Here is a 72,089-nt window from a genome sequence, read left to right as displayed (position 1 = left end):
TTCTCCCCAGTGACAATGGGTTCAAATCCCACAGTAGATGATACAGCTGCCTAATATTGTTTGTTAAAATATATTGCTTTGGAACTTTTGGACAACCAGGGTTGAGAACCTGATACAAAAAAAAGGAAGGGGGACAAAACTTATTAATACTGTAAACTGCAGTGTTCAGTCATCTATTTGACTTTTGATTGGTGTAACAATGCAGAGGATGATATAAAATCTGGTTTTATTGCTACATGGATGTAAAAATCAGCTATGACTTATTTGATTAAATTGGTATGCATTTAAAATTAATTAACTCACCTTAGAGGTTGGTGTTTGAATATTTTTCTGTTTCTAGCGTCTACCACTTTCATTGTGGAGTAAGAAGAAAGCTGAAATAACTTTTACAAAGTACACTTTTTTAAACTACAGACAATGTTAAAGGCAATTAAACCTCATGCCCCAAGGCATGAATTGGCCAGGCAGGTGATCGGCTAGGAGATTTTACCTCATAATGCACTGCTGCATAATTGGTGAGGATCTTTCATCTTCAAAAGGTTTGAATATTGTCAATGTTTGCAGCCAGGATATTAGACTGAGACAGATCAATGTGCGGAGCAGACAGTGGCAAGTTCCATTTTTCTGTGTAACATACAAGTCATGCATGTAGTGCATGAACATAATCTCCTAGAAAACAAGGCAGTCTTTATTGGTTCAGCAGAACGGCAGAGACCTACTCCATTCCTGTGAAAGCTGATGACGCTGTTCCCAAGCATTCCCACTCTGCAGCATTCTCCCTGCACAGCAAAGAGGTCTAGGACAGCCTTTTTTAGAAAAAGGGATGCAGCTATCATTTTGGTATTCTGGACATGAGGAAGAGCTTCTTTACTGTGAGGGTGACTGAGCACTGGAACATATTTCCCAGAAAAGTCGTGGAGTTTCCTTGTCTGGAGATACTCAAAAGCTGTCTGGACACAACCCTGAGTAGTGTGCTCTAGGTGACCCTGTTTGAGCAGGGAAGTGGGAAGGGATGACCTCCAGTGGTTCCTTGCAATCTGAACCATTCTGTGACTGTGATTCTCTGGTACTCCTAACAGCCAATTTAAAGGTGCTGAGATAATTACAACGCTGAGCAGGAACATTTGAATAGGTGGGAGACAGATGACTCAGTAAAATCAATCTATTGATCTCAAGATTTTCTAAGTATTTAAGTGCCATTCAACAATTAAAGGTATTTCTGAGTATGCACTAATTGGCTTTATTCTGACAAGCTCTTTTGTTTCTTTTATACATAATAGAGAATGAGAATGTCATTGAATTTAGACTATCTTTTAGGAAGTAAGTGCTCAGCAGCCTGTTTGATGCTGACAGCCTTGTGCAGTGGTAAGCAACCAGCCAGGTGGCAGGAGATCACTGAATTTACTTACCACTGTGGCGAGTGGTAACTTCCTGAATCCTCAGGTTTACTTGGATGGGATCAAAGCTTATAGACCTCAAAAGGAAATTAATAGTGATATGAAAAGTTTGGAACATCTAGATTAACTCCCGCTAAGTACAAAGAAACAGAATCCACAGCGGTTCCCTGGAGAGGATAGCCACGATCATGAGGTTTGATTAGTCATCCAGTCCCCCAGGAGTGCACAGAGTTGCTCCCTGAAGCTGTCTCCTTCCTGCTCCAGAGAGACCCTAACAGGCAGCCGTTGGCAGCATTCCTCTGTCTGCAGTGATTCCAGAAAAGTAGCACGGGAAAGGCGCATGCTATGTGTGCCGGGAGACCTGGCTTGTGCAGAGATTTGTAGCGATATTCAGTATGCTGATGTCACCCAGCTGGCACAAGGGAAGGGATTAGCCAATGTCTAGACACCCTTGAGGCTTTCAGGGGAGCTGGCTATTTGCAAATGAGTCTCGAAGAGACTGAGGCAACCTTGGTGGGATGAACAGAGGAAGGGAGAAGTCCTGCCAAATTTTCCATCCCCCCTGCTCCCCGACAGAGCACGCAATTGCTGTTGGTGAGGCAGATGGAGAATTTAGATGTGCGTTAAGTCTGAACTTCTCCTGAGCATTGTCAAAAAAAATCTATCTTAGTTTCTGTGTGAGGAGGAGACATACATCTCTTTTCTGTTAGACTTTTTTATTATTATCTGCATCTCTTTTGTCTGGCGATATTACTATAATCCTGCCTGATAACCCCCTGTAGACTCTATTGTTGCTTTTATCCCTGATTTCTACAGCCTGAGGCATCCTGTGCCCCTAGTTGCTATTAAATGAACCCCTTGGGCTGGAGTTCCTTTGCTACAAAAGCAGGAAACTGCTGAAGGAGTAGGCATCCCTGAATTTGGCATTTATTCTTCTTCAAGGCCTTTGGGACTGCAGGAGTTTTAAGTTATTAAGCCTTTGGCTATGTCATAAACCATGCCCCTTTCTCCCTAGATTTTGCAGAACAAATAATCTGAGAACTGGAGAAAATGAAGTTTATTTTATTTTCCTCTTACCTTGCCAACATGCTTTGTCAGGTGGGATGAGCAGTCCTTTTGTTTGTGGCTGGAAATGTGCATTTCACCCAGAACAGACAGTGACCCCAAAGATCTTTTTGCAGAGCAAGAGAAATATGTAATTTATAAAGTTTCTCCTTCCCCAAATAGCTCAGCTAAGGCATGTTTCAACTCTCATTAAAGCTGATGGAAAGCCTCCTAGGTACTTCACCAGTGTGGAATCAGGCCTATTAATTATTATACTTCACACTTTCTGGGAATACATAACCAGTGATGCACAGTGACCAAAAATATGCTACAGATGGCTGTGAGAGTTCATGATAACTTTATTTTGGTTGATGGAACAAAATGGCATTATGGAGAAATTTCAAGGTGTCTTGCACACTATCACAGCAATTAGCACGGGATCACTTCAGCTTGATCCTCCATGTGAAATCAAGACCTTCTGCCACATCTCTGAATTTAGCATTCCCATGTTACTTGTACAGTAAAGTTTGATTTCACATATAGCCAGGGTTTCCAAGAAAATGAGGAAGTGCCATACCTTACAGGTAATTTCCTCTAGAAAAGGAGAGCAGAGGGCCATATCCTGCTTTGTGCTATAGACCACACATTTGGCACTCTAAAAAAAAAGAAAACATGCACTGCACTGCTGAGCACTTCACAAAAAGTATAGAATTTGCTTTGTTCTCTAGACCAGCCTCTCCTCCTCTTCCAAGCTTAGTCTTTATTTAAAAGAAAATATCTCCAGCTGTGAGAATAGATTTCCCAATGTAAAAGACATACGGGTTTTTTGAATTCACATCCAAGCAGACAGGGGGAAGAAAATCACCTACTGAGCCAGATTTAAATCTCTCAACTAACACTGAGACTCCTACTGACTTTGGCAGTCTTTGAACCAAACTCTGGAAAAAGGTGTACCATTTCATAGTTGCCTTAACAGGGAACAATTTCTCTGATACCTAACAACGATTTATATGCCTCAAATCACTGTAGAACACTACACAATGACATACTAATCTCACTAATATATGCCCATCTAGTGGGGCTGGCACATTCTTTTAAATGTTTGTTGTCAAAGTTTTGGTATAGCCTAGGTTGAGGCAACAGAGGCACTTCTCTCTCAGTGCATCCTTAACAGCTCTGCAAGGTTTGGGATAATTCGTGCTCTTACCACCTCAGAGGTGTAATCCAGTGCCAGAGTATGTTCAGAAAAAGAGAAGGACTTGGATTTCTTCCCAGAAAAAAACCCAGGAGAGGTTCAGACCTGTGTGTTGGGAGTGGACCTTATACTGTGGGCCAGGTGGTATCCTAAGTCCTTCCTCTTGGGCTGAACTGCAGCATAAATAAGAACATGAGGCACGAGAGCAAAATGCATGCATAGGGCGTTTGAAGATGGGGACATCTTGGACTTCCATCAACTGTTCTTTACAGTGTGTGTGCACTTCCATCAAGCCATCACTGGCCACGGAGACAGGGGTCAGTCTGGAGTGAGGAACCAGCATCCCCATTCTGGTATCCCTTCAGACAGAAATCCTAACTCTGAACAGAAATCTAATCCAGAAAGCAGCACTATGTACCCAATCCCAGGTCTCAACCTCACTAAAGGAAACATTGTATTCTTCAGTTTGGAATTATTTCTAGGACAGTGTTGACTTCTTGGTTAATTTTCCTTAAAAACATTTTAGCAAATATAAATCAAAATATGTACTTTCAAAAACAAGACATTTACATCAGTATTATTTTTCTGAATGAGAGATACTAAAAACAGAGCAGATTTTAATTTCTAATTTTGATTTGGATAAGGATTATTTCTCAGAATTTACAACTTGGAGGTTTTCACCTTTATTTTGATCAACTGCTACTTATGTTTTAATTAATTACTACTTCGGTTTTCAATCTCCACAAAAGGGCATTTAATCCAGGCCCCTAAATGCAGAATATGTTTTTGGAAGGCTGTCTATGACAGTCTATCTGTATGACTGCATCTGCACGTGTGTGTGTATATGAGTGACTATGTCTGTAACCAATGGCCTCAGAAACAACAGGAAAGCACTACTAGTTTCAGAAAAATATAGAAAACTTTCTCTGAAGCCTCAGAGAGGGGGAGAAGAAATCTGTTTTTTTAGTACATTTATGAAATCATTTATGCCATAGTATAAGTATTATAAAACAGTCTAGTATATCTCCAACATTTTGTAAGAAAGCCCATTGAATTAAACAAAGCTATTTCTGACTAAGAGCTAGTAGTAAAATAAGATGTGTATTCTAGGTGCTGGGAAAGGAAATTAAGCATGTTTGGAAAATAAAAGAGAAAAACACAAGCCATTTTATGATTTTTTCTAAGCTTCTCAGAGTCTCTAAGATCTGGTGATTTTACTGAAATGTGTATATTAGATGATGGTCTTATGGAGGAATACAAATTGTGATTTTATGAAAAACAGGACCAGCCCAATGAATCTCAGGGGGAGCAGGTAGTCTGACTCTGGTGTGAGTCTGATATGCCAGTGGCACATCATAAATTGAAATTATCATTTTCCCCAAACACTGGCCCTCTTTTCAATTTTGCCTAAATATGTGTTTACTTTGACATAGTTTGGTGTTTGCATCTTATCTCAGAGGCACAATTTACAAAGTATGATCAACAGTGAAAAGATTTCCTGAGTACCAAGAAAAGCAATTTCAGTATATAAACTGTTAAGTCTGTATTTCCCCAGAAGGTAAATGCTTGCCCTACATGTGTTCGAGAAGTGTTCAGATCTCTTATTCACAAAACATATGCAGATCTGCAGACTGGTTATGGTTTTGCCTTTATGGTTTGGGAAGCTCAATGGAGACAGGAATCCCACTAAGACAGCTTATTACAAAAATGTGCCTGACAGAGCCAAACTCCTTCTTTACTGGCCACATTGACAAGATTTCGGGCATATGAAACTCTGTCAGAAGAACACCTTCCACAGGATCTAGTTCTGACGGGGATGTCACAATCAATCTCCTTGCAAGCACATCAAAGTTGGTACAAATAACCCAGCCTCTGTGGCAAGGGAGAATCAAGGTCTGTCAGTGGATGTGGAAGAGCCAATTTCTGGAGCAGATGAGGATGTTACAAGAAAAGCACTGATGAAGCTCTCTCTGAAGCAACGGACCAAAGTTCTTATTGTTCATGTAGGTGGAGTCTAGGAATATTGCGACTGTGATAAACTGCCTAATTACAGAGATTTAAGATGCCCTTTCTGAAGTGTTCTCCTGGACTAAAAGCACATTCCACAGAGACTATATTATCTTCTGTACTATGAAAGACAGGCTTACTAGCAGATCCCAGGTGGAAATGCATCTTGTACAAAATGAATGTGAGGGGCAGGACTGTGGTTCAGTGGAGAATCCTCTTTTTATAGTGGTTAAAGTCAATGGCAGTAATTGTGTTCCCACTGCTCCTAAGCTACTTGGGATACACCAGACTGATTCTAAGGAGAGGCATTATTCCACGGGTAAGGTGAAAACTGGTGTCTGTGACTAACTCGTGGGTATTTTTTAACAACAGTTGGAGAATATATGTACGACTTTCTTTACCAGAATTAAAATCAGTGTCTCTCTGAAGAACTGCTATGTTTATCAACCTTCTGGGCTGACAGTTACTCATGTATTTTCATAATTTCCCTAGAGGAGTCTACTAGCTAAGGATGAGAATGTTTTTTACTTTTCTTCCAAAATGGCTACTGGCTCTACTGCAGGTGATCTCCAGAACATTTTTGCATAAGTACAGGTAATTCTGTTTTTCTCCCATAGGCCCTGACTTGCTGAGTCTGAGTTGACATCCTGGTTATGTATCAAATGCAATAATTAATTGTCATGCAGTCCTGTTAACAGTTTGATGTATCTTGGAAAGCACGCAACCATGGAATGTTTTTTTCTTCCTTACACAATAACGCCATATACTGATAGAGAAAGGTTTATCTTTATAACCCAAAATCGCACTAGAATTTTAGAAAACAGCAAAATATTAAAACAAATAAAAATTACAGGCAAGTTAAAATGAAAAACTAGCATTTTCACAAAGATCACTCAGCATCAATGGTTTATGAATAAGACTGTTTCTAGGGTTTGGACACGATGACAAAGATGCTGTGGACATCTTCCAAGATGCTAGACTCCTTCTGTCCACGTTGAAGAAGCTCAACACCTCTCACAACAGCGTCTGCATGTAGCAAACACTAACGTAGCCAGCAACAGTAGAGCTTACAAGCACAAATGTTTTGAAAGGTAACAAAGCACGACCATGAATCAGAAGCCATTTCTGTCACTTGTTTCTGATAAAACAGCAAGGGTTTGAATGAGCTCCAACTAGAAACTCTATGGTAAAAAAAAAAAATTACAAACCTGCTTTCATTTCTGAGCTAGGCATATTTGCTGTCCTACTTGCATAATGGAAATCCTAAGGTAAGGGTGGAAGGAAGAGAAGGATGATTCACAGGAGGCATAAGTCAGAAAGTGATCAGAGAAATTGTGATCATATTTAGAAGACCTTCAAGAGTTGCACAAGCCTCCAGTTGAGTACTCACCTTTTCACTTTATTTAATGTTACAAAATGCTATTTTTCAATGAAGGGAGAGACTTAGTGACACAATTTATTTTCAAATTAATGGCAAATAAGGACTTTCTACTTAAGGGTAATGAATTTGATTACACATCTCTAGCCTATTACTCATAAAAATCACTGCCATTGAGAAGTCAAAAAAGGGATTTCTAAGAAAGGGTACAATTCTAAATATCATGCCACTGAAAAATTTTAAATAACTTAGACAGTCATCCAAAATGCTGTTTATGCACTGGGTGATGCAGATATACTTGTTTTACTGACTATTTAGCATCACTGTAATCAGCAATAAACATAAAATTATGACTCAGGAGCCAGAGGGAAAAAAAGAAAAGGTTTTCTATCATTTTTATCACTCTGATTTACATATCTACATAAATATTTGGGGCTTCTGCACAGAAAAGGTAGAAGTGAACTGCTAAAACAAAAAAAAGTGTAGTGCTTTTGATACATCTTGACCTGTCTAACCTACTATTATGATCTGACCCATTCATCCATATTAGAAATACAAATACTTGAGAGGTTTCTATGGTAAGTCCCAAATGAAGTAAACTTCCTTCAAGATGTAATTTGAATTTAATGGCTTGTCCATGAAGTGAACAAAATATCATTTTAAAAAGAAATGTTAATGATGTACAATGAATCAAGAAAATGCATGATGTGCCAAAGGACTCTTTAATCTTAACAGGCTCCTGCCTATAATTTTTGTGACATGTAGAAAAGCTGAGCTCATCATGCTTCTTTTTCAGTAACATCATGATGTAGAATTTTAACTGGAACAATCAATTTTGACTGCTGTTCCCCACTGCTTCATACTGGAGGGGGAAATGTGTTTTGGTGGTGAAAATTACTTAGAACACTTTCCTTCTGCTCTGCAGAGTGATCTGTGTCTCTTTTCTTCTTGCATGCTGAAAAGGAGTTCATCCTGCTTTTATTGGTTCAGGTGCAAATCTGTATTTCCCCACAGCAATTAAGAAAAGTAGAATTTGGTCTGACTTGGGAAGATAAATACCTTTCTCTTTTAACACAAGTGTTAGATATTCTCACTAGCTTGGCTTAATACTAGACTCTGATGCTGTCTGTAAAGTAGAATGAAAATACTTTTTTTTCTTTCTCCTGTGCACTGTGCCACACCAATTTCCATAGTGCAATATTTTTTACTTTTTTTTTTTTACTACCGAGGAGCATAATTCAAACCTACTCAGATTTCTGACTTTGCTGTAAATTAATCTTGCCGGTGCACGTCTGGCACTTTGAACTAAGCTGTATCTTCCACTTCTTTGGTAGCCTGAATGACATCAAAATGCTACTCATGCTGAGCACTGCTGTTTTATCTAGATTATGATGGCATAAAGAAGACCAGAGGAGAAGGTAGTATACTAAAAGACACTCTGTGGTGTTTTCATAGCTTGTTCCTATCCTCCTCCAACTCAAAAATCCATCTAAAAGAGCTCTGAGCTGCCATGGACTCTGAGGATGGGTGACAAGAAAATCTATTTGTCTTGGCTGAAATGGCAGCTTAAAACTCTAGCCCTTTTAAAATATGAGCACTCTTATGGATTTAATAGAACTGATTTTCCTCTCAGTCACCTGAGTATAAATCAGATAAGTGAGAAATTGCAACCATTAAAGCAGAATCAGGCCCATTTCCACATGTGTTGATCTAGAGAAAAATGTGTCTTCAGCAGTTAGAGTTCCAAATATTAAATTTTGTGGGTTAGATAGAGAATAGAAAAAAGCTCCTGTAGAGCCTGGTTTATCTTACTTCCAGGATTCCTAATCAGTAGGACCTTCACCGATACACCCATTTCAGAGTCAAAACAGTGCTAGTGTGGTCATGCAAGAAAAGTGCTTTCAGTGTTAGTTCACTCTGAAAGAAAAGAGTAGCTTCCATCTTTCTGCTAGCCCAAAGCAACATGGCAACTCAGGGAGCTGGCACCAGCATGGGAAAGCCCTTTGTGAGCACATGAATGCTCAGATAACTCCAAAACTCCCCCAACACAGACTGTGGAGAAACTATGACCAGACAGAGGGAAAGACTGTGTATTCCTGTGTCTCAAGGAAACCCAGGAGCCACCAAATGTCCTTCAGGAAGCCCAGGCTGCAATCAGCATTTTTGCCTTGTGTTTTATCAGCAAAGAGGAAAGGCATTTTTCAGGATACCAACATAAGTAAACAAGGACTGGTAAAATTAAAGGGTTACTTCAAATTAACTTTGCACAGATTTAATATCTGAATCCTGCTGAGCATTTCTTTGTACTAATTTGGGACCTGCTCTATAGTATTCCTAGAAGAGAGTTGTTCTAGGGAGTGTATTTTCAAGAATTTAATTGCAGCCCATTTAATTTCAAGGCATCCACAACAAGTAGGAAGAAATATGTGTTGCTAACAAAAAACCCAAAACATTTGTTGTGGGACTGTGAGAAAAGATAAAGATGTCAATACTGACATTGGTATTTTTCTTCTTTTTAATGCTTCTCAAGAAAGTTTCCCTTATGGAGAACATTTTTAGAGGAAAAGCTGGTTTGCTGCTACAGAGGGAATTAAAGTTGCTATTTATTTGTGCTCCCTTTTTATACAGATACAAATAACTATGAATGATGAGTCAAATGTCAGGCGTGACGCTTGGAGCTATGGCTCTGCATTAATCTCCAACTTGGAAATTTTTTTCCTCTTCCTTCAAATTTGTTTTGTCTGAAGAGTTATCCCCCTGAGCTGTTCAAGTGGGAGATTGGTTACCCAGTTTCAACTTCTTCTCCGTAATCCCTCTATTTAAAGGTGAGATAATCAGCTTTTGTTTGGTTGACTTGGACCTAAGACAATCTCTGGACTAAAGACAAAGAAGAGCCTACATGGAGAGAATACAGAGTTCCTGCTTGCCTGCAGAGAGAGGAGGTGGCCTTTTATGCTCTTTCCAGCACTGAAAATTCTCATGCCCTGCAAACCCCAGCAGTATAGCTTAGAGCATTACCCACAGACAATGTTCCTGCTAGTAAGCGAATGTTATTTGGATAGCAGGCTCAAGAACATGCCAGAATATTTGGCATGGGTGATCATCCCAAGAAAGAAAGAAAGAATAAAGTCTTTGTTCATCAAGTGATGGCACACAATGTTGCTGCTTGGGAAGCTACCTTTCAATTCCTATTGTCAGTTTCCTTTCAGAATTGTGTGTATTGCGGACGAGAGTCAGACCAACCTTCTTTCCTTCTTTTTTTTTTTTTCCCCCTTCTTTCCTTCTCTCTCTCCACACCTCATCCCCACCTCTTTCTATTGAATTTAAAGCTACAAAAAATTGCTGGACAGAAAACTGATGAGAACAAAGTGCTTCATACACGCAGAGGTTGCAGAGCCATCCAGGCTACCTCACCACCCTATATCAAAATGTCCCAGCAGTGGCCTGGCATTTCCCCAGGAAACTGTATTCCTGTATCACTTCTGTTTGGATCTCCCATCAGAAGAGACCCACAAAACTATGCAACGGACACAGAGTTTGGGCTTCTCCCCACTATGAACTGAGATCCCTCAGGAGATATATGTCAGCCAGAGATTCTGGGCCACAGGAAAGCAAAAAAATACAGGATATTGGAAAAAATCCCCACAAGGTGATGAGCCCCATCAGAGACTGCCTAAATGAACAGTTTTGTTCATAATTTTGATATTTCAGGGTCTGAGGTCTGTCTGGGATTAAACAAACACTGCGGCATCAGAACTTCAGCAAGACATCAATTCCCATTTTAGGACTAGGTTAAAGAAAGGGCCTAAAGAAGAATGTTTCTGTGCAGTGTATTTCCCTAGGAAACTGAGGGCATAAATGCTCAGGGAACAAATAACTTTGTTCAAGCCCCTGGAATAGGGCTCCAGGCTCTGGCTGGGTCCAGTAGAAGTTGCCATACAATCAGTACCCTGGCTTTTCACAATATAAAATAGGTCCATAACTCTGTAGCTGTGAAAGGCTAAGGGGAAATGCATCTGGAATTGCCAAAGAACTGATAAGTGTTGCTAAACGTGTATTAATGAACTCATCGAACAAGGCAACTTAGGTCAGATCTGATCCTGCTTGGAAGTCTCTAGAGGCTCACCTGGAAATGGACAGTATCAGGAAGAAACTCAATGGCTTCTCTGGAAAAGCAAGCCAGAAGAGCAGTCCAGTGACCTGCTGCTGATCAGATGTGGGAGAGTGGAGCTGGTAGGGAATTGATTCAAAGGGATGGGTCAGAGGGATGTGCTGCACGCCCATTCATTGAAGTCTTATGATTTCACTATTACAGAGTGAAACTTGGCGTATGCAAAAGTTAAAGTTCCCATGGCAACAGTTATTTCTACCACAATTCATGCTCTGTATACTTATCATACACATTTAGCATCAAAGAGGAATGTATTACATGACACATTTAGCAACACAAAAAAGAAAAGAAAATACTCCAGCTGTGGCATGAAGCCAAGTTAAAGACTGCTAGAGAAACCTTGATTTTTGCACTGCTTGACCTTTTCAATTTTAGCTGTAAAACTTTATGGTTACATTAACAAAGATTTGTACTTATTATCTGTTCACCTCATCCCACAGATGGTAAGAGCATTGTCCCAGCAGAAGAAATTATCTGTTCCCTAGATACAGTCTATCTTCTACAAACTCAGTGCTTATTTTCACTTTCCACTGGTCAGCTGAGCTTCATTTGTGGTCTGGCTGGGTCAGGAATTAACAAATATACTAAGAGAAAAACAGTGATGAAAAATTCAGCCATGTGATATCAGTTCAGGCAGCTGTTTGCTTTAGTTATTTTGTTGTTCCTAATCTCTCAGAAAGATAAGCAGAATTGCATGAAATCATATGGTTTTAGTATCCTTGTCTTGATGCAGAAACTCTGTGTGGGGGGAAGGTGTTGCCCTTTCACCACATGTATAGGAATGGACTTAACAGCTCAACCCAAAATTCAGCTCCTCAAGCATCATGTTATCAACAGGAATTGACCACAGGTATCTGTGAAAGGCTATACAAACAAGGAAAAGATAGAAAGAGGCTTCACAGAAGTTTCTTTCAGCCCAAAGCAAACTTGGAAACATCATGAAACAGATTTAGTTTGGGATTTTTTTTAATCTCTTCTTACTCTAAACCTGTCAACTGATTAATTCATTTTTTGCAAAATGCATCAGAAACAATAATGGGCTGAATTTAGCCCTGAAAGAACTAAGTGGTTATCATTCCACCCATTTCAATGGAAGTACTTCAGGTACAATATTGTGCTACTTGACCTAATTTTTTTCCTGGTATCCTTTCAAATGCAAGCAATTTCACTGAATCAATACAAAAGGAGGATAAGCAAAGAAGAATCTGTTGGATGTTCCAGGCTTTCTGTCTCCTTGCACTTGTGTCCTATTGACAGCTGCTCACTATCACTATAAACCACTCTCAGATCAGACTGGCATTGCCTTGCACATTAACTCCACATTTCAATGGTGTAACCTGTCATAGCACTGTTCATGTCAATTGATGTGAACTGATTTTCTCTAACCAGAGCTTGGAGCACTTTGATGGCAGGGCCTGTTATTCCACAAAGCACAAGGCAGTGCCAAACAGCACAATCAGACAATCTAATTCAATTCATCAATTCCACTAACTTCACCATAATGGTAAGAGTGGGAAAGTAGATTTTTGCACCTATTATGACAGTGTTGTGCTGTGGTTTCTCGGGAGTTTCACTAATTTCATGTCTGTGAATCATTATTTTTCCATACCAGAGTTTTCCCAGGTAGATTACACAATGCACATGTAGTACCTGCCACATACCCTTCAACCTGCCCTGCTGCCCAAGATGTGCAGTATATATGAAGCTATGAGAGTGTGTATGTATGCAACCTATACCAAACCATACGAAGGTTTATTTGCCTCTTCTATACTCACGGCTCCACTGAAAGTGACATATGGGTATTTCTTACACAAGAGACTTGCTGTTAGGCTGTTATGTTACTTGGAAGTAAAAATTACACAACCACACTAACAACCATGCCCCAAAACAGCCATTATGCAAGCAAAAGTCTTAGAAATATAACCCTAAGTATCATCTGTGCACTTTGTGAATAGATTCGTAGTTCAGAGTTATGATCATTGTATGAAACAGTTGTAGTACACTTTATTTGAAAGATAAGTTTTGAAACAGCATCTCATTTCATGGGACCGTAACATCTCTAAAGGAGGAATGTTGCAGTTGTTTAATATCAAAGGAAGAACCTAGAGGTGTACCTGCCGAAACAAAGGTTGCTTTTGTCCTAAGGCTCTCATGAGTTGAGGATTTGCAGTGTCTAAAAAGGCTCACTAATTAAAGCAGAGAACCTAATTTTTACTTGTGACCACTTAGCTTTTGACACTCAATTATCTCCATACACCTGCAGTAAAAAGTTACCTAGATTTCTCAGCCAAATTTAACATAGAGAGAGCTTTGATTCATACAAGAGAGTAATAAAACTGCTTAAGTGTGACAATTTGTGAAAATCTGATGTTTCAATGATAAGAAGTTGCTTCTTGTTGTAGTATCATAATTCTGACATCTTGGTCTAAAGGCTGGCAAATCGTTTCTTTTCTCCCCTCCTCAGTCAACAAGTACCTTTGCTGGTGGTGGGTCAATATTAGCATTTAATTTGCTTGACATACACATGAGGAATATCTGCCAGCTCTGCCAAGTCCAAAGCACACACAACATATTCCCTGATGCTTGCCATCACTGCTGTTTCTAACCTAAGAAAGAAAGAGTTTCTTTTACTCTCTGCAAGCCTGCTTGCCAACCCACAATATCTCAAGAACACAAGCCTGGCAATGGTCTCCTGGTCATAAAGGCCGATGCACCAACCTTTTCAGTCTGTGCTCAAATTAAATTGTATTCCTGATCAAAGAAAACAGTTGAAAGCTAGAAAGTTGGAGTACAGCCTGACTCCATCCCCATTCCTGTATTAAATCTAATTCAGAACAGCATGGGTACCAGCAGGGGCTGTGTGGGATTCAATTGGGCCCCATTTCTCCACTTTGTAAGGATGGCAGTTTATCCTCAATCTTTGTTTCTTTTCTTTTAGTCATGTATAAAATCATGTGAGGGGACCTCTCTTTTATCCCATGACCACTGAATTTCTTTAAGGCCCTTTGGTAATGTGAATCACTTTCTGAAAACCCAGGTCCACTGTATATCAGGCAGCATGCCCGTAGCCTGATTCTCATTAACTCCTTCAAAGGATAATAATGGATTTGTGAAGCATGTTTGCTCCCTACAAAATGATGTGTTTACCAATTCTATTTTCTATGATCGCTACCAATTTGTCTGGTACAGAAATCAATTTTACTGGTCAGTAGTTTTTCAGTTCTGCTCCTTAAACTTTTTTCTCTTAATAGCATCACATTTGCAACTTTCTATTTCTCTGCTTTCAAGAGTGGTTTCAGAAATTAGTAGTTTAGCAGTCCTATATTTTAGCTTCTTTAGAATGCTTGGTTTAATGCTACCTGGTCCTTGAGATTTGCTACTGTTCATTTTATTGAATTGCTCTGAAAATCTCTTCTGTTGACAGTTCGATTTCTGAGTGCTCTTCAAGCTTGAACCTGTAAAGAATGGCTCAGGTGTGGAAACCTTCATGACCTCTTCTGAAGAGAACATTGATGCAAGCAATTCATTTAGCTTTCTCACCACAGCGCTGCTTCCTGGAGTATCCCATTTGCACCTTAATCATCTCTCAGCCCATTGACTTTCCAAAAGGCTTCCTGTTTCTGAGAAAGTTCTTATTAGTCACTTTTATGCCTGTAGGAAGTTGCTCTTCAAATCTTTTTTTGGCTTGCCTCATTAGAGTTCTGTGTTCAACAGGATGAGTTTAACTTGTCTTTTATTTTCCTCATTTGGACAGAATTTCCACATCCAAATGGATGAGAATTTTACTTCTAATAGCCTTCTCTATTCTGTTGTTTAAACATGCTGGCTTTTAAGCATTTAATTATTTTTCCCAGTCCTTTTAATTATTTCTCTTCACTTTCATGTTGTTCTCCATTTTCATATCTTTAACATAATCATCATCAACTTTTTTCATACATTTGCTCAGATGATGTAAATACTTACAGGTTGAACCAGCACCCATTCAGCTGATCGGAGTAATTTTTTTTTCCTCCTTTTGGGGGTTTGAGATTAGTTGCTCCAACAACTAGCTAATTATTGACTGTTGCATTTGTACCTCAAATTCCAGAGACCTTTCTGCTACAGGAAGTAAAATAATATTTGCAATTTTCTGAGTTGGAATTTTTCTTGGAAATAAAATTGCTTTCCTGTGTCTTTGACAACTCAATTGTGGGGAGAAAAAAAAAAAAAGAAAAAAAATTAAAATCTTATATGTCACTGTTAATCAGAACTTAAAAATCTAAGCAATTAGGACAAGACACAAGGACAGTGGTGTTTACCCAGTATCTGCAAAATTTATAACACTCATATCCTTAATCATCTACAGTTGCCTATGATGAGCAACAAATGAAGTAGACTAAATCTTGAAGGCAAGTCATTCACCATTAATAAGCCAACACATTTAATGAATTCCCTTGTTTATCTCCTAGGTCCAGGAAGGGCTGTGAGGTTCATAATGAGCTCTGCAGCAGCAAAGTGCTTTATCACCTGAACTGGCCAAATTTCATCTGGCTCAGCTCATCTCCTGTTGCTTGGGGATAATGTCTGCAAATTTGTGCCCTGCCAGGAGGGAGGAGGTGTCCAGCACTTTCTGTCGGGAGGTCCTTGCTCTCAGTGCAGAGCCTGGGACAGGAGCCATACAACCTCTCCTGCCCAGCCTGTGGCTGGTCATACCCACCTGCCCCGTGATGACTTCCCTCTTCATCCTGGGCTGGGAGGTTGAGCTTTGTATGTATCTCCATTTTTTTCAGAGCAACAAATTCAGATGCAAGGAAGTGTACATGCAAACAAGCTTAAGAGCAGCTGCTCATCTTGAAGCTTCATAGCCGACCAATACCCAACCCACAGAACTCCTGCCAGCAGCAGCTGGGGAAGGAAATTTTCACAAAATACTCAGGACTGCTTCTCCCTGTGCTGACTTCAAAGGCCACTTTGCAAGTGCTGTATTAGCAGTGTTCCCATTGACTGAACCACTATGGTGTTACCACAATTCCCTCAAGGCCCTTCAAGGTGCCCTGAAAGGACTTGGTTTCACATGCTTTTCTGTAGCTCTGGCTGCCTCAGAGAAAAGGGTTGCACTTATCCAGAGTTAAAAGATATGATTTCATAGATTTTTAAGACCAGAAGAAAACAGTGTTCATCTGTCACCCTCAAATACTATCCCTCTAGCACCAGGCGCAGATATGACCCCAACATTGAAGCATATTAAGTTGAGTTTATTAAGCTTATTATTTATTTTCATATCTGCTTCTCTTCACGTGTTTGACCAAGGAGAGAAATTCGTAAGCCAAAACTGCTTTTTTATTTCATACTGCCTTATCAATATGTTTTTCTTTTGGGGTGATAGGAAAGGTAACTCGGATTCTTGTATTTATAAATATTCATTGAGGTGAGAGGATTAAGCAGTTGGACTATTGTTTGAAAGAAAATTTAGATCCCCTTCGCAAACACCATCACAGTGATAGAAAATATTTCTTTTCCCTGTAATAATCTACTTTAAAAAACATCCTCTTTGCATTACTTCCAGCTATCAGAATCAGCTAGCAAAGTATAGCCTGAATTCTGATAAAGGGCAATTGCAGTAAATGGAGAAACAAGCATAAATTATATCACCAGTGAGCCCAAGAAAGAATTGCAGAGATAAGGGAAGATGAGCTTTATGAATCGTTTATTTCACCTTACATTCGACTGGTAATAAAATAAAAACAATGAATACTAAACAATCATTTTTATAAAGTACAAGTTATTTCTATGCCTTGTCCTTCCATCCTCATAGAAAGTTCCCATCAGCCAAGAGCAGCAGTTGAGTTCACACCATTTCATCCACTGGACATTCGACTGTATCTATCTCATGTGACTTTGGATCCCATTCAGTCCCTAAAGTTTAGCAGTCTGTATCAGGAAAATCCCACTGTCTGTGCAAGCAGTCTCATTTGAGGCTATTGAACTGTCTTCACAAACGAGGATTGGCACAATCATGTTGTCAGTAAGTATGGACAGCTGGGAAGTCATTGCACTCCCCAGAGCACAAGTGAGGCTGCAGTTCCCACACTTGCATTCATGCTTCTCTGGTTTGCTCTTTCCATTGGCAGCAAACTTCCTTTATCAGTGGTCTCCACTGCACAAACTTTGCAAATCTTGCAGGAGTATTTTAAAAAGGGAGGGTTGGTGCATCTCTGTTTCCATGGGCACGTTCATGGACACAAGAGTCATAATTTCAGCAGGCACAGACATACTTGTACTAGAACTGAAGAAACCAGCTTGGGCAGTGGCAGCAGCACATTGTGGCACTGGGAGTTCAAGATAAATTGGACAGATCTGCCTAGAAATGATGAGCACATGCTGAAGCAGCTGTTATGCACTAAGAGCCATACTGCACAGCACCCCTCTAGTGGCACCCAGGCTAACCCCTCCAGAGGTGTCCCTGCCCTTGCTGCAGTGACACCCTCTGATGTCACTGTGGGTGTTTTCTGCTGCTAGACACATCAGTGTCTTGAGACTGTTTTGTGCTGCTCTGGGGACACGATGTAAAAGTAAATAAACATTTACCACTCAGTTGAAATAGGTAGCAATGGCCACTAATTATGTGAGTCAAATAAAATAACTGGTATTTGAATGACTGACCTTTAATTTCTATAACTCAGAGATCATCCATTTGCTACAGCGTTCAAACATCAGCTGCTGTCACATGGCTAAACTTGATCTATTATGCACAAATTACTATTTCTTCCTGCCAAAGCTTGGAGCCAATAATTTTTTGGCAAACTTTATTATAATTTATGAATTTTAACCCTATGATATAGGGCTAATGAGTGGGTGCTTTAGAGTGATTTCTTTTTTCTGTTTTTCTTTCCAATTTTCCCAGGAGTCTGGTTTCTGGGAGAAGTTTCATGAATGAAGAGCAAACATTACCATCAGAATAATAGAAAATTATGACATTAAATAAAAGCATCTATAAGCTGCTTCATGGAACTTGTGGGAATAACTTATTTAAGGCACTGTGACTGTCAGCAACTAAAACTGAAGCTATTTTGCAGACCTGAATTTCCTGCAGAGTAACAATTTACATCAACAAATTAATTTTATTTCAGAGTTGTTAACTAGCTTATCTATTACTTTATGTGTTCATTTAAAAACTACTAAATAGAAGAGCATTCCTGAATAAATGCTAGCCTTACTTTTGGGGGTATATTGTCATTCAATAATATTTGTTACAAAAGTACCACAAAAAGGTTAAGGAATTAAAACCCAGACACTGGACTGGTTATAGACAGGACACTGAGAGCCAGAACTAGAAATGTTTTTTGCATTTGTGTCACCTGCATCAGCATGAGTGCTTTCAGTTATACCAGGTGAACTGTCTTTGATTAGGTAGAGGAACAGCTTTTGCCCAGTGAAGCCTTTGAACAGGATTGCAATGCCAATGGTACTGATTTAATTCTAAAGTTAGCCACTCCATCCTCTGGGTACTCTAGTAAAGCTCCCCCACAGTGTAATGCTTGTAATGTTCCATTTCCATCCATACATTGTCAACAGTTATTCAAGGGATAGCACGTCTTATCTTTCATGCTTTCTAGCTTTTCTAGATTCAGGTATTCGCAGTACTAATGGCCAAGCTGCTGTCAAATTCAGGAGCCCAATGAGCACTGTGAAATACGAAGGGCAGAGAAATACCAGAAATCTGCAGTTCTGTCTGCTTTTTCAATTTGTGGTTCACACATGGTTCCACACCTCAAAAAGAGAAGCATCTAAAAGGTGGGATAGCACATTTTCAGGGGAAAAAGAATATAAGCCTTGGTTTAGCTCTCTGTGAATACAAATTTCATCTGCATGCACATAAACAGTAGAAAAGACTTTATGTTGAGAGCTAGTTTAACAACTGGAAGAATGCTCCTTCAAAGACTGAGCCATTCCAAGGAGATACATGACCTTAAAACTTAGACAATTTAGAAAAAGTGTCTTTCTATTTAATGAACAGCTGGTTGAATGCAGAGAAATATAGTCATTTTTCTTGGACACGGATTTATAACTACTAATATTTTCATGCTAGCAGTATCTTCAAGCAAATGTGATGTGTTTTATGATGTATCGATGTTTTACATAGACATTTCATTCTTGTTATTCCCTGAAAATTTAAAAAAAAACCCAACAAATAAGAACCAAAAAAAAAAAAAGTGAAGTGCAAAAATATTGGATTTGTCTGAAATCCTAGCAATAATACGTCAGAAGATTAAAAAAAAGCCTTAAAATGTAAACCTCTGCTCAGCAAAGACACTGACTGAATGTCATAAACTGCCTGAAAGCAGAACACTGAATTTGCATCCAGTCATTAACTGCCACACTTTCATCTTTTGGGCAAATGTAAAGCTCTCAAATACCATTAAAAATGGAAATATAATGGCTTCACATATAAAATAAAACCCCAGTGTAAGATAAAACGTATTTAAGTAACTGCAATTAATTGCAAAATAGAATAAATCACTATACAAATAATTTATCTGCTTTAAATATCATTTAAAAAACCCATTAACACGCCAACAGGAAACTGGCAGCTTGACAATTTTATAACGCTAAACAGGACTGCAAAGGTGTAATTCGCACTTCATTTAAGACAATGACAAACCTTCCATTAATTTCAGCTGGTGAGAACAGAAGTGTCAATAATTTTTCATTTGAAAAAATACCTATTTTTCTTCTGCAATGCAAAAGATTAAAAACTGTATGAAGTCTGAATATACTAGCATTTGGGCTGGTTTACATTTGCTTTACATCCTTACAGAAATTAACAGCATAATTTATTATATCAGGCTTGCATTGTCAAATAACTCTTGCACAGCAGAATCCCCTTACATTCATTTTTTCCTCTGATCAAGAAAGAGCATTAAAAACTCTCGTGTTCTTCTTGGGTGATTTGAGCCTCTAAAGCTAATAAAAAAAGAGATATGACTCAGGAAAAGCCATTTTGTATTGTTACTTTATCAAGTCCTATCTTTACAAGGAGTGAAAAGCAATCTCAAGTCAAGGGCAGTGGATATTTCCCATGCTTATATAATTTTTGTTCTGAAAATGTTGTGTATAACAGAAGTAGGATTGATGTTGAGAGCAACATCCAAATGAAGGAAGAGAGGAGGGTACCCAGTGTCTGAACTCGGCAGGTGGACAGTGGGACAGCCTTCTGCTCTGCACTCCAGTGACAGGGTTGGAAAGCTCAGGGCCATTCTTGCCCCATGGTGGGAAAGAACCAATAGCTCCATTCCCACTGGAGGACAGAGCCACAGGCAGCTTGAAAGACCAGACAAGAAAGCATTTCTGTCCTGAGAAAAAGGCAGGGAGTGGTTGGTAGCTCTGAAAAACAAGGAGTCCCACTTCTTGCCCAAAACCCTCTGCACATTCACTGTGAGCTGGCACACTGGAATGAAGGCAGAGACACCCCACTTTACCGTGGCATCTCCAGAAACAGGGACTGGCTCCCCATGGGCTTCCCAGGGCTCATCCTGCCACTCTGAGCATGGAGATGCTCACTGAGATGAAGGAGCCACAGCCTGCTTTTCCCTTCTCCTGCTTACCACCATCTCCAAAATACACGATCCCTGGCTCCTTGCCCAGTCCTGCACCATATCCCTGCTCCAACTCGACCTCTCTGCAGGAAGAAGGGCTAGCAATGATCTCCTGGGGGACAGCCCGTGAACAGAAGGGGAGGAGGAAATAGTATTTGGTGGATAGGAGTGAGAGATGTGGCGCTTCATGGATTATTATTGTCTCCTGAACTGAGTTTAATTTAGCCCCTAGGACCATAAGCTGCTTCTGAGCTACTGCTAGGCAGTGCTCTCTGCTTGCACGTGTCAAACACATGGCCCCTTCTCAACAAGGGCCCCGGGCAGAGGTTTGTGAGACAGTTGGAGTCAGCTAGTGTTGAGGAGCTGTGCTATGCCAACAGATGGACTGGGACGAACATCTTATGTCAGAGATTGCTCCCCAGAGGCTATTTCTAGCCTCTTCAGGCCTTTTGTGTTGCTGGAGGGCAATGGAGCTACAACACAATACGGAATTAGGCTTGCTAGTTCTGAATGAGGAAGGTGTTTCCAGCATTTGTGAAGCAAGTGCAAGTCAGCAATCTCAGCATTGGAACGCTAATTGTCTTGCAATTTGACTAATTACCATGTGTGGCAATATAGGTGTGCTGTGACAGCATTTTTTAATGCATCCATTAGTGTGCAGCTATGCCATGCAGCAACAGGGCTTCATCTGTTTCACAAACTTCTTAAAGTTTGCAAATAAAGTTAAGCACATCCCTCAGTTCCTTGCTGAGTCAGGGAGAGATTAGTTACAGCATTAACTCAGCTCCACCAAGGCACACCTTTATTCCTCGGAGAAAAATTGCAGGGCTGCCTGTTGCTTTTATGTATTGCAGTCCCTATATGTAGCAAGACTTCAATATACAATCTTTCCTCTTTGCTAAAAATGTTAATAAAATAAAGTATAACTGTATTAAGTGACAACAATGAGAAAAATCCATACTTCTGGATGCTCGGACGTATTTAGGCACCAAATTCGCATTGAAACTGTCTAGCTAAAAGCCACTCCTTCACTCGGATAGTTTCTGCATGGTCTTTGGTTACATCAGTATATCACCACTGCAGGAAAATTTTGCTCATGCTCAGCAGTTCATTAGGACTATCTAAGCCAGTCAGACTTGACTGACTCGGCTGAAAAATTTTTGGGTATTTAAGTGTTCTCAGTTTTCTGGGTTCTTAAACCTTTTCCCAGCTCCAGACAACTGCTTGTCAGCAGAGCCAAGCCCTGCGCTTTCCCTGCCTCGCCCCAACTAGGAAATGGCGCTCCTTGTATGAGAAGAATGAACCTTTTAGTCGATGTTTTCAGCCCAGGGTGGAGCCCGGAGCCCGGAGCTGAGCCAGGAGGGCGGGATGATGTGCCGGGCGGGCAACAGACGCTGTCCGGCCGGGAGCCGCGAGATGGCGTGGATGGACACGGATAGCCACGGATGGCCGGGGGCCGGAGGGACTCTGCTGCTCCAGGCTCATTAATTGGCCTCGCAGCCTGGCTGAGCACCGCAGCGCTCGGCCGTGGTTCTGCAGCTAGTTACAGACTGGCAGACAGTTTTTGGCATTTATTGGTGCCCTGTGACACCTAAATTATCATAAGGTCAGAGAATTCATTGAACCCGAGCAGCACTTAAGCACTGTTAGACTCATTTGTGGCTATTCAGACCAAACAAGTTTTTCAGAGGGAGGCTATTGGCTCCAGGTAAAAAATTAATGCAAAGAGCTCAAGAAGAAAGCTAGGCTGTTTTAATAAGCTGTCTTGCTGCTGTAGTAGAGATGGGCAGGAGATTTTTCCAAACAAGCAGCTTGCTGTGCCAGCTAAAGGAGTCCCTGGGAAGCTGATAGGAGATAATCAACAAGGAGACACACGTGCTACATTTTTTCTGCTGGCTTTCCTCTCTTTCCACCTACTGTGTGTATCTTGCTGATCTCAGAGCACCAGGCTGCAACAGCCACCTTTTTCATTTGGGTATCTTGAGGGAAGCATGACACTGAGTTGTTAATAATCTCACCTGTCTGTGCTAACACAACCATTGCCATTTTCACTGTCCCCAGTAGCAGCAGGAAATCAGCAAGAAGAAAACCCCAACAGCCTATTGCAGACCTAAGAAACATAAATCAGCTACTCCTGGAAGGTGATGTTGTAGCCCAGGATGTAAGAGGATCCTCTCTAGGTTGCAGGAGGAGTGACCTGGTCCTGGGAGATTGCCAGGATTACCCCTAGTGCCCTGCTATCGGGGCAAAGGGGGCAAGGAGGAAGGAGGAGGAGGAGGAGGGAGGGACTCCAAGGCAACAGGCAGTGGAGGTTGAGATCCCTTTCCTATGAGTCAAGGGACAAGCACAGCTGTCAGTGCGGAGGTGGAGGTAGGTAAATGACAGGCTGGGTTCGCTCTCTTCCCAGAGCAACAGCAGCTGAGTCAAAACAAGCACAGCCAGAAACATGAAACCCTGAAACCCCGCCCCCGCACACTCGCTCACATATATACACACATCATAATTCATGCTACATCAAAGCAGTGATTACCACAGCTTCCTGGCTGTCTATTTCTGTTTATTTATGGTGCATTACACATTTTAATGCTATTCTCATACAGCAGCTCAGCTGCCACTGTTCTGTATTTGGGTGGGGAAAAAAACAACCCAACATACAGTATGTTTTCCCCTGGGAACAAAGGATAAACAAATGCTCAGCATCTTCCAGGGAGCAGTGATTCAGAGCTATTAATAGCATAATTCCCCCTCCCCATTTCAATCTAGCTCATGGCTACACGCTTGAGCAGGGGACGAGAGGGGTGACAGCGGGTGGGGGAGAAGGGCCAGAGATGCTTCCAAAGTGACCTGTTAAGCCCAGCTGGCCTCAGAAGAGTCCTTACATCATCCTCTGTCTCTGTAATCATGTCTAGCTCTGGGCTGCTGCAAGGTATGAGATGGAAGGGGAAGGGCAAAGGTTTGACATCAGCCTGAAGAGAACCATCAAACTCATGTCTTGCTTGAAGCCTGATCGAGCTAATGGTAAGAGATCACCTACTAAAAACACTGCCTGCTACAAGATCACAGCTCATTCCCTCTTCTCCAATCCTCATATGGTAAGAATGCGGGGACTTGACTTTATTAATTTATTTAAGGAAATGACAGTCAGCTCAGAATAAGTTGAATGTACAAGATTTATTTCTCCTTGCTGTCAACCTTACTATCATTTCCCCTTGAAGCCTGACTTCTCATTACCATTACTCTCCTTGCAAAATGCAAGTCATTTTGTTTATGCCATGGGAAAAATATATAATCTCTTTAAGTGCATTGACAGTATCAACATAAAACAAATAATACTGAACAGGCAGCAAAAACAGAAGCCATTGTGCCAACAGTCCCTGCTGTGAAAGACACACAGACTGCTGCTGTGCACCTCCTGCTGTACCCTAGTGTGTAGGAGTGACACTTCTAAAAGGCTTTTTTTACATCCCTTGATAATCCAGCCATCCTTGTGAGTTCACTGCAGGCACCATGCTATCAGCAGAGCTTTTGCTGTAATAAACTGCTCTTTTATACACCCAGTGATAGCATCCATGAAACATGCTGCAAATATATCCAGGATCCCAAAGCCCTCATTGCATAGGCCAGCAGAAGTCCACCTATGCCCTTGGTGCCAGTTTACCTTGGCCCTAAACTAGAAAAAAGAAAGAAATACCATCTCTCCCGTACTCTACTCACAAACTTTTTTCTAAACAGAACCTCAGCTCAGAACAAAAGGTCTGACAGTTTCTGAGGGGTCTTGATTGGAGCAAGCTGCAGGCCCTGTTGTATGGAGTCACAACTCAACCAGACAGCTGAGGCTGAAGGGCTTCATGCCTCGTCACAAACTTCTGAAGTCACCCAGTCCCTCCTGCCATCCTGTTTGCAGAAGCTGTTGAAACAAGAAAGGGTAGCCTGAAAGGGCTAAGCCTTGCATCACTTATTTTTTCAAGCTACTACAGTGACATGTATGTTCCTAATTTCGCAGAGTTTCTGAACTTCATTAGTTTATAGGCATATATATGGCTCGTTTTATTCATATATATATATATATATACGCTCATACACACACAATGGCAACGACAGATTACATTACAAATGTTGACTTCATGCACAGATGAAAAAGGAACCTCTACTAATGCTGGTAAGACTGCACTGAATTTTCAGGGTAAGGAGTGACAAAGTATGACAAAGTGTCTGCAGTGACAAAGTGTCTGGATGGGATAACCTACAGAGAGTTAAGTTTCCTACACACTTATTCCCTGCTCTACCTACATACTTCTGGCAGAGGCCTTCCCTAGTCCCCGTCCTCTCAAAGATGTGAAAGGCTTCCCAAAGGAAAGAAGGAGAAAAATCCCCGCATGAAAGATAGTCTGTGTGAGAGCACTGTGCAGGGGAACCTCAACAGAGCTCAAATGACAGGGAGCCTGAAGGGGAAGTCACTGTGGGGACTGGGGAAGGGGACACTGATGGCCACCACTTGTCAAGTATGGACTATACCTGAAGAGGGGGAATAAAATAGATGCTGACTCCTTTGAGGAGCAGTCCCCAAAAATGGCACCTGAGAAGAGCATGTGTGAGCACACATGGCCTCAAGGGGAGCTCTGGAGTGGGGGCAAAATTGGGTTTGCACTGGTCCCTGCCAGGACTCAGTCTCATGGGCCAGTTAATCCCAGACGGCATGTGCTAGCTGAGGTGGGATGGTAACACAATCCACACAGAGGGATTCCATACAGAGAAAGAAATGCTCCTGCTATGCAGTAGCATTTGTAATGGGTATTCTTAGCCCCCAGGCTCAGTGCACATGGGCAGCAGCTACAGCACTGAGGGGGATGTGGTAAGAGCTCCAAGGAAGCTGAGGGGGCCAGGTCAGTAACGCAGGGCTGATGCAACAAAATTAAAGTTGTCAGGGCTGTGTTTCACTGGGAGAAGACAACACTTGAGAAGATTTGGTGGTTATGGATAGTGCCTCTTGGCTCAGAAATTTAGTTGCAGACTAAATTTTTTCTTTACTATTGGCTTTACTATCTGTAGCTATAGTTCTCACATCACCAAAAGCTATGGGGCTGGGTAAGCTGTTGCTGTGCTTTTGCAACTGACCCGCTCCCACTCACCACAGAAATTAGAAACATGTTAAGCAGCTCTTTTGCCAGTTGCCATGTCCTGCTGCCGCTGCAAATCAAATTTAAAAAATGTTTATTTTGTCCTCAGCTTAAAGCTAAAGGGTAAAGAGATGTTTTTATTATTTTGGTTCTGTTGACAAATCAGGAAAATGACATTTTGATTACAGTAAATAATTTTGGGTTTCTTGAGGGGGTAATTCAGACTAAACTATTCACCCCAAAACGAAATGCATGCTTCATTCTCCATGTGTTTCACTCTCTTGTTAAACTTTGTTTCCTTTTAGTTTAGGTCACTTTTGAAATGAAAAATGCCATTTTGACACAAAATGTCCAAAAATTTCATTTGGTAAATGTCAAAACAGAGCAATTTTATGGGCTTTTTTTTTCTTAAGCCTGTTCCATTAAAGACTGCTGAAACAAGAAGTTTCAAACTTTTAAAGATTGTTCCTTGTCATGACATTTTTGAGGGTTTTCTGACAGAAACTCCATTTCAGAATTACATCTCCTAAGTACATTTCTAATCCTAAATAGATTGTAAAACAAAAGGGAAGTGGAAGAACAAAATTAGAACATCAGCCCACTTTCACTCAGCTAAGCTGTGGTCTTTTCTTGCCACATGAAAGGACCCCCTGAGAGAAAGCAATAGGGATTAGTTGTCCTTGACAGATACTGTTCTTTTTTGAAGAAAGGAGACTTCTCAAGAAGAAGAGAACATGCAAGGGCTGAATCAGTGAGGCTGGTCATGTTACTTTGTAGGATGATCCTCAAATCAGCAGAAAAGTGCTGCATCTAGAAATATTTCTGTCCTTTATCCCCATGACCGATTACACAGGCTTTGCAAACTGCCAATAGCTGTGTAGGCAGTGGCACTCCTGTCACAGGGAAGGTGTCTCCATTTTTGCAGATTTGTTTGCTGTGTCAAGACCCTGCAGTATGATACCAGCCACCTCTCAAATCCAGACCCGCAGCACTTTACTATAAGGAGTGAAGTAATCTGGAGTCCTGACATGACAATCCGTATTCCCTGCTTTGTTCATAAAATGTTTTGTTGTTTACAGCAGGAGAAAAATAAGTGTATGAACATTATCCTGTAGCCAAGGCCTTTTAGTGACTTCCAGTGAGGAAAATTTATCATTAGAGATAATGCCTGGCTGCCTGCTATTGGGTCTTCTCTCCTCCCTGCCCCAGTCCGTCCCAGCCTGACACACTCCCCGGCAGCGATTAAATCAATGGGAATCAATCACATCCTGTGAAAGAGAAGAGGGCCTGTCATTTCCCCTTTCTGTGTGATAGAATAATACAATCAACTTCAGAAATCATTTGTGATTTCTCTTATTACAGGCTTTTGGCCAAATTAGCCACTATTACAAGCAGGCAAACCTGAAACTATTCCCTTGACTTCATCTTTCAGTTTCGAAGGTGCATGCGATGCATTCCCTGAATGCAGCATATCACAAACTAATCCCAGGAAAAGTCACAGCAATTTCATCTTAGGCGATCGCGGATTTCTTGCTGACCTAAAAACCTGAGTAAGGACCTGTGTTTTTCATAACTCAGGAAATTTCACAGCTTCAAGCAGGGGCAAAAAAGAAAATCCAGAGCGGCAAGAAACCATTCGCAAATTTCTCTGCGATACAAAAATTACCACCGATCAAAAAAATCACATGAGCATTTTCCCTGCACCTTTCCTCTTTAGCTCTGCGTGCGGCCCGGGGGGATACCCAGACTGACCCCAGGTCACAAGCCGGGACACAGAAAGCACACGGGCATCGCCGCAGGGCGGGTGCCCCTTTCACGGGGCCGTGATTGCGTGGCAGCAGGGCTTGGCTTTGTATTTACTCCCTAAAGCGCTCCTGCAGCAGTCCCCTCAACCATGCATCTCATTATAGCACGATTAATTAAAGAACTGATTGTGGTGCGGAGCTGCTAGCTGCCGCTCTGCATTGAGTGGGGTGTGCAAGCAGCTCGGGGGGCTCCCGAGGACTGCGGGGGAAACAGCTCTGCATCTGTTGGAAACTCAACCAGCACACAGCTCTCACTCTCACAGCTATCCCGACTGCAGCGATGTCTACTCCTGCAGCCTGGAAAACTCCTCTAGAATTCATTAGCAAGAAGAAAAGGAAGAAAACAGCTTTTTATTTAAAAAAAAAAAAAAAAGAAAGGCGATCCCAAGAGCAAATGCAAAAGCTGATAACAAAGAAGACGAGTTCCTCTGGGACCCAAGAAGTAGGTGTGAGACATTAAAACCTTTATTTAAGAAAATTAATAAATTTTTTATTAAACATTAATGAAAAAGACTGGAGTCCGTTCTCTCCCTCACGAGTATTAAGCAAAATTAGATATGCCATTCTTCTCCCTTTAATGTGATTGGTAGGGTTAATTTTAAGGTTAATTTTTTGTCACTTTACATGTGGATTTCAGGTGGTTTACACAGGATAATCACAACTGGTGTTTCATCATGGTGACAGGCTCCTCACAGAGGCTGCCCAGAGAAATGTCCTTCTTTCCTCAGAGGGACTGAGGAAGTGTGAATCCTCTGGCTACCAAACATTAGTACTCAGACTACCTGGGCAGAGTCACGCTTTGCTGACATGGTCTTCAGTAAGTCAGCTTTGAAAACTTTGGCATAAAATTGCCACTGGGATGTGGGTTTCTCCTCAAAATCAAGTGTGTATGTAGGGTGATGAGTTACCTTCAAAACTTCTTTCTAGCAGAAAAGCAGTCAAATGCTAATCCAAAAGGTGTGTAGGGAGGGGAAGGGTGGGAGAGAGGAGATGGAAGGGGAGGAGAGTAGTAAAAAGGGAAGATTCATCTTGTCCTTCCCTCTCATACGATTATGGCACAGTTGAGATTGAATGGGGCTTGGAGGTCTCCAGTCCAAACCCTACTGAAGCATGGTTAAATTTAAACTTAGAGCAGGTTGCTGAGGCCTGTCCAATTGAATTTTGGCTATCTAAGCATGGAAAGTGCACAGCCTGGGTAGGCACTTGCTTCAGTGCTGAACCACTCTTACATGGATCATTTTTTTCCCCACACTCAGTCAGAATTTCATTTACTGTGATGCAAATGCTGCAGGTATCACCTTTCTCCAATGCAGCAGCAGTCAGACAGCAAGGCAGCAAAGTGTGATCCTCTGATCAGTCCCAAGAGAGCACTCAGGGACTTATCTCCAACAAGGATCCTGGGGCAGGCAGACCCTACCCTGGGGTGCCACCTGCTTCCTCATCCCTTTGAGAATCCATTGAGCTTGTTGGCTGGAAGTCTCTTGCAAAAAGCTCAGCATTACTTCATTTTCATGAGGCTTGAACATTCTGCCTGGCTGTGGCCTTTATCAGCCTCAGCTCTTTAGGCCTGCCATCTAAAGTTATTTTTTCACATACTGTAGCTAATTCCCTTTGCTGACTTTCACAGCAAATACAGCTTCTTGAGTACTTGTTATGCCAGCTCTGTGGATGCTGGCTTTGCACATAAGGAAAAAAATACATGGATGGATGGCAGGTAAATTAAAAATGAGAGCTACCTCAGCAACTACTCTGGACATGTGTAGGCATTTCTGTGTGGTGTCTGTTTTGGCTAGCAAAGCAGGAAACTGTGAACATGCTTAAGGTTAAGAAAATGCACATGGACAGGGCATGATATTTTGAAGAGTGGCTTGACCCAAACCTGTGATTAAACAAAAAGGAAACAGTATTTGAAAACCAAGTAAAGGATAGATATTCAGGGACTTGGAGAGAGAAATCTGCTTTCACTTTTCCGGGCATTTTGCCTGTCAAATTATGAGCTTATTTGTGGTGCTAAATGCTTTGCTTGTGTCTCAGAAAAATACAGGAACTGCTGGCTTTTTTTTTCCAGTGGAAGAGAGAAGTCGTTAATGATCCCAAAGGTTAAGAAATTGGCACAGTCAGAAGCCAGCACTCCTTTATTTATTCATCAGCTGAGCTCTGTGTGGGCTCCCAACATGCAGAATTCCCCACTTGACTGCTCGCCTTCCCCAGAGGCTTCTCTGCATTTGCCTGTGTACACACAGGCATCAACCTGTGTATGAAGGAAAATTAGTTTGCAGTTAGAAATACTGGGCCAGAACTATTATGTGGTTCAGCCATAGGCAGGTGTCTCAAACCAAACATTTTTGCTGGACCCTCTTTTTTTATTTGTTTGTTTGTTTGTTTGTTTGCTTGAGCTAAACCAAACCCTGAATTGCACTATACACCCAAAGACTTCAGAGGTGTTCAGTTTAAGCACAGCTCTATGTTTACATGTCTGTACCTCCTAGATCTGTATAAAGGTGGTGTGTTCAGGGCCACTGACCACTCAACCCGCATTCCCCAATATGCAAGCAACAAATCCCAAGGAAACTGGCTTCGGAGGAAGAGATGACTGCACACTGTTGTCCCTACAGTGGACCCTGGGTCTCAGGGTCTTCAATGTCAGAGTTTATAGCACAATGTCATGCAGGCATTCAGCTTCAGAAAAGGCTGTGTGAAACTCAAAATTGAGCACATCCCTATTCAGCATTTTGCTGTCTGTGTAGCCATGGGATGCCCCAGGGCACTTGGAAACGCTCTTTCCAGTTCATCAGGACAAGGCCTGATCCTCCTCGAAAAGCAAAGAGGAGTCCACTCCTGCTCCTCTTTTGTCAAGTCTGGTTTTGTATGTGCAATGCCTGGGGCAGGTGGGAAGGCTCAGAACAAGCACAGCTACTTCTCCCTTTCTGCCCTGTTTTTAATCTGCTGCTTATGTTGAAGGGGGGGTCTCTGGAGTGTGGATGTGTGGCAGTAAACCCTATCGAGGTGCTTAACCTCCGTCCTGCCATGCAAAATGGTGAAGACACGCTGGACCAGGTCAACCACTCATCTCCAGTTTTCAGAGATTTTGTTAGAGGACAGGTCAGTACATCAGCTTAGAAAAACCTATCTATTGAGACCAGAAGGTATTACCTGCTCAGGCAATTATATTTAGTGAATTTTCCTCTACAGTGGTATCCAGAGAAATCAAGGATCAACTCTGCCTGATTTTCTATTCAAACTTCTTTCCAAGGAAGCACATGAGGGGAAAATGGAGGAAATTGCAATAAACTTCATCCTTAGCATTGAAAGCCCTGTCCCTACACTTAGCTTGCCCCTTTCCTTTTCTGTTTAATTTAAAATATTCATTCTTTAAAAAAAAAAAAGTAAAAATTAAAAGGAGGTATGGAGGAAACTCATTAAAAATACAGGTGAAATTTCAGTGCTTGTTTGTGGAACCAAGTACAGAAAATCAAAATGTGTTCTGGTAGAGAAAGAAATGCATTTATTGAGGTATCATGCTGTAGCAGTGCACGAAGGCCTTTAATGAGAGCACGTCCCAGTATGCTAAGTAGTCCTTATCTACATGGGAAGTTACGTTTCATGACACCTTCTGAAATCTAAAGACACAGCGACAAAGCATAGTTGCTTCTCTTTTACCAGCAGGAAAAGTAACGCACCGAGAAGAGATCAGACCTCACACGTCAGAGCTGAGAGCGGAGCAACTTTAAAAAGTTTGCTTAGTCTGGCTAACCCCTGTGCTGCAGAGCTAGGAGCCCAGTGCCCATCTCCTCAGGTACGTGTCAGCACCTAATTAGTTGCCAACTCACACACCCTCTTGCATATATCACCTGCACACTATACACCAGGACACAGAGTTTGCTATCTGGAAAGCCTCTAGCATTGGGTTTGTGCTTGATAAGTAATAACAGCATTAATGGACTGAAATATTAACATAAAAGACTAACTGTTGTAATTTCTTTGCATTATTCCAGCTAACAGCATCTTCTTTTCTCAAAGGGAGACTGCTTTGAAAGGATCAAGAGCAGCTCTGCAAAAGTGGGAGGAAAGGACATTTATATAACAATAAGTCTTTTCCCCCTTAATTTTCTCAGTTGGGTGCACAGTCTTCTCCCGTCTTTTGATGAGATCTCTTAATACAAACATTAAAAGGATAAGCATAGGCAGCTCTGTTTCCAGTGATAGGGTGGGTATGAGACCAATGAGAAACTTCATTTCATAAAAAGTGCCTGGCTGAAATCTGCCATACCTCAGTGTTTATCAGGTTCTCTGCTTTATTGTCTAGTTAAAATGGAAATAGCCTGTCTTCAGCTCTTGGTCATCAAGCCATGCAGATGACAATATCAACTGACATTAGTTTTCATAAGCTAAAAAAGCTGCCCTTGGGGTGAGCAGTTGTGAGACCAATCAGATTTAGTGATTAATATTTCCGGCTTCAGAAAAGGTAAAGACACACATGCAGTTGAAATTAAACTTCCTTGGCTAACATGACTTGAGAGAACAGCTGGACAAAATCAGGTTTCTGAATGAAGAACCAATGACTTGATTCTTAAGTGGCATATCCCATCGAGTTTTCTGGTTGTCTTACACAGGCAGAGCATTAAAAATAGGAAACAGAGGTGCCAAATCTATTCCCCAAGCCATTAAAAAAGAAAAAAACAAGAGGCAGGCCAGCTCTTGGTGCTTGCACAGTAATTGTTTGCACCAACTCCAGCCAAAAATTCTTCCTCTCTCCTTTCAGCTTGGATGTGTTCTTTAGGATTCCTGCAGCGTCCCCAGTGTGGCTCTGAGAAATATCACACTCTCTTATCCTGTATTTTTATTCCTGTCACCCACCAGCAGCTTTCATTTTGCTTTGCTTGCCTGGCCACCTGAAGGAAATGCTTACAGTCTTTCAAACCAGGCTCACAGTGTTTGACTGTGAAGGTGTTACATCAGTGCTAAACCAGTGCACCGTCAAAACAGAGCAATCCAGCTAATGAACAGGCAATCTCCACACACTGGGCTCATGCCGGTGACTTTGGTATGCTAATGCTGGATATAACAGAGACTTTCACTGGCTTTACTGTCTGTTATGCAGTTTTATTTTAGAATATTTACTCTCTAAGGATGTAAAAAGAGGAAAGGCCCTTCCCCCTGCCACATCTTTCTTTGTAAGAGGGGTTCTAGCTGAGAACTGTCATGGGGTGAAACATTCCTTTATTCATGGAAAAAACTTGTTCTTATATCTCTCACAGCAGTTGCTTTTCCTTGGTCCTGATATGAGGAAGAGAATGAGGAGGAATATTGTGGCTCTCAGTGTCAAGGACTATGGGTAAGGGTTCCCTCCTTTTCTGGCTCTGAGTCCATTTCCCTTAAGGCAGATGTAGAAAAGCCTTGGTAGCCATTGAAGCCTGATGGAACAACAGTGCCAGAGAAGTTACTCTGTTCTTACAGCTCACCTCTGGGGTCCTATGCTGTCCCCAACCCACAGATGGGTAGAGAGCTGTTGGATTTTGTCATGTGGGAGTCTCATGGAAAGGCAAACCTGCAACCTCACTGCTTCCAGGACACAGGCTGTCAGAAGAGCAGAGCTCTGAGTGAGCTCTTAGCTATTTGTTCCACCCAGAGTTTTGAATTCCAAGGTAACTCTGAGCAGTTCTAGGGCTGTAGAACATCCTTACCAGGGGCTAAGGTGATCCTTCACAGGATGCTGAGGCTTTCTGAGTCAGAGCTTTCTAATAAAACAGAAAGCCAGGTCCAGCCGGAGAGGCTTGGAAACAAAGAAGCCTTTGAAGCAGGAGTGAGCAAGAACAAGTGAGACACAGTCCAGGTGGCAGAAGAGGATAAAAAATCCTGCTAAATAATGAAAACTCTGGGAGTGAGAGAAAGGTCTGTCAGAACAGAAGGAAAGAGACCATGCTTAGAAACAGGAAAAAAAGAAGTCACCAAAAGCAGGGGACAAAGCATTGGGAGCCAAAAGGGGCTGAGTAGGGCACTGAAATGAAAGAAACTGATTTATTGAACTTGAAAGCACAAGTAAAATGTAAAAGCCTGGAGACATTCCATCCCAGGTAACTCCACAGCTGAGGTTTGGGGGTTTCACAACACAGGGTGTAAAATATTTGACCTGGTTATCAAAAAATTAAAAAAAAAAATTCTCTGTCACTATCTTTTTTCAAGAAGAAATCATGCCTATCTGTTTGAAATACAGGAGTGCTACTGTATTTTTTTCAGAGTTTGTTTTGGCTTTTTCCTGGCATCACATCACACCTAAATTTGATGGTGAATCTTCAGTATTGCACTTTTTGGTGGGTAGATAGCCCAGTGAAGTGAGAGAAGGAAATCATATTGCATCTAGCTGAGGCATGCAGTTGCTTGGAGTATTTACACTGCTCTGAAAGGGAAGAGATGATTAGAGAGGGGTTGCATCATACAGACACATCTGACAAATTAATATATTAAGGGACAAATTTTAAGTCCAGATCACAGGTCATGACTTTCAAAAGTGCTTGGTCTGCATTTGAGCATGTAAAAAAATGGACAGATTTTTTCATGCTTCAAAACTTATCTCCAGAATGAGATGAAATGTTCATTTTTGGATGGTAAAGGTTTATGGTGAATCCTGAAGGTCACTGTAAATTAGAAAGCTGGATTCCTTTTCTCTCCATCATATGCTCTTAGTTCCTCTAATTTATACTCCCTCCCCTCAAAGGATTAGCAAATAGATTAATTTTATTTAAATGGGTTGTCAAAACGCCACACAGTCAGCTTCAACTCACATGTTTCAGCTCAAGAACAGAAGCAGTCCATGCTGAGAAAAAGCCACACTACCAGCAGATCAGAGCTTTCAGTCAGGACCACGGGGATGGCTTTGATGACTTTACAGTTAGTTCTGTAAAGACTATTAATAAAAGCCTTTTGTGAAATGTCTCTCCTGCATCCCTGCTCTCTCCCCTGCCTGCTACCTGTGGGCTCTGTTAAATCTGATATCTGACTGCTCTCACAGTTCATCTGGATTAGGGGAAAAGCGAGTGTTTGGGGAGGGGAGGATGTATGTTCACCTATGTGCCTGCGCACACAACACGTGGCTCGTGAGCCTCCACCTGCCAAAAGCAGCTTTTCATTCTCATCAAGACAAACCCACAGCGAAGTTCAGAAGCCATTGCTGTCAGACAGTGAAAGGGCCAGTTCAAATCTGTCACTCCATCAGAGCATGGTATTCCCCCCGGTAAAGGTCACTTGGAAGAAGATATGAAAGTGATTCAATACTTGAACTTACCCAAAAAGCCAAGCAACTTATTTACTATGCAGTGACCCTGCAGTGACCTCATCCACAACATAGGCAGCTCCCACTGGCATCAGATGGTGTCATGAGTAGAGATGAAGAAAAAGTATTGCTGTGCTAGGGGAATACATCAAGTACATTTCTGTGGTTTAGTTTTACAAAACCTGTTTGCATCTTTCAATCACTTTTTATAAACATTAATAAAGTATTGAGTGGCACTTTGAAATATGTGCTTTTATTTCCATCCAGGCATTTCTAATGCTATTTCTCAAGGCATAGTAAGTAAGGCACAGACACCAAAGACACGGAAGAGTTGTTCAAGCTGTGCTGTCTTTTACCTTGAACAGGAATGGTCACAGTGATGCTCTGAAATAAATTCCACTCTGAGTGATCATTTACTTAAAAGTGAGGAATAGCGCTTTTTTTTTTTCTTTTTCAAAACACTGGAGGCCAAAGGGACAATTTAGAACTCCTCTTACACTTGATTTTTTCAGTTCTCAAGAATGCAACTAGTTCAGAGGGTAAAGAAAAAAACTGGTGATCCACATCTTTCAAAGACGCACTGTAGTTATCGGTATTGCAGGACCACTGCATGAATCACTGTTTTGTGTCACTGCTTATACACAGCTGTGCTGTCACTGTGCAGAATTTTTCTGCGCATCAACATCCAAATCCGGATTAAAAGAGAAACCCAAACAAATTCATTTATTTCCTTCATGATTCACTCACTTGTCACCATCATGCCCGCAGTGCAGGATCACAAAAGAACGAGAGCAAAAAATAAAACCAGCAACCCCAAAAAATGAAAAGCTGAGGTTGTTTCACAGCTGGAAAACAATCATAAGGTCTTGCTTGACTCTGGGGTTTGTAATGTGAATTTTAAAAATTATGATCTCCAGTTTTGCCCAAACAAAGTTTATATTTCTAGTCTAAAATGGCCAAACTGCCTGCCTGATATAAAAAGCTATTTTCTTTCTTTTCCCTCCTTTCCCCCCCACCCCACATCATTTGACAGCACTTGCCTCCGGTGCCTCAACAGTAGCTATGACTGTGTCTTAATGAAAAAAGATGTATAAAATATTACCATAACCTCAGAGGCATGAGTAAAGCCCTTATTAGAATTCAGGACCTACAGCTGGAAGGGGGGCTTGGGCCGGCAGATAAAGTTAACTATTGTTAGCTCACAAGTGGTTCAGACTTCCTGGCAACTGCAGTGAATTACTCAGCCCTTTATGCAGGGTTTCAGAAACAGTTCACTGTTTCACAACAAAAAAGGCATTCAGGCCGGGAAAGATGGTCTCCCAGGGCTCTAGAAAGCTAGCTTTAAGACAGTGAATGGACACTGGAGCCTCCTAAGTGAATGACCACTGTGGGAAAGGGTGGTGATGTCAGCCTGAATGCATTTCCAATGGTTTTGTCCCACTTTTCATTGCTTTTTCACTTTCCCTCACTCTTTTTCTCCGCCTCAAGCTGTCCCCTTCCTGTTCTTTTCAGGCCATTATTTTAAAAGTTTAGAGCTCACATGCACACGGAGGGGAGGGCTCGCTGCAGCATTGCTGCCATGGCAATGCCTCTCTGCACTTTTGTTTCATATTAAAAAAAATATTGGGGAGTATGGGCAGTGGGGGGAGCTGAAAAGGAGAAGAAAAAGGGAGAGGTGGAGGGACCAGAGAAGAGGGAGTGTCAGCATCCTACAGCTCAGCACTGGGGCTATGAGACTGGGGTGAGGGGAGAAAACTGGGAGCACAAGGAAGGGAACTGATGAAAGCAGCAGGGATTTGGGGTCCTTTGAAAAACAAATTTGTAATCCTTCACACTGCACATGTTTGAAAGGATCGGCACTTTTGAAGGCCTAGAGAAGAATTGGAATAATGTTCTTAGCTAAGCCCTCAGAAAGAACAGAGACGTGCTTTGGAAAACATACCCAATTACATAAGTTTATCAAAAGCTTTCAAAGGCTCCTCTGTCTACAACCAAAAGGGGGGGAAAAATAGTGGAAAAGTGAAAGAGAGAGAAGGCTTCTAAGTGCATTTAACCATGGTAGCGGGTGAACAGCAGCTAAGCTAACATACTTCAAACCAGTGTGGCCCACCATCCCAGACCTCCCTGTTGTCAGAAACATGCAGGTTTCCAGCAAAAAGCCCTGGAAAGTGCCTTTGCAAAAACCAGATGGGCTTGTAAGTAACAAGGGAATATGGAGTGCAGCACTCGATATGCACTCACTCCTTGTAAATATAACCATGACTCCCCTAGCCAGCAAGCCCACCTGGTTTGCTTCCTGCTTTCCATGAAATACTTGCTATTCATACGGATAAATGCATGCAGGCTCGGCTAAGCCTGTCCTGAGGCAAAATTATAGGATAACAGCACTGCACAGAAATCAAGCATTACAGCTTAGCCCCACTAAGTTCCCAGTGTGCCGGGGTTTTGCGTTTTTAATGTGTCTAAGAATGCAGATGTACGTGCTGCACACACAAGTGTGTCTTAGCAGCAATCCCCTCATGGAGGCTTTCCTGACTCAGAGGCAGAGGCCTGAGCTGCAACCCTGTTTCACTGAGGCTATTTTGCGATGGATAATTAGCACAAATTCCCAATCCTGCTGCAATAATAGCAGCAGAGACCAAGACAGTTTTATTTCCCATAAAACAGGTGAGGACAGACTGCTGGCTTTACCTAAACTGTCTTTTTATAGTTCCTTTCTGTTACCCACCCCCAGCCAGGCAACATTCTTGTGTAGCCAGAGGTAAAAGCACAGCACAGGCAATCTGCTGTGCTTTTGCCATAAGGTAAATTCACTAAGATCAGCCCTGTACCCTCTATGAGGCTCACTTCAGTCAGTTTTCATCTGGTAAAACTTAAGAACCTTGTCTACACTATGTTTTTATTGTGGAATAATTCTTGTATATGGTAAAATACACAGTTTTTTGTGCTGAGAAAGGAAAAGATCTGTGGCTACCTCATACTAAACACAGGCTCCCTGTCTCAAGACAGGATTTAGCAGGGAGGTACTTTCATCACATTAGCTGTCGTCTGGATGAAACCAAATCAAACCTTTATGCCATAGCTTAAGAGGGCAAGCACAAACGCTGCCTTTTTCAAAACTATCAACACACACAGAACCACCTGCAGTCAGCCTCAAAATGTGAAACTCCCTTTTTGACCTGATGAGGAGATATGTGATCCTGAGCTTGTGAAATGCTTCTGGAAGTTCCTGGCACAAAGATGATCCACTAAGCATATTTCTAACCAGTCTTATGAGATAAAGCAAGGGACATTTATTTCCCTGAGGCAGTTTTTCCCCCTCCTTCTTTTCCTTAAAAAGACTCCAACACCATATCTTGTTCTGCTTCCCTTTAGCAGGGGACCTCAGGTCTCAGATCTTGTCCATGCAGTAAAACCCAAAGACCAAGGAAAGCTTACAAGGCTCTGATTCCATGAGTGGTTTAGGCCAGTCAGAAGTTAAACTGCTATCAAAGGGGCACTCAGTCCTGCACACATGTTGTGCCTTTGCTCATAGAGGGTAAGCTTATGCTTCCTGAAGGCAAGACAGTCTTGGATGAACCTCCACTGACTGTGAAATCCTCCCTTAGCCATCTTTTGCTTCCTGGGCTGATGCAGGCTGGTGTGAATAACGTTAATACAAACATTCTAGTTCATTATAGACCAATTTACTGGCTTCAATAAACTTACACAGTGCCAGCAGAAAAGTTCCTTTCTGCAGATTTCACCCAAAATAAAAACCAGCAGGACTTATAATTGGTATAGGTGTTTCAGTATCATCAATCAAGTGGACATGCCCACTGAGAACATATGTGGTGTCTGTGTCTCCACAACTGCAGGGACTGAAGTGGTAATTCTTTGACCCTGTGCCATTTACCTAAATTGTTAATCCACTGAAGATAAATAGGTATTAAGAAAAGCACCACTGGAATTTTAAACTTCCTGCCTGAGGTGTTTTCTCTCCTCAGGTTCCCTCCACATCAGTCTTCTGACTTCACCATTTCATTAGCTCTCTTCTGATCTACAGTAGGCTTCAATGATCAATTTAAAAAAGATTTGTCAATGTAAAGAGTTGACAAATGAAATTACTTTTCAGGCCTTTTTTTATATACTAAAAGAAAAAAAACCTCAAAAAACAAAACAAAAGAACCCGAAACAAAAAAAACCCAACCAAACAAAACAAAACAAACAAACAAACACCTAAAGGGCACAGCTGTTTTCTTGGTCACCTCTAATTTCCTACTCTGGCTCTAATGGACCAGGTACTTCCAAGCCTTCTGGAGCCCCAGGCCCTCCTCTGCCACCCAGCCCTGGCTGAGGTGAACCAAACCCTCACAGGAAGAGATGCTCTTTCTTGGGTAGAAACATCTCTGAGGTGAAGTAGAACTTTACTGCTATATGAAGTTTCAAATTTTATTTTATTCTTTTCAGTCTTGATTTGAGATGAAAAAACATGGAACTGTTTCAAACGCCTGCAGGACAGAAGGTCCTGTCTGCTGTCAGCTCTGCTTGAAGGTTGTCTATAGGTCAGACTGTTTTGTCTGACACCAGACTTTCAGTAAGCAACCATCATCACCATTTTCTTTCATTTATCACAGAAAAGTTCATGCCATTATGGAGTTCCAGTCATTTAAGATATTGGTCTAAGAAAGAAGGAATGTATCAGCTAAATTTTAAACAGCTCAGTGACATAGCCCCCAAAGTTTGAGTTGGATAAAAGTCATAGGAAATAAACAGTTATGAAGGCAGGTGGCCAAAACGAGATTGAAAAGGCTTTTGAACTCTATCCAGACAAGATCAGGGGAAATTAAAATGATTTTCTAAGAGCTGGATCCTGGCAGGTATATTTTAAAGTAGTGTCTTCTGAAACCTTCCCTTCTATGCTTCGATCTCTCACAGTTTTGTTGTAAATATGCTTAATGAGGTTTTGGAAAGAAGATCTTTAGGATTATTATCTACCTTCTTTTGTTATGTAACATTCCTATCACCTTGTATCTAAGTTCTTCACAGACACTGTTAAATTTATTCTGTCTCCCTCCCTTCCTTTACCCTCTGGGAGCTGAGGAAGTAGGCTTTCCTAGTTTTCCATCAGGAGCTATGAAAATCTCCTTCTGGCAAAGATTAAGTCTCTCTCTGTTGTCTGCAGCTACCTTTACTTCCAGAAGGCTTTTCTCTTCTCTCGTTCCTGGTTTTGGCTGTGGTGGAAAAGTTTGACTTCCCTTCCAAGCCTTTCCTCCTTGCCCTTCCCATTCTTTATCCTCTACACAACAGTGTAGCTGATACTTCTGTTCACCTCTACCCTTCTTGCCATCTCTTATCCCAGAAATTCCTCTCCATCAGCCTTGCCCTCTAATTTTAACTCTGGATTCTCTTGGTTCTTTTCATCTCAATCTTTCATCTGAGACTTCAGCCTCAGTATCCATGACCTTTCTTGGTTTGCAGCTTCATGTGTTGTTCCCTCATGTGTTTACTGCCATTTGTAGCTCCTTCATATCTTCTCTTGCTAATGGAAAGGACCATCCACTTTACTTCCTCTTTGCCAAATACAGCTCTCAGCCAAACACTGATGCTTCCCCTGTTCTTACAGCCCATCTGCCTGCTGCAGATGCTTCACTTCATGACACAAACTCTTACTCAACTTTTCTGTAGCTTAGTCCTCAGCAAATTAGTCTCTTCTGTCTCCTCTTTCACAGTAAGTCTTATCTTAGAGGAAAAAAAAGAAAAAAAAATCTTGACTCTGCTTCTCTGACCCCCACTCTCTCATTAACCTCCTTTCCCCCTTCAGCTTTATTAATATGCTTCTTGCAGCCAACATCAGATGTCCTCTCCTTCATTTCTACCCTAGACTCTTTCTAATGCCTCCTCTAGCAGTCCACAAAAAATAAAAAGGACCTTAGTGATCTCATGATTATCAAATATTTCACCCTTCTGCCTCTCTCAGGTGACTTCAACATACCTATTCTCCCTTGACTTTTATGTCTCTCATCTCCTCATTCTTCCCATTTTTTCTCTAGAAACTTCTCATTTTTTATAAACTTCAAATCTCTGATATTGTTCTTCAGATCACTTTCTTTACTGCTTCTTCCAAGTATACCTGCATAATCCCAGCCACATCAATTTTTACGATGTTTTATGTTGTTTCTTAAAACAATCTGAGATGCAGATTTTTACTGTTATTATCATCATTGGTGCTGCTGTGTTGGTGCTTTAATGTAAATTAAATTCTTTTGATAATCCACATTCAGATGGATTTTCTGTGGTAATGCAAGAGTGATATAATTGAACTAAACCAGAAGTAATATTTCTCTTGATTTCTCTTGTTCTCATCTCATTCTTCTAATAATTGTCCACACAGACAATACTCTAGATGCACAGAATTCCGTCATTAGGTCCAAAATCTAGTTTATGGCTCTTTGCTTTCCATATATCTATTTTTCTACCTTGTATATATCTTGCTCTCTGGAAATACCTCATTCCTTGTACAAATATCTCACTACAAGGTTAAGGTCTTGCTGCTCTTTGATCTTTCCATGGCACTAGGAGTACTCCTGAAATGCTTGGCAGTTAATAGGTGATCATTGATTTAAGTGGGAAGTGAGAAACCTGAATATTTTATCGGATCTGGGCCATGGTCTCCCCTTAGGGAGCTTTTATCCACATAAACTCAGAGCATCTGTGTAGAATGCAAAGGTATCTGGCTCTGCTTGAGGGATCTTCAATACAAGTACTGACAGACAATGTCTAGTTTCATATTATATGAATAGACAAGGAGAAGTCAAGTCAATTCTGCTCTCTCAAGAGTTTTACTTCATCTTTGGAGTAGAGCAAACACCAGATTTCCTCCCTGGCCCCAGGGTGACACAGAGTGAGGCAGTACCTCTGCAAAACTCTGGAAAACCCCCAAGAAGTTGGCACTGTCACTTCACAGAGCAGTCTCCCACGGCTCCTACTTTGGAGCCTACTCATGTGCAGGGCAGGGTGTGCAGATTAGAGCAGCCAAAGGCCTATTTCTTAGACACACTGGAGCTGGGTGATAACATTTTGCATTGCACCTGTTAGAAACCCTTAATTCATCTGAAAATACACCATCTCCAGCAGTAAAAGGTACTATTTGCATGCTCAGTGAGAGGCTGGAAGATGATGTGATTTCGCTCTGCATTGTGCTGGAGAGTGCCCTGACCACCAGGCTGTAGCCTAGCTTTGACTAGTGGGTAGGAAAGCACTGCCCCTCATGGCTCAAAATCAAATTTTGCCACTGTGCAAAAAGGTAAGTTACAGTTCTTAAAAAAGTCTTGCTCACACATAAATGGCCATGAAAATAACAGGAAATAATAATCTTGACTTGGTAGCCCACTGAAATTGTGGGGATTAAGGGAAAGGAAATTTTTGTTAACCGTATCATGACCTCAAGCAAAAAGCCCAAGCTGAAATATTATAAGTTTCAGTTCTTCTGAAGAAGAGGACATGGAAGACCTAAAGGCATGGGACTAACAGGTACTTTTGGTTGGAAGAGTCAGGTTTGAAGGGCATTTCTGGGAAAGCTTATGCACAATTTACAAAAGAAGGCAATTTACAGCACCCAAGGGACCCAATGCTCACTTCCCCTGGGAATGCTCACCCCAAGCTAAGAGAAAATTTAGGAAAGGCAGCTTACTCCAATGCTGAAGATGGCTATCAAGCACATGGTATACTCTCTAGCTGTGCCGCACTATGGAGTGCAGTGCAGGAACACCCAGGACAGTAGCAGAACTAGATTGGCCAAACTGAAGTAATTGCAAAAAAACAAATTCCGGTAGACAAGTAGACACCTCTGAAGGTGCAAATTGCATGGACAAAACTTCAAGAAGACAAGTTAATACAAGACAAACAACAGTTTTTCAGCTGCCCTGGCTGTTTCTCTGTTTGTGTTTTTACTTTACAGCTGGAGACATCTTTCATTAAACCCCTTCTCACAACATCCACCAGATTTCCAGCATCCTATACATAGGGTTAGTTCTGGCAGGATGTCAGTAGGATTCCAGGGGTAATATTTTCAGATAACAACAAAAAAGAGTGAAGCAATGTGTTAATATAATATTTGTGATACTATTTGTTTTGAGATTACCATGACATTTCACCAAATCCAGATTTATATTTTTCATGTTTTCTTTTTGTAGTGCTTTGGGAATTGTATTCCTCATTTTAGTGCGACCATTAAAAAGAAAATCACAAGTCATTCCCCTCCTCCATTTTGGAGGGAGAAAAAAGGCAGAGATCTTGGACTGAGGTAAGAACAATTTACTGGAAACAGCAACGAGATAAGAAAACAAACAGTAACAGCAACATACTATTAATAAAACTGCACAAAGAGAGGGTGATTTACACACTAAATGCTCACCAAGTCTGGGATGATGGAAAAAAATGGTGGAGAGACCCTTTGCCCTCCACACTTTCCCAGGACTATAAAGGAATGCTCTTTCTTCCTGGAAGCAAAAATATCCCTTTCCCCTCAGCTCCTGGAAATTACTTCAGATGGTATGGAATAACTTTAGGGTCCTGGCCACATCCACACAGCTCCAGGCTCCATCCCCTCATGGCTGCTACAAAAAATTAACCTGTCTTTGGCCTAAACCAGGCACTCTTTCTTTTAATCTTTCATATCTGACTGTTATTTTGTTAGTTTTATCAGTGCCTTATTGTACAATAAGCACTGATATATATATATATAAGCATTTTGTATTTCAATTGCTAATGCCATTCAACATAATTTATTTGTTATACTTCTTTGTGGATCATTTTTCATGAAAGTAATAAAATGTTTAAACATTAAAGAAAATCAGGCAAACCCTTACTCCATGTTTCACTGCTGAGAGTGGATTTTTGCAGTGGTAAATGCATTAGAAGCATCTAGAGAAAGTACTTGGACTCATTCCCTAGGTATTGGAGTTTCTGTAATTCTATGTCATGTGGTGAAACTTTGCTGATGACCTGGAATGACCAAGAACTGAGGCTTCAAATGTGTGTGCTTTTAGTTGCACATTTCAGGACATAGGTGACTGTCTCAGTTAGTTTGTTCCCTGAAGCATCAGAACTGTAAATTAAGCCAGTAAGACCTTTTGATGGTCATCACCTCTGAAATCCTTGCATCATTTAGACTCCAAGTGTCATGTTACTCTCTAATTAAAAACAAAGCTTAGAAACAAAACTTACTCCTGTGACAGAACTATATTTATGCTCAGGAAATCTTCCCAGAGAAAGATTCAGAGATCATAAGACATGGTTCCACAAGGGATGGATGAGATCCCAAATTTCCTTTACATATGCAGAGGAGAAACCATATTATACCGTTCGTATATTTAAAAAATGGAGATTTTTTTTCTTCATCTCAGCAAGTGTGGTCACCCATTTCTTTCTCTCCATGTCCTTTGTACTCCTGCAAAAATCAGGAAAATGGAGCAGGAGAAGCAGAAACTGGAAAGAACCTCTTCTGAGAGGGTGACATAAGGGTGGGAGGTAAGACCAGGCAGGTACAACTTGTTTACTCTCTGTCATACTAATCAGCTGCAGATTCAGGAAGACACACAGAAATGAAAAATCTTAGGGAAAATGCTATCAATAGATTACCTCAGAAAGCAAATTTGAGACTGTCTTCAATACAAAGGACCACGCAGTATCAAATATATGGGACCTTCCTGGGCACTGCAGAGAAAGCTGAGCATCCACATTCTACACAGCAATGCACACTACCAACCACATTTGACTGACAAATCCTGTCAGTGGAGTGAGAAAATCAAGTCATTTAAATGCTCATGGCAATCTTTTCAAACAGGGCAATATAAATAATTCTGGCAAAGAATACATGGATGGGTAGACAGACAGATGAATGTCTCGTGTTTCTAGAATTAATTACAAATTTGGATAAAGAAGCATTGCTTGTACAGGTGATTCCATGCTCTCCAAGCCAGCCAGTCAGACGGAGAAAACTTTTCCTTACTACTGACTAAAGAATCCCCACAAAACCAATTAAACAAACAAATACACAGAAAAAAACAACTTTTTTTTTTTCTTCAGGAACACATAAAACCAGCTTCTGATTAGAAGCAAGCCAAATGCAGTTAAGCAATGTGTGTAATATGAAGAAAAAAAATGTACCTCTTTATGTTGACATAATTAACATTGCCTATTAACTAGGACAGCAATACATTTAGGAAAAAATGAGGCAGAATTTCTTGTTCAACAAACAATAACTTGTGAAAATGAGCCAAAGGTGAGATATGAGATAACAAAATCCAAGCAGTGAATATAATATTTAATGCTCAAATTTACATCTCACAATATTGGAAAAACCATTACAGTTATTAGCGTGAAAAGCCCAAGGAAGACAATGACAGCAAGATGACACGTGACCCTCATGAGTCCCACACTGAGGTTTGCATTTTAATGCTTCAGAGCACAGACCTGCTTGATACCCAAGGAATCTATGCACTGGGAATGGAGTTTTATGTGATAAAAGACAAGTAGACCAGTGATGGTTTATGAAGAAGTGCAGAGAGCAGAAAGGCATTTGGTGGAGATCTGATAAAAGCCTGTACTTTAAATCCCTCAGATTCAATGGAGCAGAGAAAGTCCCTTGGCTGGTGTCAGCAAAGAGCTGGTGGTGCTGAGGAAGTCAAGTAGCCATTCATCACTGTGGCGTGGGAGAAGTTGTATGAAGGATGAGAAAAGCCCTCCCAAGCACCCTGAACCCGGGCAGTAATTATGTCAGGTGTTTGACCCACTGAAACCACTGTTAACCTTTAACAGAGGCACAGTTGTACGACCAAACATTCACAGTCTTAGTCATGTTTAAACAGCTTCCAGTAAAGATGACACAGGTCTATTAGAGGAATTCACACATTCCCTCGGGAACTGATGGGATTCTTTCAAGTCTTTATCCTCAGCCTTGGCTGCCAACTTCATCTTTACAGTTCTTTTCCCTTATTTTCCCTGAGAACCTAATAAATGGAATATTGTCCCCAGAGATATGATTTTTCCTACTAGAGGAAATATGACTTAGTGAGGGTTGACTGGCTTATGCTATGAATTTCCTCAATGGTTGATTTGAATACGTATATTTAAAAACTTGGCCATGAACCTTAGTTCGGGGTAGAAAGAAAATACTATTCTCCAATTATTCCTTTAGAAAAAATAGTAAATGTCATACAAAATGCATCACCAATCCCAAAGAATTGATGCATCACCTTCTCTTTCCTTTAGCATTTCTTTGTGTAACTCCTTGTATATGACCCAGGGATGCTGGGAGAATAAAACCGTCCTTCCTCACACAGGAACCAATCCTGTCAGGCCAGGTATCCTCTCTGTCTCCAAAGCTGCCTGATGCCACTGAAATCAATAGAGTTATCATAATTTGCAGCCATGGCAGGCAGTGTCAGGTCCTTCCCTTCCTTGGCAGGCTGCAGCTCTGGCTCAACACCATAAATAAAATGGCTTCTCCTATGGGCAGTGAAGTAGCACTGCTGCTGGACCAGTGAGCAGTGGGACCAGCTGGAACCCAAACCAGCTGGAAAGAGATAATGCAGGGACTCCCCCCACCCCATTCCCTCCCTCTCTCTTACACACATAGACCAGAAAAAGGGGACAAAGGCATTGTTGCCCATCTGTTGATTAGACCATTTTAATTCTTAAGAGCCAGAACCAATAAAATGAGCTGTTTAAAATAACAGAGGATCTGTAAGATTTTACAGGATTTTTTTTTTTAAAATTACTGCTCCGTCATCACCGAATAACTTCACTGTATTTAGCTGAAATCAGTGGAATTACTGCAGCACGAAATGGAAGTAATGTGGTGGTGAATCAAGTCTTTCAGGAATAAAGTTCAAAACCGGGGGTGTAGGAGATACCACAAATCTGACTTAACAGGAGTGAAGCAGACACAGAAGTAAACACAGTCCTTGTAATTTTCTAGGTGAAGGCACAGTGAAAACTGTGGTAGCAGTTTGTCTTTCTCCACTTCATAGACTGGTATTTTAAAGCAAAATGAAACTAATGAAGTTAGTCACTATGTTCCTAGGAGTTTTTTGAAGTAAGTTCTGTTTACAACATTTATCTAACATCAGAGACCTTTTAAGGTCTTTCAAACAAGATTTCAAGTAGGTAGACTGATTTTGCTCCTTCTCCTTCACAGGCTTCAGCACTGTTATTTTGGCAGCATCTTTTAATTTTCTTGTAAAATTCAAGAAAATGCTTCTCACAAAAGTACACTGGAAATTAGCACCCCTTATGTGTATTTTCATGAAATCAAGCTTACTCTGTAGCATCTGATTGATCCTATATGTTTTGGCTAGTCTTTATTGGTCACCTGAATTGTGCCTCGGGTACCTACAAGTAGTCAGAGTCACATTTTTCCTGCAATACTGCACCACATTCAGAATAATCTTGTGTCCAGTTCCCCAAAGACATCTTTATGATGTTTTAATTAAATCCTGACCCCGCAGCCATGAAGTGTTGATGAGGAGTTCTGTTATGCAATAGAAGAAAAGTTTTGATGGTGGCACTGTGGGATCACCAGCATCAGTACATCAGCTGTACTTTGGCAGCCAAATGCAATTTCTGGGAGAAAAAATGTGGAAAGGCTACCGCATAAGAAATTCACTTTTAAAATGAGCAGCCCTGTAAATGACTAGACCTTTTAAAATGACCAGCCCACTCAGCCATGGCGAGTGGACTTCTCCTAAGTGTTCTCCTGAGAGTGGGGGTCTAACCTATTCCCCTTCCTCCAGCAGGGTTTGCTCCAACAGTTTCCTTCATACAAGCTGAGCAGTACCACTGAACATCTCAACAGACAGGGGAAAATTGAAGGCTTACATCTATTTCTTAGCTCAATGCTTAACCAAAGCCTGCTACTATCCTTGCTCCCACTCTTTCCCTGCAGCCATGAGGTATAGAGCACTGCAGGCAGAGTTGAGCAGGCTTTAAACCAGACAGCTTGTATACCCCTAATGGGTGAAGCCGATATAGCATGGATCTGTGTGAGCTGCTTCAGCCAAAGGTGCAATCCTTGCTGCATTCTGCTGCAGCTGCACTGAGCCTCACTAGAGCTTGGTATTGTAAAGCTAGCTCATCTGTGCTACCTACAGTAGTAAGGTAAATGACTACTACTGAATGTGGTATGTTCTCCTAGGGACATGGTTTAGGGGTGGACTTGGCAGTGTTGGGTTTATGTTTGGACTCAATATTCTTAAGGCTCTTTTCAAACACAAATGACTCTATCTTATGATTCTATATCGCACAGAAGTCACTGAAGCATAAACCAGTCTTCACATTTCTCTGCATGTCCCTTATTACTACCATCAAAAAGCCTATTACTCACTGTGTCTTGTGGTGCTGAAGCATACTCAGCAACTTCTCTGCTATGGCAATCAGACCCCAGCTAGAAACTGATGAAAGATCTGAGTCCAGCAACAAGATCTTCAGAATGAGGAAAGAAGGTCCTGATATCATGGGCTGGGATTTTACACAAGGCCCTGGGCAATTTATGACTGCTAAATTTCATTGTGTCCTGTAAGAAAGGAGGGGAAAGAACCAGGAGGGAAAGAACTTGGTGAAATGTCAAGCATGAGTAGAGACCTGATAAAACTCCTTCTATAAAATTAATTTGGAATAACTTTGGGTTTCATTTCAGTGCAGAGAGGAGATTAGGGTCAGGGTTTTTTTTTCTCTTCTTCCAAATTGATGCTGTGATTCCTTCTTACATTTCTATAATAAACTTCTATGAATTGCAATCAAATAATCACCTGCAGGATTCAATTTTATTGCCTAAGTCAAATGCATCATCTTTACTCCAATTTAGGAAAGCATTACAGCCATGTGTAATAGTCCAGACCTTCTAAAAAAAATAAAGAGGCAGTCATTTAATTTAACAGCAAGGCTTTTCTCCATCAAAAGGCTAGATAAATCACCATAATCCAGGTTATTCTTAACTACAGTATACGGCATAAAAAGTTCTATAAATACTAATGCATGTGCTGAGGTTTGGAAGTTGCTATCTCCCACAGGCTGTATGTGCCTCAACAAAAGAATCGAGTACTAACTCTGGAAGAGGAACTGAAATATTATGACACCTCAGGCATAATCCTTCCCCATCACCTTAGGATACTTATTGAGGAAGTGAGTTCCAGTTTGAGATTCTTTATACCTAAAAGGGTTCAACCTCACAGCTCCCACTTCTGGAAAGATACTTAGCCATCTCATCTAATATTATGAGCAAGCCTATGTTTTGGAGGCCACCAGAATGTCACTTAGGCATGAAGTGCCTTTTGAGATGAAGCTGCACTCATGAACTCCAGCACTGACACTGACCTAGCCATCAGATGTGTCCTCCTCATGAACTGAGTCGAGAGAATAGGGAGAAAAATGAATAGAAAAAATGAATTTAATTTTTATCCCTGCTGGAAGATTTTTCCCCTTAATATGTGTGATATCAAGACAGTTTTCAAGGTAGAAACACAAAGTAATATTTTGTACTGCCATGTAAAATAAAAGCTCTTAAGAGGTTGTTTGAAGAGCTGAGTCAGTGTGCAGTTCCCTTGCTTCTGGCTCTCAGGCTCGAATCAAGTTCACAATGGCCAAAGATTGTGCCCTTGTGAAGTGCTCTAAGTGAAGGTCCTGACTACCCCTAGGTCTAGCTGGGAAGGCCTACAGGGTCACCTTTTGCATGTCAGAAAAGCATACTGTAACATCAGGGCAATTCACTTAACAGTTGGACTTGATGATCCTTGTGGGTCCCTTCCAACTCAGAACATTCTGTGATCCTAATGGATTCTGTGAGCTATGCATTGATCAAGTGGCTCCTCCACTCTGGCACACAGAAATAGTTGTTTTCTGAGAGTGCCATCAAAGACTCCAGATGTGTTTGGCAGCACCCAGGATAAATGCCTGATTCCTTTCATCCCTGTTCCTTTCACTTTGGGTGGAACAGGCTCTTTGTCTTGTTTAAGCCCCCAAATACAGTGCAGCGTGTTTAGACCATAGTCATTCACTCAGAGCACACACCTTAGATGATCACAGCTTATTTCATTTGGAATGGAATAAATCTGATCCAACAATCCCTTTTTCACTTTGTAGGAGAAGGATCTTTGTACTTCTATGTACTGAAATCTGAAATGCTCACAGAGCCCCGAGGACAAAGCATCAGATGTCATCAAGAGGAACACAGGTTAACATAGGCTGCCATCCTTCATGCAGTACCCTGGCTTTACTAAATCTGCCAGTAATGCCTCTAGCACCACTGTAGAAATTTCCTCTGCAGACAGAAAGCCCATATTGGCCACAAATATCCACCCTGAGCTGGTAACTTTCAAGATTTTTCCATGTTTCCAGGACTGAAAAGGGGGACATATCTTGCTTATATATCACTCAGTTCAAACCTTCAGGAGGCTGTTCTTTTTATACTGCCTCTGTTCAGAATGATTTTGGTGCTTTCGAAGTTGGGCATTAATTGTTTCTTAATAAGATATCATCATAAAACATGCAATTTAGTGCTTCGTTTCTTCCAATTTCCATATAGGAATCTGACTCTGTTAAATTTGAGCTTTAATCCCCCTGGCCCTTCATGTAACTGGGGCTATAGACTATGAAGGGTTACCGACCCATAGCAAATAAATTAATAAGCTTGTGTAATTATATTTGGGTCATTTTATTTCAAACCATGAAATCAAAAGCTCTGTTCACATTAGTGCAGGAATTGCTCTAACTAGCCACTGGGGCTCCCTTGATATACCATCTGCAAATGCAGCAAACTGGCACGTGCTGGACAGAAAGTATCCAGGCTCATAGATTGCATGCATGTTTTTTTGTTCCATTACCTTTGCTGGGCATCAGCTTTGAATCCAATTTCTATCCATATCCTGTCTCAAAAGAGTAATTCTGCCTTACATCATGATCTTTGTCTTTTTCAGTCAACAGTTGCTGAAAAGTCTCACATCACCACCAGGTAGGTCAGATTTTTTGGCCTTCAGCTGCCTTGGGGTGCAGTGCAGAATGTATTGGCACAGCCACCAAAGAGGACTCCTAGAATGCCTAGAAAGCAGGGCTGTGCTTCTCATTGGAAAACAGGTTATAGCACTGTTGATTATCCCACTTCTCTTGGCTTCCTGTGCATCCTATTGCATTCCTATGCTAGAAAGATGCTCTTTATGACAGCTTGAGTCATTGGAGGTTCTTACATGGCTCTTCTTGGCTCCATTTCACCTCATGATCACCTTAAATTGGAGGCCTGAGATTGCACTGCTGCTGCTTGCATTGCTGCTGTCCCCAGGAATCCAACTGAGCTTGAAAAATAGTTCTAACCTCTATACCCTTTGTTGAGGTCACATGAGATGAAGCTGGTAAGGTTATCTTCTAAGTTACTGTGATCATCACAATGGCCACCTTGGCATCCATCATGGAGAGATGTCCATCATGCACAGCACAGAGTCATGAAAAGGCTTCTTCCTGCTCCTTCTGTATGCTTAAAAGGCCAATACAGGACCGTCATTCCATGTATTTCCCCACTGCAGAGACTCAGAGAATACTATTTCTGTATCCTGACTAACAACAATGTGGACAGCCTGTAAATTGACTGACCACCTGGTATCTCTTGAAAAAGTAGCTGCACACAGCTGGCTTGTGAGGTAGGCCAGCTGCCATCTACAGCTGGATGTGAATTGCCCATACACACCACTGTGAGGAAGAGGAGGAGCTTGAGAGGATCTTAACTGAGATAACAGAATTGGAATTTGCTCCAGAATGGGAGATTAGTTCACTGCATTACTTACAATACATTAGTAAAAAACTAGTAGAGACAAGCACCTACAGATGCATGGAGTTCACAAAGTTAGCAGGGCTACATGTGAATATGCATGAGTAACACGGCAACTTTTGGACACTGAGGTAGTTCATTGGTGGCTATAAAAGTGACAGACCTTATCCAGCCTCTGCATTATAAGTCTCAAAAATGGTGGCTTCTGGATGGTAAGAGGATGCACAAAGGGAAAGGTCATGCTGTATGTGCCCTGTGCTTGTATACTTTTCCTAACTACTTATCTGCTGGTAACCCTGTCAGCCTAGTATACTGAGCTAGATGGCCCTCTAGTCTAGGAGAAGAGTTCTCATGTCCTTCTAAAGGAGGATCTACGGGGAGACAGGTTGCAGTAGCAGAAAAACGACATCTTTCCCAGCTGCTTTACAGCAGAAATACCTCAATTCTGCCCTTAGTAAGTTTGTTGAAATTCCCACCCGCTGCAGTGCAACTTGAAATTGAATTGTGGAGGGTAGACCTTCTGGAATTCATATTTCTATATGCTTAACATAACCTGAGAAAGTTTACTTATCTGGAATTTCGGTTTCAGTTATTTCATACAAGGATGATTTTTAGCAGATGTAGCCATTTTATACTTATAAAATTAGCAATGATTTTGGCACAGGAGGTTTTGTGTGCAAGAAAGCCACTGAAAGAAAATATGAATCAAAAATGAAAGTAAATCTAAGCAGAAATGAAAGCAGCTGCCAGCTTCCAGCACAGCATTCCAAAAGTTTAATTGTGTAGTCATCACCCTTTTAAACTTAAACCGTACAGAGTTTGGCAAGAGAAAAACCAGAAACAACAACAAAAAAAGATCTCACAACACTTTATGTCACATTAAAGGACACACAAAAAGACGACTTTGCAATTTAAGTGATGACCTCCTTTGAATATCCTTTCCATTTGTGTCTAGCTCTTCCAAGTACTGCACATGGGGGATGCTGGGTCCATTGCAGACATGGTGGACCATCCAACAGGGGGCAGCCAGAGGACAGGAATGACCACCAGAGACTGACACCCCCTCACTGGAGAGCCCAGAAAAGGAACAGTCAATCACCCTACAAGGAGCGCCTGCTAGCTAGTCTCTAGACTGATTCATTAGACAGACACCTCCCTCCCTCCCTGGCTCATCATTTCGTTATGACACAGGAAGATGTCAGACTTTCATGGGACAAAAGGACATTCTTAGGAATGCAAAGGACTGAAATATCATCTCATACCCTGGCATGCTTCCAGGACACCAAGGATGTGTGGTCTCCTTTATCACAAGTCCTTTTTTGGTGCTGCTGCATTTTAAGAGACTAGTCTGACTTAAAGACGATATCAAGTTCACCTAAAGTAGCCCAGAGGATTTGCGTTTGAAAGCCATCCAGCCCAAGCCTTACCAAACTAGCCCTTCTGCAATCAGAAACAGAAAGAAGGATCTTGCTTGACAGCGGTTTTGTTTTTTTTATTCTCAGCTTTGCCTTTGGGAGACCACGCTGCTTTCCGCCTCCATTATAGTATTTTTGGGAGGCACATTCCTTTTATTTGGGCAAGGTCATTAAGCAGACCGCCAAAAGGACAGACACAAGCTATTTTGGAAGGCTATATTTTCACTCTGCGGATGTAATCATACAAGTGCACCTCTGCTTCATAGCGCTGCTCCTACACCGAAAGCCAGTGTTCATGGAAGATCAACTTAAACTGGGCAGCTTGGCATTGCAACTGGGTTGGTCGCTGGGTCTCGGGAGATGATTGCTATGGCATAATGTTGTCAGAGCATAAAATTAGAGGCCTGACAAGTAAGGATTTCTCACAGGATCCGATGCTTGTGGTGGACCCTGGAGCCAAACATAACCAGCTCTGACTTTCATCTCACACGTGGGGTAGTTATAAATAAATGAGAGATAGCCATGCTCCCTGTGAAACAAGAGAAGTGAGGAAAGGAATGTTACCCAATGAAATCACTGCAGCCTAATCTTTTCAAAACACCGCTACTGAACTCACACTACAGTCATTTCTTCTTGGCTGCCTCAAATTTCTACAGCCCTTTTGCAATGATTTTCTACTCTTAAGTTCTAAACTCAAGTCTTCTACCTCTGTTAATGAGGTACAGTGAAGATTTTCCCCCATCCACAGGACCTCCTTTCCTCAACTGTTGCATCCACCCCCATTGTTCCTTTCAAGGCACTTATCTATTCATCTATTCTTGTCTACTTCTCTTTTATCAGCCCAAATTTTCATGTAATTTTATATTCTTAAGTAAAAAGATCTTTCCACTTCTTTTTTCTCAGACTCAGTGTCAAAAGCTCACTCCTACCCCATAACACACTCCACTGCTGCACATTTCTTGTCAGCTTCTAACTCCAATATTTGCTAGCAGACATGATGAAAGGTGGGTGCCACAGGCACATCCAGAAACACAGTAACTGGAAATGAACATTTTAAGATAGTGCCATTTCAACATGGATGTCACTTCAGTTCTGTCCCCATAATTAATTCGAAAGGAGTATTTCATCTCAACCTTATTGTATTTTTGAGCTCTATGAAGGAAGTTTCTTGAAATTCTCAAGCAATTCAGAGCACATATCCTAGTCAAAAAACAATCATGTCTTAAAAAAAAAAAGAAAGCTGGTAGATAAATCATATTTGCAGGGTGGTTTCCTACATTCATTGTTCAAATTGCTACATGCTACCTGGGCCATGAAGAGACCTCAGCTTCTCGGAAATTTTTTTATAAGCAAGTCCCATTGCCTGCCTGAAAACTGTTCAGTCAGTTAGCAAAAGCCTTTGTTCCACTTCCTTTCTTTCTCTAAGGGACACAGCTGGCCCTCTCCTATGGTCCCTCAAACACCTTGGATTTGTGAATGGCTAGAAAGAGGCATGCTCACTAGATTATAGAGGCATTTGTGAGCAACATTAAGTAAGAACGGAATATTCAAGGTCTGCCAACACATGTGAAAGACTGAGATGGCTCTAGGCCCAGAAGAACAAAATTCATGTTTCTTTACATGTTATTGCTCCAAGTCAGCCCCAGTTTATTGTCCATCAAAGCCAAAGGCTTTCTATCCAACTCAATGGGCACCGCACTGGGACCCAGATAATATAGTTCAGAAATTCTCCTGAGAAAGAGCAGGAGCATTAGCAAAGCAGCACATGAATTAAAGCAGGCTTGATCCTCTTTAGTGTGCGCTCTGAGCCTGGGGCCCACTAAGAACCTTCTGATCACATAATCTGCCTATCTGGAGGATCTGTAGATATACGAGATAATCCCGGTAATCAAGTGTGTAGATAATAGCATTATTATTTTATTCCCATAGACATTTGAAAATAAATGTTTTTTTCTCCAGTGCAATCTGATAGGTAAAATTCATACACTCTTTAAAAAAGAAAACAGCCCTGCCAGAAAACTGTGGAAATATAACAGGAATAAAAGTGAGGATAAAATATCTCAGAAGGCAAAACACACTAAGTGGAAACATCTTGACTGCATACATGTTTTCCAATGTTTGGGTGTAATCAGAAATTACTGGTAAACAACATCCAGCTGATACTGTTTTATGAGAGGTGTCAGAAGGCACAACCATAATTACATACTGTAGTTGTATACCTGGAATCCTTGGACCATGACAGGCAGGGGCAGACAGCAAAAGGAGACTGAGGTGTGGCTGAGACAGAAGCTGACAACTCCCTTTATCCAAGGGATGGGAAGCTGGGAATATTGGGGCAGTGGGGGACAGGAGAGAAAGCCTGTAGCCAGAGAAGGGCAGTTCAGGTCTGACATGCTGATGAGTGATCACAGCAGTTGCAGTCCTATTCTGGTGCCCCCCTAGAAATGCGTGAGCCCTACTTAGCCCATTATGTCACTACTAAAGCCAAAGAAAAATGTTGACAACTCAAAGACAGGACTAAAGGATGGAGTGTTACGGATATAGTTTAGCTGGTAAGACTGGAAAGTCCAGTCCTCTCACAGGGCTGTAACAACAGCAGAGCAGGAGCAAGTCCTGTTAATGAGGTGAACTGTTTCTCCCAGCCTTTGCATCTCTGAAGAATTGGACTCTTCATCTTTCCTGTAGAATTTCCCTCTGATAAGAGTTTCATTCTGATCTTAAGGGAATTGTAGCAAGGACCAGAGGTCACTGCAGTGAGAAATCATAGGTTTGGGAATAGCAGTTATTGACAACCTTCTAGCCATTGAGCACCAGAATAATCCCCTAAATCATCAAGGGAAACTCAGGTCACCTTCCATTCCACACATCTCTAACTGTGGTTTATTAATAGACTGAATAAATTTACTATTTCTATATAAGGTTATTCTGTTCTATTGAATTTGTTTTAGGTTGGTTTTGTTGGGGCTTTTTGGTTTTTTTTTTCTTTTTTGTAAAATGAAATTATATGTATTTTGTGCCACTCTCTCCCAGAAAAATCTCTGCAGTCTAACCAGTTTCAAAAACTTTTGTAGCCTTGGCTCACATGGTATAGATGGGGCTTGGAAGGGAAGAACTTCCTCTACAGCCAGGTACTCCTTTTTCTCATTGGTTTTAAATTGCAAATTTATAAAGAGGGATGCACCTAGGAAACAGCTGGATTTATTTGAAATTTAACAGTGGAAACCGGTTTCTCAGAGCTCTTGCCATTAGACTACAGCAAAACATTTTGTGATAAACAACAGCACTATAGTTTGAAATTGGACTTGAAAAATCATCTACATCATATACCATCTGCAGAGTAGGAATTACTCACCAGGAGCTCTTGAGCTACAACAAAATAAATGTATACATTTCTGCCAGAAGGATTGTGCCAAAATGAGCAAGCTAACCAAGAAATATTTTTTGTTACACAGTATTTACACAATCCTTATTTTCATTGTAGACCCCCAAGTGACTCAGTTTGCCTGTCTTCTGGAAAAGTATTCAGATACCAAATATGATTCCTTATTCTTATTTCATTCGTGGTGAAGTTTTTGGGTTTTTTTACTTTATGGTTTTGGTTTGATCCTCAACAAAGACAAAGGACTGTTGGCAAAATCTAGATTGATTTTGCTTTTCAGATTCTCATGACATTCAGTAAAAGCTTAATCCAGCGCTATTGAAGTCAGGGAAAGTTTTGCCAATGGCTTCAATTTGGAATAAGAATTTAATTAGGCACTAGTGAGAACTGTCAACATTTGATTCCAGTACTTGTAAATGCAGGATATGGGCCTAAACAGATTACAGTTGATCCCCAAATGGCAGTACCATGGACTAAACACAACTCAGGGGTAGGTTTTTTTGAAAGAGGAATTTGTTTCTAGAATCCAAATCACGGGAAACTTGCCTTCTGTTTCCAAAATATTCCCTTGATCTGCAGGAGATTAATACCCATGCTCCTTTTCCTGTAGGAGCATTTTTTGTGAATAATTTTTTCACAGATCCACAGAATGTTCTGTGCTGGAAGAGATCCACAAGGATCATCAAATCCAACTCTTAAGTAAACGGCCCATACAGAGATTGAACCCACAACTTTGATGTTGTTAGAACCATGTTCTGATCAACTGAGCTAAGTCCACGCCACTGACTTCACAGGATGGAATAAAAAGCTATCATAGTTCTTCAGTCAGATTCCTCCAGTCCGGCCTCCACAGCCTGAAGTCCCTTCCTCCCCAGCACCACAAGAGGATTGATCTTATGCATGCTCTTCCTGCCTTGGGGAATTCCCACAAGCACTGTTCAGATATGTTAGTCTTTCTTTAGTATTTTTCATTAGGAGATTGAGCTTTTCTTAAATGTCAAGAGATTGTCTGGGGGATTTTTTGTTAGGTTTTTTTTTTTCAAGACAGTATGTTTACATTCCTGGCTTTCACCTAGTTTTCCAGGTTATCAAGATTTCTGTCAGGTATGATATTACTTTTTTCTACTCCCTGCTCTCCACACAATTATCTAAAGTGCTTTGTGTTTTTCCACACGGGGCCCACTTCTGATTTCCTTCAAAAAGGTTTTAATCTGCCTGCTTTAATGGAGTTACTTCTGATTTAGTTCACTTTGGCAAGGAATCACTCCATGATCCTCTGCAGAGCTCTATTTGGCTTCAAATTTCTAATTGTGCTGCATAATGCTTTCATATTCCTTACGGGACCTCCTAGCCCCAAATCCACGCCTCAGCAAAAGTCACACCACAAGTCAGTGTTTACATCACAGCCTGAAGGGGGACAAAGAAACAGAACACCAGGATCACAGAAGAGGATGCAGCATGGGCTGCTACCTTCCACTCCATTTTCATGTTTTCTGTGGCTTTCCTCTGCTGTAAGAATAAGAAGACAAAGGAGTTTTGCCCCAAACCCATTTCTGCTGATGCTCACACTAAGTTGAGACATTTTAATCTGTCCTTTCCGCAATAACTCTGCTCATCCCATCTGGACCTTTCACTGAAAGAATAATCTCACCTGCCCTAGAGGTATTTGTTGGTTTGTTAGAGAACAATCAAATCTAGTAAAGAGATTAAAAGGGTAGTTCCAGAGACAGATGAGCTATGTGGAATGGTTTCTACTGGATGCATCAATCTTGCATCTAGTTACAGTAAATCAGCACCACAATGAACTCCATCCATTTCATGAACACATGGGGTAAGAGTTCAGTTTTATAGCTAAAAGCATTTTATTCCCAGATGTTAACACCCTGAAAAAGAAGATGAAGGAGACGAAAGATACCAAGCTGGAAGTCAAATGTGTCTGTGTTCTGTATTAAAGAAGTTTTCAATATTTGCATTTTGTAAGTCTTAAGTTAGAATAGCTATTGTGGCTAAATAAATTAAAAATTAAACAGAGACACCCCATTATTAAAATCTGTATGCTTAATATCTGAGAAAACCACTGAGGCTTCTTCTTTCTGTTGATTTAGAAGATATATGGTTAGTTTTACGATCCAGCCTCTGAAACAATGCACACATTTTATTAGCAGCATAAAATGCTCCTGATATTAGTATCATAAAATATTTTACTTGCAAATAATCTTATCAAAGTTTTCATAAAGCAAGGAGCAAAACATAGCACACATGTAGTGCAACTTCAACTAGAATTTCTCTGCATAACCATTCCTGGTTCAAACCACCACTCAAACAATGATTACATCTTAGAGACATATGTGACAAAATAACAGTGAATGTTTTCAGAGGAGGAATCTGCCTGAAAATCCATTCAGATAATGTATCAAATGAAATATTCCAGAGTTATCTTTAAAAATATCTTGTCTAAGAAGTCTTACTGAAACTTCTTAATGAGAAATTACTAATGAAGGAGTTCTATCTACAAGGCAGTTGAGATAAAGTCCATGAAGAGAAATATTCAGAGGAAGGGCAATTCACTTTGAACCAATTTCTGCTTTCTAGTACACAGGGGCAGATCAGTATTTTGTTCATAAACTCTCAATAACTGACCCCACATTCATCTGTGTAATCAACCAAAGCAGCTTCATTGACAATATCCAAGTGAAAACTCAGTTAAACTTTCACACTCTACAGCAAAAAAGCCCCATGTGTATCTTTCAGTGCAGTGAAGGCTTGGAATCAGTATCATCCATTATTGACTTTGTAGCTAACTAATGGCTTTGCACAATATTAGCATTACTAGTATGAATATAGCTAATGGATATTAACACAATGTGAAAAAGGGGTCATTAAAACACTGTAAAATGCATTTGGTTAGTAATTAGCACCTTTGAAAGCTTAATTTCTTAACTAATGCATTTATTTCACATATTTATGATTGCAGAATTATATGTACTCATTTTTATAAATTATAGTTTCAAAAGAAATGTGCTCAGTATAATTCCAATATAAGTTTTTAGGCTTCCTTTCTTTTTCTTTTGCACATTACACAAAATGCAAAGGAAGAAGATTTCAGCAGTAACTCAGTGATGGCAAAATAAGCAGATGGAGCTCCCGCACAAAGCATTCCCCAGCCAGGAAAAGCAAAATGCCACATGGAAATGCAATGCTCCTGAGTGGACTCCTAGGTGCTTGATCCTCTCTGTCCCAAGCATGCTCACTTGGAGCAGTCACTCAGTTTACTGATACACCCAGGATCTGCCGGATCAGCATCATGCATCAATAACGAGCTTCATTAAAAGTTTAGCTTCAACACAAAGACTTTTACTTCAAAGAAAAAATGTGCTTGTATTCCTAAACACCATCATGGTGGAGATCCAGTTTCCTGATACCGGGAATCTGCAAGAAAGTGGTTGAATTTATCATATCCTAGAGGGGGAAAACTGAAATAACACTCTGAATAGCCTTCAAAATAAACAACAACAAAAATCTAGATGAGATAGGCTTTAAAAAACAGAACAGGAGTGTTGGAGGAGAGTAAGGAGATGATATCCCTTTAGCAAGGCCTCAACTAAGGAAAAAAAAAATCAACAATTTTTTGATTGAATTTGATTTTTGATTTTAACCAAACTAGAAATGTAGTTACATTTTTTGGTTCATGAGTGGGACATGTGAGACCTCCTGAGATGACTCTGACACCTGCAGTGACACTCTTGAAGACCTCAAGCAGCAGAGGTCTGGCGACTCCCAGAATGGTCTCTGTCCAGGTTACACGAGCCCTTGGTAAGGAGTGCTCTGCCCCGGCACAGTAAAGTTGTGACCCTTTAACTCGACCTGCCCAAGAACAGAGAATTCAGCTTGGCTCTTCTAATCCCCTGTGGTCTATGCCACTGCCTTCACCCCAGCAGAGAGGGGCTGCTGCTGTGTTGGCTGGGGCACAGTGTGCTCCCGAGCTGCTCCGTGGCATGCCAAGGCTGCTTATATTTGTATATCATTAGCACTGAGACCCCCTAAGCAGGAGGTTTTCCCTTGTTTTTCACATCTTTTAAGCAACTCTTTGGGTTCCTGTGGAAAAAAAAATCTCCTCAATGCCTTATTGAGTTCATTTGAAATTCCAAATCTAATGAGGCTTTTGTCTCCCTCTTAACCTAAGAGCTATTGTTACCTCTAAAAATAAAAGAGATAATCTCTAAAGAGCTAAAAATACTGAACTCTGAGAGCCTTTTCAGACCTTTACATAGAAGATGATTGACACACTTGCACCTTTAATCTTCACAAAGAAAATGGTGAGACAGGAGCTCCTATGCCCACCTCACAGAAATTCTTTCATCAGCTTTCTGCCAGTGGTTCTCCCACAGTTTGGATAGATCCAGCACAGTTTGGGTAGAAGGTTAGTGCTCAGAAAGTGGTATTCATGAAGAATCTACAACAATCACCCAAGGGTGCTTGGGCAAAAGAAGATTGGAATAGTCACAGTGCAGTGAGCAAAACCGTCCATTTTCCAAAGCTTACTGGTCAGAATACACAAACATTTACCTCACTTTCTTAACTGCAAAGTTGTGTTGAGTGTCCACAGCAAGTTGTTGGCAGAGGCAGGACTACAAGGATGAATCTGAGTGAAGAGGTAAGGAGCTGCCCCGTGGCAGACACAGCCAACTCCAGCTGGCTCCACCAGACCCACTTCAGGACACAGAGGAGCCCATCGGGTGGTGCCTCTGTGACCAGGTAACACAGAGAGAGACGAGAACTAAAAGGAATGAGAAGCAGCAGGGGGAACACCAAGGTCAGAGGAGGAGCAGGTACACCTGAAGGAACTGCAGCCCAGGGAGAGCCCAGGAAGTGATAGATATTTCCTGAGGGACTGCAAACTGTAAGGAAAGTCCACATCAAAGCACTGGAAAAGTGTGAGTAGAAGAGAGCAGGAGAGAGAAATCACTAAACATCTATGTTCTGCCCATAACTGCCTCCCTGCCCCTCCCCACTTGGGGAGCATGTACAGGAGTCTGGAGAGGAGAAGAGAAGGGAGGTGAGGGGAGGACAGGACATATCTTTGTTTTTCTTTGTGTCTCACTGCCAGATGCTATTCTAATTGGCAATAAATTGAGCAAATTTTTCAAGTCTGTTTTGCCCACAACAGTAATTGGCGAGCAATGTCCCTGTCTTTATCTTGACCAATGAGCTTTCTCATATTTTCTGTATTTGGTTTCAATCAAAGGAAGTACTGGGAAAGGTAAGAGTTGTTTCACATTTATAAATACTTCTACAGACATAATAATAAATTCATAAGTAAAAAAACTATTCTCTAGGGGAAATACCAGTTTCAGCTTTTGCTGATTATTTGGAGGAAGAGGAGGCATCTGCATGATCCCTGAATCCCCAGTCCTGCTGTCCTTTCTGTTAGAAATAAAAGGGAGAGTGGACACCAATTGAAGATTCTCCAACAATGGCACCTTACAGAGGTTCTTTTGATTCTAAAAATATCCTGTTTAACACAAGTTTTTCTTTCAAAGAAAAGATGCAAACCTGCTTCCAAGTCCTGATTTAATTTCAACTGGACATCTAATGATATAGCAAGCTTTCCTGACTCTAACTATAATGGGACATTTTGGTCACTCGTCTCAGCAGATGCATAATCCTAAACCCTCTTTCTGTGGCCAACTGCATTTTGTCATTTTTAGTCTACAATCTTTGAAATGTGAACCAGTCTTTTTCCTGGGTTCCGAACTCTTATTATGACACTTTTTCCATAACTTGCAGTACACAGAGGAATGTCCTTCAACTTCTCCAACATCTTTGACAATAAAAAGGCTGCAATGGGGAGGACAGTGAAGGAAGAATGATTCCCTTTCCTAAACACACATTCTGGGGAGTGAGGAGAGGCTGAGAGTACATTTCTTCTGTCCAGCAGATTGCTTGTGCTGTGGAACTGTTTCCAACACATAGAATTTCCCAAGCCTATACAAGGTGCCATGAATTAATTTCTAACTCATTTGTACTCTAGAATGTTTCCATCCATTTAGGCTATCAAGGGATTTTCTGTGCTTCCAATTTGTCATTATAAAGTCCTTTAAAATATTTCAATCCTGCTTTAAACTTAAACTCCTCAAAGAACTTTAACTGTGCAGTATAAATTTATGAAGACCATGTGAAAGATGTCAAGCTCATGATAAAAGTCAGAGATAATCCAGAAAAAAAAATAATTTGAGTACAAATTAATCTTCAATGTTCCTGTCTGTTCCCACTAGAAGAAGTATCTCCAGCAGTGCCTCCAGGACAAATCTCCTGACGGAAGTCAGGCAGCCTAACTCATGTGTCTGGGAGTATTCTGAAATTCATGGTCACTTGCACAAAATCCTTCATTAAAGCCTCTTCAACGCAACCCTGTCAAGTTTTACAAGATGCACAGGGTTTGGTCAAAGACCAAACTGCCTTTGAAAAAGCTGAGTGGTTTCTGCAGGTCGTGTTCTAACTGGGGGAGCTCTGCCTTTTTGACTAACACTGACTCAATGGCAAATCTTGCCTGAGGCTGGGCACCAGAGTTTAAATTAAAAGCTTAAATTAAAAGCCAGAGCTTAAATTAAAAGCCACAGAAATTAAAATCAAGTTTTGTTTGTTCACAGTTGACAGAGACTGTGTAGCACTTATGCAGGAGTTGTAACCTACCAGCTATGACCCCCTGTTTAAACTATACTTTGGGTGGCTGTAGTCCAGCTGTTCATGCCACTTACCACCTCAAATCAAGAAAATTATTTCTATACTTGGGGATGCTGCCGTGGGTTAATGAAAGAATTGTTCTGGCTAACTCCAATATGGCTACCTGACATCCACTGAAGAGAACATTTATAAATACTCTGAAAGTGCAGGATATTGGTCAGCATATAATTATTTCCAAATCTAGCATCAACACTATTTCTATTTCTGTTGTGTTAGCAGAATTGTAATAAAGATTAAATCACTCATTGAAGTTCCTCTTTACTAACATTGTAACCTGGGTTTTTTAATCAAAGGGAAAGATTTAATTCTGCCTTGCTTCTTCTGTCCTCAATCAAATGATGATTTAGGAAAAAACTTCCATTCTATAGAATGGGAATGCATTTCTCCAAACTTGTGACTTATCTCCCCAATAAAATATTTCTTCTCATTCTCATACATGAATCATGCAAATCCCTTGTTTTCCTGATTCATTCCCTGTGGACTTCTCTCCATCAAAGGAAGGCTAAATGAGATGGACAGGACATCTAGAGTACCTCTACAGCATGGTTATCTAAGCAGGTTTAACTTTGAGGCCCCACTAAACAGCATGCAGGATTGCAGACCAGGAGTCTTTCCCCAGTTGTTTGGTTACTGAAATTCCCATGAGCCTACCTCTAATATGAGGGTCTGTTGAGCATGAATTGACGTGTCCTGTAGCATCACCCTCTGCAGCTGTCCTGAGTCTTCTAGGGCTTTCTTTGATGGCCTTCAGGTCCTCTTTAGACCAGTTTGCAGGCTCTCATCAGAGGAATGCTGTTCTTTCTCTTTCTCTCTCCAACTTATGATTTTTAAGGCCATCCATTTCACTTTGCACTTGACATGAAGGCAAGGAAGTACATTTTACAAATCACCTATTGGGAAAGTAATAAAAGCCTTGAGCCATTAAATTCATACACGTTTTTCCTTAGCCTTTGCCAAGTTATGTGCAATAAAACAATTTGACTGTCCTTGACCACACTTGATTGTTGACTATCAGAGTAGCATAAGATATCCCTCAGACAGTCTGATTACATTATACAGTGAGATTATATTAAATGTGTCCTACATTTTTGGCTGGGACAACGGCTAACAGTGAAGATAGCAAAGCCTTTGATTGTGAGATATTTCCTTTCCCTGTCCTATTTAAGAGTAAGATCTTCTGCAAATTCTTCATAAGATCTCCTGACAGCTCACATTTATTGTTTTCTTCAGCTTACATTTGTGTGTAGCTTATGTGAGCAACCTGCCCCAGAGTGACCCATGCTCCAAAACAAGCACTGTTTAAACATCACGCTGCTGGCTCTGCGAAGCAGAGTCATTTCAATAGGCTTGCTCAGTGACAAAAATCCATTTCACGTCTTCCCTGGCCCAAGTCATTTTCATTTAATCACTCAACAGAGTGCAAAGGGCTTATATGATGCATCCCGAGGAAAGGAATGTATACTTATGCTCTGCTTGATTTTTATTTTTTAGATGCTTTTATGAATATAAGCCAACCCTGCTACAATAAGATCTTTCATTTGACATTCATCATTCACATTCATTTGTCATTTAGTCAGTGACACTGAAACGAACATCTGGCTCAGAAAATAGCGTAGAAAGTCACCTTAATAACATCTGCAAGAAAATTGTATCCCTGCTGTAATATCTACATGTGTGTTTAACCATGTGACCCAAACTGTAGAAGACACAGACATACTTCTGATTTTTAAAGAAAGAAAAGCAAAATTATCCTCTCCTGCTGATGAAAAACTCAGTGAATTATGGCTTTTTTTTTTTTTTTTTTTTTTTTAGCTACAACCTTCAGAGAATCTGAGAATCTTCATTCATAACTGGCAAAAGGAAAATAGTAGTAATGCTGAAGATGCACACAGAAATTTGCAAAGGCTGAGCCAGATTCACCCTGGGGTTTTCTGGAGATGTCCTCTGATAAAGGCCATCAAAAGAGAATTATGACAAAGAGTTTATAAGGGCAAAAAGTAGCTCTCCCCCCACCCCTGCCACACGCACCTTCCTGAAGTCATACTTATAGACATCTAAGAGGGCCAGGACATTCTGGAAAGTGGGCAGTGTCAGCTGAAGAGAGAGTTGCAAGGTGGAAACCATGTACAGAGCACATTTCTCTACAGAATCTTCCCATGAAACATTGAAAGCCATTGCTGCTGAGAAGATGTGACAGGACAACCTCCTCTTTGCTTCCTAGAGAATGCCCACCAAAGTAATCCACCAGTCTCATGTGGACAAGAAAACTTACTTTACCACTTCCCATAGTGAAAATGTGACCTGACCTACTGGAATGGCTGACAATTTTCCTGTTGATCACAGTGTACCAAAGTGCCTCTTATCTTCATTGACATATTACTGTTAATAAATCTTGCAAGCCCAGTGTTATTTTCATTTTACCAAGGAAGAAGTCAAAAGGAGGTTGAAAGACCTTTGATCAAGTGCACAGAGAGTGTCCTTGCCAGAGCTGGATTTTGGAAGCTAGTCACTCTTCATCTCACCCTCAAGCAAGCTGAAGCTGTTTTCTCATCAACATTTCTAAAATCAATGCAACATTAAAAGCAAAATGTTGCAGGAGACATCTGTCTTGACAGCACCCACTTCCCAATGGGTGTATTGATAACCTAAATAACAAAAAATTTTAAAAATAATCCTTCTAGGTCCATTCATCTCTTGTGTGTCTTCCTTACTTTCTTGCCTGGAGTTCAGTCATTCTTATAAAGGTAAGAGCAAATTAAATGAATAAGTTTAACAAATCCAGCATTAATGGTTACTTGGCTGTTCACATTTTGGCTGGAAGTGATCAGTCTTAAATGCCATAAAATCTGAGAATCAGCTGCACAGATAAGGAGGATTTTCTGACCACTGATACCTGACCTTGCAGTTTTGGATTGCTGAGTAGGAGCTGAAACGTGACAGTTCATATATTCCCAATGCCCAAATTATATAAAGAAAGGAGTTTGCAGTAAGAGTGGGGTTGAGACAGGCAAATGTTAAGTGTTGAGCACTACACTGAAAGGGCATGCAGCTTGTAAAATAAGTCTCTTGGTGAAGTAGCAGACAACATTTTGTGTATCTGCTCTATTTTACACATGCGCATTTTAAATGAGACTGTACTGTTTTGAGCATTTTTTTTTTCTCTCAAAGACTCATTATTACTATAATTTGTTGTACAATGAAATAAAACATTCACTAATGTTTTTCATATCAGAATGACAGGAGGGAATACTATTTTAGCACCACAGCAAATTCCATTAAGTAGAAGAAGAGTTTAAAATCTTGTTGTGCTTCTCAAGCTCCTGTTTTTAATTAGATCTCTTGTATTCTTATTTTCCATTGGGGGTGGGAATCCTTCAGAGCCCAACACATCAGGAAAAAGCACAAACTTACTTGGAGCCTATGGCTTTATTTCATTAATACAGAATAGTTACATATCCCTGTAGCTATAATGCAGCATCTGGACAGTTTTTCAGTCTCTTTCACTGTTGTTTCTCCCTTCAGATTTAAGAAACAGCGTTTTCCTTTTTAACTTTTCATCTAAAGTGTTGTGTACATCCATACACCAGCTTCTCCCCTGCCCCAACTCCCCAAAATGAGGCTGCTTTTGAACTGGAGGCCCAGCCCACAGAAGTGTGCAGAGATAATTTTTAATTTTATTTCTGTTCCGCTAGTGATGAGGGCAGCATTTATCAAAGCAGAAACATACAAGAAATACCTTTCAGAGATTATATGATATAAATTCTGATTACAAAAATAAAAAGAGGGTATTATTTTGCCTTGCAGAAGGAGAGTGAAAAGGCTAGCTAGAGTAAATAGTGAGAGATTGCTGTGCTGCAGAAGCTTTTATGTAATGTCTTGAATCAGCAATGCTTTTTGTGGCAAAGGCCAAGATACTTAACATGCCTTTACATTTAACCATTCCACTGTCCAGCACATCTTCTTTCAAAACTGTGTTTTAAAGAGATATTTGAGCTTAATCTACTGTGCTCAATAATTTAAAATTAACAAACAAACAAAACACACCAAAAAACCCAAAACAAATAAATATCACTTTCATCAGTACTTTAATTCCAGTTGTCATGTGAAATCTGATAAATCACCCCAGCATTTTGGAGAAGATGATGCTAATGACAAAGTGACTGGGTCTTGCATTGTGCAGTGCTAATGCTTCAGTGACCTCGGGACCCAAGCTAAGACAACACAGCATCATGCTGTTATCTGAGAGGTATTGCAGTGCCTCAGGAATCACTGAGTCATCATCAGTGCATAGAGGAAGCACACTTCTGGACATGGAGAGCAATGGAGACTGTAGGGAGGAAGCACAAGACAAGCAGAAAGCCAGCTTAGTGAGATGGCTTCTTTCTAGAGAAAGATGATAGCTGAGTTTTCTCCGGACAGCAAACCTTGAGCAGAACACAACCAACTAGCTCAGACCATCACCTTCCAAATCCTGTTTCTACTACAAGAGATATTACAGTGTCCAGTGGGCAGGCCCACCTGAAATAGGAGACCCAGAATTCTGCTCCTGGAAGGCACAGACGTTGGTGAGTTTGTGCATGTGGGAATGGGAACTTGGTAGTTCATGTCCTTTGCAGGCATTATCTTGATTAAAACAACTGAGGTAGAAATAGAGTGAGGAAAAAGGCTGAGGAAGACCCAAAATGTCTGTACAGTAACTTTTAATAATATAAAAGTTATAAAAGTTCCAAATTACTAGGTTCAAGTCTGATGGAGTAAGGGGATCAGAATCACAACTGGAAGACTTCTGACTGTGAGGAGGTGCAATCCAGGCATCCTGTCTTTTCACTGGACACATATGTTAAGGACACTGTTGCAGTACTGCAGTCTCTTGAGCCTCTCTGTGCTGTACATAGTTACAAACCTATTTGACTTTTTTTCCTTACTTTATTGTATGGACTGCCTAAGTGCTGTTTTGTGTAATGCAGGGAACCAGGGGTCTAGTTAAGCATGTGTAGCCATTCACACTTACACTAAAGACCTGATCCCCTCAGCCTGCCATATATGGACTTAAATGACTAAAAAGAAATCTGCCTTCAGCTCAATTGCTCCAAATTACAATTTGTTTTGCATTATCTAGGAACATGCTGAGGATCACCTGGAAAGAATAATAATTACCTCACTGTAAGCAGTGCTCTCAGAGCTCTCTACCATGTGGTTATTTTGTCTTATTCGGTATGCATCATTTTGATCTAAAATAATTTCTAAAAATACAGTCATTGCCTTTGGCTTTCATTCTGCTTAAACTATCACATAATGCTGCACATGGATTGTTTTCTTTCATTATCCCAGGCCACCCTGAGTTAGAGAGCATGCATTAACACTACACCTCCTATGGTGTAACACATCTAAGCCAAGGACTAGAACGCAGGACTCAGCATGCCAGCAAGCGAGCCCTATTTGCATTTGTATGCTTGGCCACAGTGATGGAAGGGGACAGGGTAAGCAGAAGCTGTCACTTGACTCAGTCTCTCTAAATAAATGAAGGCAAAAAATATGATGTATGCATGATAATCAACACAACTGTATAGGGAAAGAATTATGGCAGGGAGGGTAAGGAGGAAACAGACATGTCTGTTTGTAAAATGCCATCCTAACAAGGAGAGAGCAAGAGTTATAAGATCACTCACCTAAATACCTCCCAGGATGTCTTCTCTGATTAAGGATTTGTGAGAGTTATTGAGTTTTGAATTAGATGCACTTTAATAAAACAGTAGAATGTTCTTATCTGATTGCACCTGTATTGATTGTGTTAAAGAGGTCTATCCTCAGATCAAGGTCAATGATTTTACATAAACTCACCAGCTAGATAGAATTGCCACCAGTACTTAGGACTCCCTTTGTACATCTACCCTTTCAACATATAAAACCTACTTTTGAAACCTAGGACTGGAACAAACTTAATACTTTTTCCATATTCTCTCTGTCTTCTAGCAGTACAGTGTTTACTCTAATTAAAGTTTAAAATTAATTTGGAAAAGACCGCTCATGCTAGTAAACTCTCTAGCAACTGTCTTACCAGTTAAAAGAAAACTTTACACATATATTTAAACAATGTTTCACAGACTTAAAAGCACCCTTGACCATTCTGAAATGCTGTACTTCATGTAAATATCCTTCCTTACCCAAGTAAAATGGCACATTAATCTGATTCATTGTTCCATTGGCTTCAGTAGAGCTGATCCAGCTTTCTACTGCGGTGCTATAATTCGGATGGTTCCTGAGTCATACACTCATAGTTCTCCTCAGTAACTATACATAAATATTTTATATATGTATGTATGTAACTATATATGTATGTATATAAATATATCTTAAATATATCTGTATCTATACATATATAAAGTATAGTACATATAATTATAAGTATGTACAAAACTGAAAATTGCACATACCCACCTACCCACTTTTAGTCTGTTAGCTTATCCTGCTTGGGACCCTGGCTGCAGATCTCAGGAGCACATCTAGTAAAGACTTCCTGCCAGCCCCCAGCTTTATTTTGGAGCAGATAACAAGCCCTTCAGAGCTTAGCTAGACTAGGAAGCTACCAAAGTGAGTGAAGGTCCTAGCAGGCTGTTCAGGTCAGCAGTAGTGCACGAGTGTGCAGTTGTACTGCAGGGCGTGACCTTACCTCCACCATCAGCCCTGAGAAGAGATCAGCTATGCACTTCCCCAGGTGGCAGAAAAACTTCCTCCTAGCCACCCTCACCTGACCTCACAGAGGATGAAGCAGAGGAAGAGGGCTGTTCAACAGGCTGCTTGCTGCTGGTGGAGACACACAGCAAAGTAGAGGTGAGCCTGGAGCTGAGGGTAAGAGCCTTTTGTACAGGCATAGTGAGGCTGCACTGTAGCTAAGAAAAGAGGTAGCCCTAAGCTGCCCCTTAAAAAACTCAGGCTGAAAAAGTACTTGTCTTGTGAGTTTTGAAGATAAATGATGTCTTGCTCCTGATGAGCTGGTGGGGAGACTTCCAGGTAAACCTGTACCTCCTGAAATGCTGCAGGAATGTTCTTCACTTCATGGCAAGCAATGGGAACTGAGCAAAGAGAGAAGGCTCCTGTCACATTTCTGGGCTGGAAAAAGGACTGGCCAGGATCCACAAGCTGGCTCCTGTTGGTGAAGCTGCTGACAGACTGAGGAAGAGAGCCTGAAGGGGACAGCTGCAGGGGAAGAGATGGGCTTACTGCGCAGAGAGACAAGGGTGCGTCAGTGGTGCAGGTGTTGAGGCTGCTGGAGGCCCAGATGGCAGGAGATTTCCTCAGTAATATTTCCAAATGTCATAATTGGAACACATGGAGGGGAAAGGGATCCCAATATCCATTAAAAGCAAGTTTTGTTCATGACAACATGAAGTCTGTCAGCAAGGCAAGGAAAAGCTGCCCCCCCAGCTCCAGATGGAAATACATCTTGTCCACATAAAATACAGCTCAAGAGCCTGATAGATTTTTCTTAACTACTTTGCTAGCTTTTCTGTGAAAATTTCAGCCCCAACCACAGACACAGCAGGAGAGCGGGATTTAGGAGAAACAAAAGTTTGCCAAGGGCATTCGGAGCTTTCTCTGGAAGGTCTCATGCTTCTGCATGTCCCAAGCTTCAAAGCCCACCTGGCCAAGATGACAAGCACTTGCTGCTATCTTTAAGCCAAAAAAGTCACATTTGCTATCTATGGCAAAGGACACCAATAAGAATCCTCTCTCCTCTTCAGCTGGCACATTTTCATGAAGGGTGGGATTTCATTTGGATGATACATTGGCTCCCATCTGTTTGCCTTATTTTCCTGGTGCTGCTAAGTGCTGGGGAGGAGTGAGTGTGTTCATTTTTGAGTTTCCTACTCCCTGTATCAGCTGGTTAGGGTGAGAACAGAAGGGAAATTGGATGGTGCTTCGCAGCCTGTAGGAAGTGGTTCAGACAGGACTGTGCCCGAGCACTAACTGGTCACACAGGTTTCCCTGGATTGTCTGTTATCACATTTGCCTCAGCAGCTGAATGCTCTCTGTCCATCAGCAGGTAAAGCACACAGTCAATTTTTCTCAAAATTGAAACAATGATAAAACACTTATTTCTTATCAGTGACAAGTTAGATCCCTTTTCCTTGCAATTCCACTGAGCTACTAAGATACAAGACACCTAATCCTTTTCTTTCATGCACAAGCTTCTTGTTTCATTTCTCACTAATTAACTTAATGCAAGGAAGAATTCATAGGCTTTTGAACAGGCTCAGCTACTTGCTTCCCTGTTGTAGCACTTACATGGTCTAATAAGGAAGGAGCTCCTGATGCAATTCCAGGCAGCAACATTGCTCTTTTACTGCTGCTCAGCACGGATTTTGATTTTCTCTCATTTGGCAGGAACGAGCAGAGATTTCCTTCCAACGGACAGGTAGTTTGATGAGAAAGGCCTATATTCTGGGGCTTATAGGGAGGAAGAAAAAAGTAATGAGCAAGTGAGGCAGTAGCTTCACATGAGTGCGAGCCACCAGATCAATTCATTAAATGAAATAGAGTAAGCATGTTGCTTTAAAAGATTTGTACCCTGGCAACCACAAATTGTTCAGGCTTGGAGTACGATGCTTGCCATTTCTCCTAGCCTCATTTTCACTTCTAGAAGCTGTGAGAAAGAGGTACAAAAGCTGAATGACTATTTTCTCATCCTATGAGGCAGAGCCCTGCATTTGTGGGAATGCTCAATCATTTTGAGAACTTGGCCATGCTGGCTTTAAATGTGAAGGCATGATTTAATACATCAGAGACCCCCACAAAC

At 41.1% G+C, this 72,089-nt stretch overlaps 1 long non-coding RNA gene across 1 annotated transcript; it reads right to left on the bottom strand.

Annotated features, from left to right (window-relative positions):
- Positions 1-16,861: 16,861 nt before the first annotated feature.
- On the bottom strand, positions 16,862-52,852 carry LOC146439480 (uncharacterized). The gene is made up of 3 exons (XR_014851260.1): positions 52,678-52,852; positions 19,988-20,135; positions 16,862-17,532 (listed from the first exon to the last, which is right to left on the bottom strand). It is a non-coding gene; the product is annotated as an uncharacterized LOC146439480 (long non-coding RNA).
- Positions 52,853-72,089: the final 19,237 nt, after the last annotated feature.

Source organism: Lichenostomus cassidix, chromosome 3 (genome assembly GCF_008360975.1).
Source record: "Lichenostomus cassidix isolate B80296 chromosome 3, HeHo_3.0, whole genome shotgun sequence".
Taxonomy (NCBI): domain Eukaryota; kingdom Metazoa; phylum Chordata; class Aves; order Passeriformes; family Meliphagidae; genus Lichenostomus; species Lichenostomus cassidix.
The sequence above is the reverse complement of the archived record's forward strand: the minus strand, read 5'-3'. Positions and strand labels throughout refer to the sequence as shown.